Here is a 60948-nt window from a genome sequence, read left to right on the forward strand (position 1 = left end):
GGGGCTGAACTCAATGATCTTCCAGCCCTAATGTCTATGAAATCTATGAAATCTATGAAACTTAGGACAGAACATTCCCATCCAGGCTGGGGGCTGACTGGCTAAGCAGCAGCTCTGCAGAAAGGGACCTGGGGGTTACAGTGGACAATAAACTGAATATGAGCCAGCAGTGTGCCTTTGTTGGCGAGAAGGCTAACATCATACTGGACTGCATTGGTAGGAGTGTTTCCAGCAGGTCAAGGGAAGTGATTATTCCCCTCTATTCAGCACTAGTGAGGCCACATCTGGAGTACTGTGTTCAGTTTCGGCCCTCTCCCCACCCCCTCCTCCTCTCCCCCACTACAGAAAAAATGTGGACAAATTGGAGAGAGTCCAGCAGAGGCCAACAAAATGGTGAGGGGGCTGGGGCACATGACTTATGAGGGAACTGGGCTTATTTAGTATAGAGAAGAGGAGAATGAGAGGGGACTTCATAGCAGCCTTCAACTACCTGAAGGGGGTTCAAAAGAGGATGAAGCTCATTGGTGGCAAATAACAGAACAAGGAGCAACGGTCTCAAGTTGCAGCAGGGAAAGTTTAGGTTAAATATTAGGAAAAATTTTCTCACTAGGAGAGCAGTAAAACACTGGAACAGGTTACCCAGAGAGCTGGTGGAAACTTCATCCTCGGAGGTTTTCAAAACCCAGCTGGACAAAGCTTTGGCTGGGATGGCCTAGTTGGGGATGGTCCTGCTCTGAGCAAGGGGTTGGACTAGATGACCTCCTGAGGTCCCTTCCAACCCTAATTTTCTATGATTCTGTTGTTCTATGACCTCTCCCATGTTACCCTAATCCTCAGACTTCCTGTTTTCACCAGGTATGTTCTAGTCTTTTTGGCACCAGCCTTATTTGATTGATCTTAATAATCAGCTTTAACACTTTGCTGTCTGTCCTAGCAGGGGAGATACCATGACCACAAAGGTGGTTTTCTAACTGGCAGGGGAAAAACACTTTGTTGGCAGGGGGTAGTACCTTGACCAAGCTAAGGCATAGTTAGTCTCCCACTTTCACTTCTAGTAGAAAGACCCTGGCTATACGCCAGCTTTATGGAAATGGGAGACTCCTGCCTAGCTTGCTTCTCTCATTACTCAGGAGCATCTGAACCCCAAGCCTCCAGGCTTGGACCTGCACATAGGATGCCTGCCAAAGGATTTAGAAGCATCTGAAGCCCCAGGTGGAGGGGTGGAGGATGTTTGCCGGTCGCAGGGCCACATTTGGTTCCTGACTGACTCATGGATTTGGAATTGATTTGACTGATTTGACTTGGAACATAAAAAAATTTCCTTAAAAACAAACAAAGAAACAACCTTGCTGTCTGTTAAGTTTGCTGCCTTGGGGCTCTAGTGGTGTGAGGTCTGCTTTTGTGAGGCCTGTTTTGACAAATGCCCTTAGCAAAACCTTTATATGAGTTGATTATGCATTAGTCAGTGCTTATATTACTCATTTATCCAGCAATGCCTTGATAGATATTCTGGGTTGGGGCATTGTTCATTCCTTCTGTTAAAACTGTGCAGAAACAAATGCAAAATTCCTTGGCCCAAAAAGAGAAAGGGATCATACTACCTTAGCTTGGTGGTGAAAGCACCCAGCTGAGAGAGGAATGTCCTTGACTCTGGTCAAGATTACTGTATTTTGCATTAAACAGCCTCTAGGCAAAATGAATAAACTATTATATAAAAGGTTGGCTTCATAGTTTCATAGTTTCTAGGGTCGGAAAGGACCTGAGTAGATCATCTAGTCCGACCCCTGCCATGGCAGGAAATAATACTGGGGTCAAACAACCCCAAGATGTTCATCCAACCTCCTCTTAAAAACCCCCAGGGTAGGAGCCAGGACCACCTCTCTTGGAAGTTGGTTCCAGATCCTAGCCGCCCTGACCGTGAAGTAGTGCTTTCTGATATCCAGCCTAAACCTGCCCTCTGCCAGCTTGTGACTGTTATTCCTGGTCACTCCTGGCAGTGCACAGGGGAACAGTGACTCCCCCCATGCCTGCTGATCCCCCCTGACTAGAGGCCCCCTCAGCCTTCTCTTTTGGAGGCTGAACAGGTTCAGGTCCCATAGCCTCTCCTCATAGGACCTGCCCTGCTGTCCCCTGATCATACGAGTGGCCCGCCTCTGGACCCTCTCCATGTTGTCCACATCCCTCTTGAAGTGCAGTGCCCAGAACTGAACGCAGTACTCCAGCTGTGGCCTGACCAGTGCCGCATAGAGGGGGAGGATCACCTCCTTGGACCTGCTTGCGATGCATCTGTGGATGCATGACAAGGTGCGGTTGGCCTTCCTGACTGCCTCCCCACACTTCCGGCCTATGTTCATCTTGGAGTCAATTATGACTCCAAGATTCTTTTCTGCCTCCGTGCTGACAAGAGGGGTGTTCCCCAACCTGTAGGTATGGTGCCGATTGTTCCTCCCGAGGTGCATCACCTTGCACTTGTCTGTGCTGAATTCCATCCTATTCACATCCACCCACCCTTGTAGCCTGTCTAGGTCTAATTGAAGCCTGATGCTTCCCTCTAGTGTGCCCACGTCCCCCCACATCTTAGTGTCGTCAGCAAATTTGAACAGGTTGCTTTTAACCCCCTCATCCAAATCACTGATGAAGATGTTGAACAGTGCGGGCCCAAGGACCGAGCCCTGCGGAACCCCGCTGCCCACGTCCCTCCAGGTTGAGAAGGACCCATCCACTACCACCCTCTGGGTATAGCCCTCCAGCCAGCTGGCGACCCAGTTGACTGTGTGGGCGTCGGCACCACAGTCCCCCAGTTTCTTAATAAGAATGGGGTGAGAGACAGTGTCAAATGCCTTCCAGAAGTCCAGGAAGACTATGTCCACTGCTACCCCTGCATCTAATGATCTGGTGATCTGATCATAGAAGGCCACCAGGTTGGTCTGACAGAACCTGCCACTGATGAACCCCGTGTTGGTTGCCCCAAGCATGCAGTCCCCAGCTGGCCCCTCATGGATGTGTGCCAGCATAATTTTCTCGAACAGCTTGCCTAGGATCGAGGTAAGACTAACTGGCCTATAGTTTCCTGGGTCCTCCTTCCTCCCCCTTTTGAAGATGGGAACCATGTTGGCCCTCTTCCAGTCCTCTGGGACCACACCAGAGCACCATGAGTGCTCATAGAGCCGTGCCAGGGGTCCTGCAATGACCTCGGCCAATTCCTTTAGGACTCTAGGGTGGAGATCGTCTGGGCCGGCTGACTTAAACACGTCCAGCCCCTCCAGAAGCCCCCTAACCAGTTCCATGCTAACCTTTGGCCCGGGCATGCCTCCGCTGGGGCCCAAGGGGGGCCCAGCAGGGAGGTGGCTGTTCTGGTCCCTACTTAGGAAGACAGAGGCAAAGAAATCATTAACGATTAATCGTTAATCGTTAGCTTTGTCATCTGGTGTGATGAGCAAGTTTCCCAACGCGTCCTGCAAGGGCCCCGCATTACCCAGGACCTTCTTTTTGCCCTCTATGTATTTAAAAAAGGACTTCTTATTGTCCTTAATCTGGGAAGCTAGACCTAATTCCATCTTTGCCTTGGCCTTCCTAACTGCCCCCCTACAACCCTGAGCGACTGCAGAATTTTCATCCCTGGCAATGACCCCTTCTTTCCATTCAACTTCTGCCATTGCCATATTTTAAAAGAAAAGAGTGAAACAGCCATCTGTACCCACAGGGGTGACTTCTGTTCTGTGTCTAGGAGGAAATCCCAGTCTCACTTGAGCATCTAACTCAGGGCTGTAGAGAGGCACCTAACCCACAGAGAGGCAGGTTTTGAGGCACCTCAGAGTTTTCTGTTGATTAGCTCAGCGTGCTGACATTTGTAAATCCCTTTCCTAGGCACCCAACTCTTCCCCAAGCACTGTACAGGGAACTTAGGTATCTAATTCAGGGCCATGAATTCCACTTTTGTGGTCAGATGTATAAAACTTAGGCATCACAATGCTAAACTTTGTCATCTTATGTGCATTTATTAATCTAACCCAGAGGACTGGGGTTGTGAATACAGCACCAAATAGGAAGAAGTTATACCTGATATAGAAGAGCAGTTATACCTGAGATAGTGATAGGCTCACTGGCCACATCCAGATGAGTGCAGCTGTATGGTATGTGGCACCACAGTCCTGTCTGCAACACCACACATTGTGCATTCTGCTGTTCTCTGTGCTGCAAGGTAGCTGCATTGGGGAGGTGGGGTGGGGGGACGTTGACCCCAGGAGATCCGAGGGTAAAAAAAAAAACCATGCACAAAAATAAGCAGGGCAGTGTACATGGTGACAATGCGCACCACCCAAAACCAAAGCCTGGCCAACTGGAGCCACACTCTAGCTTCTAGCCAGGCTCTGAGTGGCAGGATCATCATGGCTGCAGTTCCCTGTGGCCCCCAGGAAATGCTTCTGGGGTCAGCACAATTGCTGGCCTCAGCCTTCTCTTCCCCACCCAAGGTAACCTGCCATGTGCCAGAGGTGCTTGGTACAGGCATTCCCCAGGAACAAAGTGTACCACGACTTCTTGTCCCCAGGGAAACAAATGTCCATACTTGTGTGACAAGTACAATGTCCGTATTTGCCACTGACAAGGTGAATATTGACAATTATCCAAACAGACTGGCTTGTAGTTTTCCCATTGTAATGCATGTTCTTAAATTATCTTTGTAGCCCTTTTCTCTGCACTCTTTCCAGTTCTTCAAGACCCTTTTTTAAAATGAGGATACCCAAACTGTACACAATAGTCTACTATCCATCCTGTTCTGTGTATCTGTTCGTGGATCACTCTAGCCCTTTTGCCACATCAACACAGCAGATTTTCCTAGCATTTATTTTAATCTGCTTTCAGATCATTCATAAAAATGTTGACTGGAATCAGCACTTGTACCAATCTCTGCAGAATTTCACACCCTCTCTAATGTTTTCCCATTGATAACTGATTCTTGTCATTTAGCTAGTTATTAATCTATTTAATGAACACTTTATTGTAGAGAAATTATTTAATCCAAATGTGGTATGGTAGCAAGTCAAATGTTTCACAAAAATGTAAGTGTTCTGTTTATTCATTTACCTTTATTAATCAAACCTGTAATTTCATCAAAAATAAAACCAGGCTTGTAAGACAACATCTGTTCTCCATAAAATGGTGTCAACTAACATATATTACATTCCAAAGTTTTGGTTTTTTATTGACAGAATCAATTATCTAATGATGTTGCTGGAATGATGAAGCACTGACAGCTTATAGAAATGCAGAGCTGGAAAGAACCTCAAGAAATCAAATCCATCCCCTTATTCTGAGGCAGGTCTAATTACATGTCGGTCACCCCTGACAGATAGTTTTCCTAAGCTGTTTTTAAAAACTCTGGATATTTCTCAACAACCCTGCTTAACTATCCTTAGATGAGGCTGTTTTGCCTTATCTAACCTTTGCTGCAAATTAAGCCAATTACTTCTTTTCCAACCTTCAGTGTACAGAACACCAATTGATCACTGTTACTTTGTAACAACCTTTCAGGTATGTAATGATTGTTATAATGTAACTTTCTCACTACCACCACTCCTTTCTTAACTGGGAAACCAGTTCTTTCGGTCTTTCTCCATAGGTCATGTTTTGCAAATCCCTTGTTATTTTTATTGTTCTCCCTTAGTCTCTTTGATTTGTCTACATCTTTAATGAAGTGTAGTGCACAGAACTGGAGACCGCTTTAGTTGAGGCCTCATTGTCACCGAGTAGAATAGAATAACTAACTCCTGTGTCATTCCTGCTAACAGTAGGAGATCTGTCTTTTTCTAACAGCATCTAAGCATTCACTGATTTCAGATTTTGCTCCATTAAAAGTACCCATCCTGTTTGCTTTTTCTGAATATTGGCATAACATTGGTACTCTTGCAGGTTTTGGAATTTTCCAAGTAATTCAAGATTTGTCCAAAATTAATATTAGTTAGCTTTTGCATACTGATTTTATAATATTTATCCCTTGTAAATAATGATCTCGTAGGAAGCAGTCTGTCATCCTCATATGATGCAAGTTCTTCAGCCTGCTTTCCAGATACAGAATAGAAATATATATAGAAAAACTTCTGCTTTTATCTATCCTGTTAACGATTTCTCTATTCCTGTCTACCAGCAGACTGAAATTTTGTCATTAAGATTTCTTTTGTCCCTGATATGTTAAACTTATTTTCCTTCCTTAAGTCTCCCAACCATAGATTTGTCCCTAATATCTTTAGCTTTATTTAAGGAGGGTATGTCTACACAAGACACTTACTGCACATTAGCCTAATAACACTACTCAGTAGAGCATCACAAGACAAACCATGCATAGCCTGCTGCACAGTGTTATCAGGCTAATGGCACAATAAGCATCACTAATTAACTATATGCCAGCATTAATGCAAAGTAACTTTGCGGTAACTCGGTACCGTGCATTTAGTTAGTACTTTATTAAGGAAGTAGTAAACTAAATGCGCAGTATCTAAGTTACATTAATGAATGTGTAGACATGCCCAAAGTGTATGGAATTAAGTTCCCATTGAATAAGCTGCTATGTACTTCCCTCTTCTTTTTGGCATTTGTTTTGTATTCATCTCCAATTGTTGCCTTCACCTCACCACTGAAATAGGCTGGGATTTTATGCAGGGTTATCATAAAAACTGCTAATGTGACTCAAATTTGTGCACAAGTTGTCCTTCAGAGGGATCCTCAGCTTTGGAATTCACTCCTGCCCTCTGGTAGAAATAGCTGGAACTGGTTGATGCAAGGCACCTGTTAAAGTCCTTCCTTTTGGGGAGATTCATGGTAATGGCTAATATTTGTGGGTGGGACAAGATACTCTCTGGGTTGGGTTTCTTTCCTGATTGTTAATTTCTGGTTTTCATAGTTTCATAGTTTCTGGGGTCAGAAGGGACCTGAGCAGATCATCTAGTCTGACCCCCTGCCATGGCAGGAAAGATTACTGGGGTCAAACGATCCCAGCAAGGTGTTCATCTAGCTTCTTCTTAAAGACCCCCAGGGTAGGAGCCAGCACCACTTCGCTTGGAAGTTGGTTCCAGATCCTAGCCGCCCTGACAGTGAAGTAGCGCCTCCTGATGTCTAGCCTAAATCTACCCTCTACCAGCTTGTGGCCGTTATTCCTGGTCACTCCTGGCAGTGCTCGGGGGAACAGGGACTTCCCCAGTGCCTGCTGATCCCCCCTGACTAGTTTGTAACAGGCCACTAGATCCCCCCTCAGCCTTCTCTTGTGGAGGCTGAACAGGTTCAGGTCCCATAGCCTCTCCTTGTAGGGCCTGCCCTGCTGCCCCCGATCATGCGAGTGGCCCTCCTCTGGACCCTCTCCATGCTGTCCACATCCCTCTTGAAGTGCGGCGCCCAGGACTGTACACAGTTCTCCAGCTGTGGCCTGACCAGTGCCACGTAGAGGGGGAGTATCACCTCCTTGGACCTGCTCGAGATGCATCTGCGGATGCATGACAAGGTGTGGTTGGCCTTCCTGACTGCATCCCCACACTGCTGGCCCATGTTCATCCTGACATCAATGATGACTCCAAGATCCTTTTCTGCCTCTGTACTGACAAGAAGCGAGTTCCCTAGCCTGTAGGTAAGGTGCTTGTTCTTCCTCCCCATGTGCATCACCTTGCACTTGTCCGGGTTGAATCCCATCCTGTTCTCATCCGCCCACCCCTGTAACCTGTCTAGGTCCGATTGGAGCCTATTCCTCCCTTCTAGCATGCCCACACACCCCACATCTCAGTGTCATCAGCAAATTTGAGCAGGGTGCTTTTTACCCCCTCGTCCAAGTCACTGATGAAGATGTTGAACAGTGCGGGCCTGAGGACTGAGCCCTGCAGAACCCCACTGCCTACATCCCTCCAGGTTGAAAATGACCCATCCACCACCACTTTCTGGGTGTGGCCCTCCAGCCAGTTGGCGACTCTCGTTTGTTTTTTTTCACTTGAGTATGAAGCTGAAGGTGATAAGAATGGAAAATTCTCATAAAGAGGAGGATAAAAAGGTTGTTTACCTTTGTCCCAGGAAGCGACGTAACGCAGGAAACTTACCTGCAGCTTTGAACGATGCACATGGGGAAGAGCAGGAGGAACCTGCACGGCTCGTAAGCTGCCTCTTTGTACAGCTGCGGCCAGCCGGTGAAGCTAAAAATGGCAGCAGCCGTGACAGGAGGGGAGAATGGCCCGAGATTGGAACAGCTGCAGGGATCGCTGCAGAGGCAAGCCTCGCGACGACCAGCAACCCTGGGAAAGCAAGCTGGGCTGCTGCAGCCACCGCCAGAGGAGCTAGCCGGGCGGCAGCATACACCACTGGAGGAGCGAACCGGATGGCAGCACCTACCGCCGGAGGAGTGAGCCAGGCGGCAGCATACACCGCTGGAGGAGCAAGCCGAGCGGCAACATCCACTGCCAGAGGAGCAAGCCAGGCTGCTGCAGATGTCTTCGGAAAGCAAGTTGTGCAGATGCAGCCTCCGCTGGAGGAGCCAGCTGCAGGGAAGGTCCGGGAGGAAACTGGTGAGCCGGAGCCAGGGCGGTTGGAGGGACGGAGGCCTCGACGCAGACATCCAAGCCAAAGGTAGAATGGTGGGTAGATAGGACGGAGGATGGCTTGTTGGAAGATGAGCTCCAGTGACAACCCAGATGAGGGGCCGTGGGCAGGACCGGGTCACGGACAAGGTCCGGGAGGTCCAGAGGATATAGCCTAAAACCCGTAGCCAAGTGGGGAGAGTCACGGGGTGTGCGAGATGAGCACTGAGTCTAGGTGGTTGCGGGAGAAGGCCCCTGAGTGGGGAAGCCGGGGAGAGAGCACTTGGGTGCAGGGTGTAAGGAAGGCAGGGTCCTGGGAAGAAGCGTTACACAGGATAGACATATAAGTGACGCCAGCCTGGTGTGCAACCCCATCCCATGATCACCTCTTGGCCAAACTGGCCGGTTGCGGCTTTGGCTCCACCACGATCCGCTGGCTGGGAAACTGGCTCCGTGGTTGAACCCAGAGGGTTGTAATTGATGGCAGTCACTCATCATGGTGCCCTATGACCAGTGGGGTCCCTCAAGGCTCTGTCCTTGGACCCATACTGTTCAACATCTTCATTAAGATGACACCAAACTTTGGGGCAAAGCATGCACGCCAGAAGATAGGCAGGTGATCCAGGCTGACCTGGACAAGCTCAGCAAATGGGCAGATGAGAACATGATGGTGTTTAACACTGAAAAATGCAAGGTTCTCCACCTTGGGAGGAAAAACCTGCAGCTTCCTTATAGGCTCGGCAGTGCTACGTTGGATAGCACTACGGAAGAAAGAGACGTGGGGGTCATCATTGACCGCAAGATGAACATGAGCCTGCAATGCGATGCTGCAGCTAGTAAAGTGACCAAAACGCTGGCTTGCATCCATAGATGCTTCTTGAGCAAATCCCGGGACGTCATTCTCCCCTTCTACTCAGCCTTGGTGAGGCCACAGCTGGAGTACTGCGTCCAGTTCTGGGCTCCACAATTCAAAAAGGATGTGGAGAAGCTTGAGAGAGTCCAGAGGAGAGCCACGCGCATGATCACAGGTCAGGAAAACAGATCTTATGATGATAGGCTGAGAGACATGGGACTCTTTAGCCTGGAAAAGCGCAGGCTCAGGGGTGATCTGATGGCCACCTATAAGTTTATCAGGGGTGACCACCAGGATCTGGGGGAACGTTTGTTCACCAGAGCGCCCCAAGGGATGACGAGGTCGAACGGTCACAAACTCCTGCAAGACCGTTTCAGGCTGGACATAAGGAAGAATTTCTTTACTGTCCGAGCCCCCAAGGTCTGGAACAGTCTGCCATCGGAGGTGGTTCAAGCACCCACATTGAACACCTTCAAGAGTAAATTGGATGCTTATCTTGCTGGGATCCTATGACCCCAGCTGACTTCCTGCCCTTTGGGCAGGGGGCTGGACTCGATGATCTCCCGAGGTCCCTTCCAGCCCTAATGTCTATGAAATCTATGAAAGCTAGTCTTTCTTCTTCAGTACTGCTGTCTGTTAGCAGCTCTGTAATGTAGCTCTTATATCAGAGTGCTGCAGAATGGTTTTAATTCTAGCTAAAAAGTTTTCTACACTCCAATGAATGTTAAATCAGGTGAACATAATTCAAGTGTGGAAATAACTTTCAGTGAATTATTGGCTACACTCTTAGGATGCTTGAAAAGGCTAGATTTTGTTTTATGAATCTGAAAAATAAGTGTACATTTAATTCTAATAATTACAGGACAAATAAAACATATTTAGATTATTTTTGCCTAGTGTAATATAGGCCTGGACCCCTAAGTTATTAGTAAAGCTTCTAGTTCCTTTTTAACTGGAAAAAAAACCATATATTGTGTTATGTGATAAGGCACCTCATGATCTGCAACCCCTTTTCAAGATCTTAGACCCACCCTTGAAGCTCTGATAGAGTATATTTGGATTATTTAGTGGATGTATTTCCCTTACAATAGACCCCAAGGAGATATTACCATCTCATTATTGGTCAAGCTGGACATGTTAATTGCTTCCTTTACTTTGCCAACTTAGCTGCTTGTCATGTCTGCAAAGGTTCAGTCTTACAGGCACTCAAAAACAGGCTTTGGGGTCTTCTGCTTGGCCATACAACTGCAGCTTAGTCTAGGCCTTTTCAGTATGACCAAAACTGGCATCAACCTGAGGCCATGATGGACTGTGAATCTGATACCGTCCAGCTGCTCTAAGGTTCCAACATACTTGTATACATTTAATTATATTAAAAAAGGTGTCTAGAACAGGATTGGAGTTTCTTTGCTCTATAGTAGTTAGTCTGTACAGAGAGAACCTTCCAGAAAAAATGATATACTCCAAGCAATTTTATTTTAAATAAGCCATTTTTTGAAATGGTAACAAGAAAAACAATTTTTTTCATTGTACACAAAAGGAGGAGACGACCAATCTAAATTACTTTATTGAAAACTAATTGTGTAGTATTTATGATCAAATTAGTATTAATTATGGTAATGGACATTATGATCTAAGCAGTAAAAAAAAAGTCTCAAGTAAGCCCAGCTAAAACACACAAACAAATAATTCAAATTAACAGTTGCTTATGGACTGTATAGCTGTTATGGCTAATATGCAAAATTCAAACAACTAGTGCTTAGTTTGATTGCTTTTCCCTCTTATTGTGCCCACCACTTAGGTGTTTAGCTGGATGAATCCCAGGGCTGCTAAAGTCAACAGTATGGGGCAGGCTTTATTAAATGGTTTAGTTTATTTTTCAAAACAAGTGGGTGAATCATTCCTTTATGTTCTTACAAAGAAGAGTGTTTACATCTAGACAATATGAAAGTAAACATCATGGAAAGAAAAAGAATGAAAAAAAAGTTTGTTTTTTTATTTAAAAAACCAAAAACAAAACAAAACAAAACAACAACAACAACGGTTGTTGCTCAGGGATTAGCATGGGAATATACAGAGCTTTCTGCCTCCAAGCAGCTGGGTTGACTGTGGCACAAGCTGGCAAAAACAGTAGCTATCACTGATCTGACAGGAGAAATTGCATTGCTCTTCACTGGTAGGGAAGTTGTTGTTTGTTTCTGGTAAAACTCTCAATTCATTGGATGCTGCAAACTTAAAGGCAGGCAAGGGGGTGAGGGGGGGAAAAATACACCAAATCTGTAGTATTTCACCATGGTCAGTGGCTGTGCCTTTATTAGCAGATTGCCCCCCCCCCCTTTTTTTTTTTTTTTTTTTTTAATTATGCCACAAGCCTTTCTGTCTCACCACTATTGGTCCAGAATTTCTGTAGGTGTCATGACTGGGTACACTTTCAAGGAGGGATTAGGCAAGGGGAATTGATGTTTTGGATCCAAGGGAAATCCCATATTGAAGGATGAGAAACAAAAAAAAACAAAAACAAAAACCAAACACAAAGATGGTTGCGGGAAGTGGACAAATAATATGCTAAGATTGGCATAATTCTTGTAACAGAGGGTTAAGGGACAATAGAAAGAATAAGAAAGACTGAGGAGGAGAGAGGGTTTGGAGACGAGCCTAAGCCTACAGCGGAAGAGGAAAAAGCCAAGGAATAAGAGGAGGGGAGGGTAATGTCAGCTTTGGCCCTTCACAAATGACCTAGGACAGGGGTTCTCAACCTTTTTCTTCTTGAGGCCCCACTGACTCACCTGAGCAACAGCAGCATGTTGCCCTGCCTGCCTGCAGCCCCACCTGCAATAAGAAGCCTGTGGGAACAGGCGGGATAGGATAGCTCCTTCTTGGGCTGGGCTGGGCCCGGCCCAGTGGACCCCCTGAAATCTGCTCACAGCCCCCTAGGGGGTTGCAGATCCCCAGTTGAGAACCGCTGACAGAGGATAATCTATAGAACTGTAGCTAAAGCAAAATGCCCCTAAGCCTGTTTCCGAGTAACCACAGAATGATCCTTTGCAGACATTACAATGAGCTTGGTCAGCAAAGTAAAGCAGTAACATGTCTGGATAAACCAATACTGAGAGCAAATTAAACAGAGCAAGAGGCTTAAAATGAAACATTATAAAAGAAGGCTTTGAGATGCACTATATCATGGGTTTAGCTTTAAAGTGTTACCATGCTGCCTTGGCAGCAGTAGGGGCACAACTCCATGCTGCTGCTCCCACCGCTGCTGCCACTGCCACACCTCACTTTGGCAGCCATGGTGGCATCGCACTCCTTCCCACACCAGATTCCACCTGCTGAACTGTGGAGGCAGCTCCTGTCCAGAGCTAGTCTGGCCAGGCTGCAGCACTGAGTCCCACACCCCACTATGTGCACAGAAATCTGGGGAGCATGTATTGTAGTGTGAGAGGAAGGGTGTGGGTGTGTGGGGAATGGAGGTGTGGGCACAGACAATGCATCAGTGACACTGGGGGGGACACAGACTGTGTCAGGGTGGAAGGGAATACATACTCAGACAATTATTCATATTTGATTCCCACCTGGTTATTGCTCAGCAAAATTTATTTTTAAACTTCCTCCTGCTCTGGGTCCCACTTCCTGGGCTGTGCAGGTAGCTTCTGCCCAGAGCTGGTCTGGCTCCAGCCCTGCATCCTGCTGTGGATGCATAGATCGGGGGGGGGGGGGGGGCATGTGCTCTGCCCCACCTCCTGACAGTGCCCTGCCCATCCCCATAGATTTTTCTAGAGGGAGCTGCTCTCCACCACAGTTTGGCTGCCCCCTGAATACACCTGCAGATGGTGCTCTCTGCCCCCTGTATTCCACTCCCCCCAGCCCCAAGCAGGCTCTTGCAGGCTGAAACTTTGCCAGCCTGTGAGTGGAAATCTGCAGTTTCCTGGTTTTTCTTCTTTTTAAAAGGGAGAAAAATCTGCATTTTCTCCCTTTAAAGAGGAAAAAGTCTCCATTTTTCCATGGCAAACAGATAACCTGGATCCCTGTTTATCAGTAACTAACCTAGCAGTTCACCTGTAATCCAAGTTACTAGAGATGTGTGGCAGTTGATAGGGAAAGATGAGTCTACCAGCTACAGCTTGATCAGACTGATGGAAAGCAGTGCTGGTTGGGGAGTCTGGAGAAGAGGGATGAGGGCTTGAACAGGAGCTCCAGTTGCAGATACTGAAAGAAAGAAAAATCAGATGTTAGAGGAAGAAGTGGCAGATTTGGGGCACAGAATAGATGTGAGGTTTATCGCTTAAGTCATGAGCTGGCTAGTGGAGATGGTGACAGTGACATTTAAGAAAAAGAGAGAGCTTAGGAGGCAAGATCAAGCCTGTGACACAGAGAGATGAGCTGAAGGTCCAAGAGAAGTCGCTCACTATTTGAATGAAGGTTGAAGACTTAAGAGGATCTGTCATCCTAACCACAATGAGCAAGCATCAGACCAAATAAGTGGTGGTCAGTGACAGAATACAGCACTGCCATCTCATTGTGCAGCTCTGAATAAAGTTTAGCTTAAAAGCCAGGGAACTTCATTAAGTAAAATTAAAGCAATTACATTTTTTTAAAAAGTTAAAAAATAAATTTTTGCTGAGCAATAACCAGGTGGGAATCAAATATGAATAATTGTCTGAGTACTCAAAGAGTACTGTTCGCTGCTCTTTTTGTAGAGAAGTGATTTTCCTGAGTGCAGCCTTAAGTATGAAAAGATACTGCTGCAAAATTGATTTTGACCCTCCTCTAAAGTGGAGAGGCTGGATTCCTCTAACTTCGTAATGCAAGCAGCCTCCTTGTGCCTGGCTGTGACATGAGTGAAGTTTCCCTCTGCCTGGCTTGGTTGGCACAGGACAAATCCCCTGATGTCTGGCTACAGCACAGGATGGATGAAGCTCCCCTTCCCCCACTGAATATCACCAGAGCCCATGGGTTTGTGGGCTAAATCCAATGGCTTGATAGGCCATAAGTTACAACTCCTGGTATAGTGTATTGACTAATTTGCTTGTTGCTGCTCTCTGCTTGGTATACTCAGTTTACGGTCTCATAGACTTAGTACTAGTTAGTAATATTTTCTTAGTTCAACATATAGGAGCTTCTTCTGTACTTTCAAAAGAGGAGGATTTATATTCTAGCCAGAAGTGGGTGCCCATACAAGTTCTCATTCCTAGCTAAGTCACTGTACCTAACTCCCACCAATTACAAAAGACTTAGGAGCCATATCCAAAGAGGTACTTTGGTGCCTACTTCCAAAGTTTCCATTTATCCAAATGGAGTTCAGGTCCCTAAATATCTTTTGTATATAAAAATAAGCAAGGGTTAACTTCTTACAGTTTAACTAGATACAAAAAAGAAAATGTTAAATATGAAGAAAGCAGCACCTAAATTCAGTCAAAGTTAAATCGATAAAATGGTATCTTCTTCTCCTGCCCTGCCAGGGACAGCACCAGGCTCTTCCCAGCAGCAGGGCTGGGCTGGGGCTGCACTTGGGGTGGGTGGTGGCAGCACTGAGTGGAGGCTACAGGGTTGTGGGGTGGCAAAGTGGGGCTCCCTCCCTAGCCACAGGGCTAGGTTCCCCACTTGCCTTTGGGCACACCTCCCACTTGACTTGCCTGCCATGTCTTGTTCTTATTAATTAGGATGTTAATAAAGCAGGAGGCTGCCCATTTTATGTCCTGATGCCAAGGGGTGCTATTTGCAGCTTTGAACCTCTTCTGCACTGCAGCCCATCCCTCACAGATGACATCCAGCTGTTAGTCACACCAGCCCCACAGTGGGCTCTAGAATCCTCTTATCAGGACCCTCCCCCCCTTTGATCCCTCTGCTCAGGCAGCCTACTCAGCTGCAGGGAGGTCGGCAGCCTGGCCTTCTCCCCTCTTGGGCATGGTCCCCCCCAGGACCTTTGGCCACAGAGGCCTTGGCCTTACCTCCAAGGCCAAGTGGGATACTAGGCCCTCAGCTCTGGGGCATCCCTCGCAGTGGGCCCCTATCCCTTTTAACCTTCCTGGTCCTGGTGCCAGCATTGACCAGTTGAGGGGGTACTCTACCTCCAGCCTCTCTCACTAGTCTCATACTCTCTTGGGTCCACCTTCCTGGATGTGGGAGCTGGGGTACCTCACGCCACAACTGGTATTCCAGGGTTTCACAGGGGACTCACTCCCCGCTTGGAGCAGCAGGTCATGGTGCTACTTAAGATCTTACTTTTGACCCACACTCAGTTTCCCAGCAATGGAGGACTTACTGGGGTCAGGACTTACCCATTTCTCTCTTGGGCTGAGCCCCCTTTACTCTGCCTCTGGCCCAAACTTCAGCCTCAGGCATCTAAAGACCTACCTGGGCCTACTTCCATCATTCAAGGCTCCACACCATCCCCTCCACTCAGGGCACCACACCATCCCCTCCTTCACTCAGGGCTCCAGACTGCTCCCTCACTTGGGGCTGCTTGTCTCTGTCCCCCTTCACTGGGGCTCCACACCACCCCTTCACTTGGGGCCACAGGGCTTCCCTCCCCAGCGGGCTCAGGTGGCTGCCACCATGCCTGACCCCAGCTTTCCCTCTCAGGGTCTTGTATCCCACAGGGCTCAGGTGACCACAGCCATGCCTGGCTCCCAACTGCCTCCAGTATCATGCAACCCACCTAAAGGTGAGGGATAGGATTAAGGTGCCCCTACCCACCTTTCACTGGAGTGATAACTGGCCTGGCATTTCCTGGAGGCTCCCACACCACTGGGAGGTCCACCAGGCCACCCACTCCCAGCAGGGTGCAATTTTAGGTCATGCCCAGAACTAGGAGCCACCAAACCATCCCCTACAGCATCTCCAGATCATGCCAAGAAGCCTCACAACCAGACAATGCTGCTACCTTACCTATCAGCAGGCAACTGAACTCTTTATATAGGCAGCCAGAGATCTAAAATGGCTGCCTTAATCAAGCACCTGCTGGCTGCATAGCTTTGGTCTTGAAGTGGCAGGCACCAACAGTGCCCTGCCACACACCTTCCCCCTTTAAATGGTACCTAGGGGTTTTTCCCTGCTGCTCCTCCAAAGCAGGCTCGCACTGGAGCCTGTGGGAGCCCCCAAGTGGCAAGCACCCTCAAAGGTGCTCTGCTACACACCTTCCCCCTTTGAATGAATTCAGTGCAAGACAAGAGTTCCCTAGTCTGCCTTCTCTGCTGGGCTCTGCCCCAGCCTATTGCAGCCTCTGCCATGTGGTGAGCACCACAGCCACCCCAGTAATTTGCCATAGCAGCACAGTCACAGCCCAGCCCCCGACTCCAGGAAGAGCCTGGCACAGCCCCAGCCCCACACTGCAGTGGCAGCCTGCCCTCACCCCACGCATAGATCTGGGGGCACATGCCCCCCATGACTTCCCAGGGTGCTTGTAGTGGTAGGAGCTACCCCCTCTGCCTGCACCCCCTGGATGAGCTGCTCGTGGCTCTGTCCCATGCCCCGCCCCACCCTAGCTGCACCCAGTTTTGGAAGAGTAGCTAATCTTCCTAGCTGGGCAGCAGACATCAGAGCACTGCATTTCTATGCAGAATGCCAGATCCTGCTACTCCATTTAATTAAATTTGGATGGGACTTCTTATTTCTCTACTTTTCAGATTTGGTTTGGTTCTCAGCCATTATTGAGCTGTCCTTCATTTTGTTCATCTTCATTAGTTGCTTGTTTCTCTTTGTTGTGTTTCCTTCTCCCCGTATCTTCCTAGGTCCAGTTATGGAACCAGAACTGCCGGAGGGACCAAGAACAAGTTATGGCCTTGATCATGCAAATCCTTACGAACATGCTTCATGTAACCTAAAGCAATCAGACTATATCCCTTGTGTAATACAATATATGCATGGAGGAGTGGATTGGGGCCAAACTTTCTCTGTTCGTTTCTCATGGTCAAACTCTAGTTTGGGTTGTTGTTTTTAGAATAATAGAGGATGGGAAGCATAGGCAACAGAAGGGGTGGTGCTAAAGGGGCTTAGCCCGCCCAAATGCGGGGCAGCGGTAGGGCTGCAAGGCAGCCCAACTGTGGGCTTCTGGCAGCTGCACCTGGGGTGGGGAGGGGCACTTGTGCAGCAGTGAGGGAGGGAGTGGGGCTAGGGCAAGTGCTGCACAGCCAAGGCAGGGTGGGGCGCAGGACTGAGCTGCAAGCAGCTCATCTGGAGGGCCTGGTTCCTGCTGATATGTGCACCCCAGGAGGGCATGGGGGGGGGTGCCCCCAGATCTGTGTGGGGCAGGGGAGGCAGCCACTGTAGGCTGGGGCACAGGGTGGCGCCAGGCTCTTCCAGGTGGGGGAATGGGGAGACAGGACTGGAGAAGGCTGTGCTCAGGGTGGGTGGCAGTGGTGCTAAGAGGGGGTAATGTGGGGTACCCAGCTGCCCCAAAATTTGGCATAGCCCCCCCAACCCCCGCTCCAGCACCACTGGTGTCCATCCCAAGCACAGCATGGCCCAATCCTCCTGCCAGGAAGAGCCTGCTCCATACCCCACAGACTTACCTGCACTCAGCTCCCCCAGATAATTTTTTCTCCCTCTGCCTATGATTGGAAGAGATCTCAGCAGTCATCCTGTCTAACCCCCTCCCTGGGATGTAGAGGATGCCTATCCAACCTCTTCCTGAAAGCTTCCATTGACGGAGATTCCACAACTTGCCTAGACAGCTTGTTCTACTGGCCTACTACTGTTTTCTGATGGTAGTTGTCCCATCAGGACCCTTAAATCACAGAGGTAGCTAGTACATCTCTTACCAAATCATATTTATAATGCATATTTTTACAGGGGCTGTTGATGAGACTGCTAGAAGTAGATGCAGTGGCGCTGTCAAGATGGCTCTGCAGCTCTTCTTCCTAGAGCTGGAGATGAACCTGCGGAACCTCCTGGCCTCACATGAACTTTACAACAAACCAGTGGGACTCACTAGTAGGAGGGAAGTGAGGTGCTAGACACATTCAGGGCTTGGATGGTCACCTTGGCAGATACAGAAACTGAGGTGAAGGACAACTGCCAAAGATACTTGCTATTTGTATGAACGTGCTCAAGAGGTGCACTGAACGTGCATGCATCCCAGGTACACTGTTGAGTACTCTGCACTCTGTTCCCTTCCGACTCTTCAGTAGCATAGTACGTTGTGCACTGTTTGTGCCGTGACGCTACTGCTGCCAGGGAATTTTCTGCTCCAGGGAGCCTAAAGCGGCCAAATGGAATCTAGACATTTACAGGGCGTGTGGCCCCATAAATCTAGCCTGCATAGCTCTCAGTACCTTGAAGTACAAAACATGGGGAGTGCAATGCAGTGTATGTGTAGGTGAACATGATAATTTGCAAACTCAGCAGCAAAGTGTCTTTGGCCCATGAGCATAAAACTTGATGCTAATGAAGTACAAATGATCTGGGAGCAAGCAGAAGCTAGCAGGATTGAAGAGCTCAGTCTGCCAGCTAGGATGAAGGGCATATTAAAGGAGAGGGTTGGCGAGACTTGTCCATGGCAAAGAGCTAGAACTGCTGTTGCCCTGTAGCGTCCATACTGATTCCCGCAAGGGCAAAGGGCCATGACTCTCCTGTGGTTGTATTTGACACCCGCTTAAACTAGGTCAGTGGTTCTCAACCTGTTTAGACTCAAGGCACCCCTGGACAGACTCAGGGCAGCCCTCGGCAAATGCCAGCGCTTAGTCAGAAAATAAGAGCGAAAAAGAAAAACAACAGAGCAGATTATACTGTTGCAAAGACCCCACAAAGACCACAACTGTGGATTCTTGTTTGAAATCACTGGCTTTATCATGTGAATCAAGTCTGTGCACCTCAGGCCTCTGTAGCAACCCACTGGTGAATCGTGCAGTAAGTTCAGACTGGCCAGCTATGCAAAGCTAGCATCAGGCCAGAAAAGCATCCACCCCGCTATAGAAAGAGCCTACCATCCTCGAAGTTAGTGCTTGAAAAACAGGTAACAGTTGCATAGCTGGTTTCTACTTAGCTTTCACTTTAGCACATAGTAGGGTTTACAGCGCTAAGGCAGTGTGACACCCTTGGAAGGCCCAAGGTGGCACTGGGTTGGGACTTGCTGCCCCCGGTGTGAAGTGCTGACCCCACACTCAGCCCGAGGGGGAAATAACTAGGCGCCAGGAGCCCGGGGGAGGGACCCTCGGCGCGCCCTGACCACAAGCCCGAGCAGAAGGGAGTCTTGTGATGACGTCACAGCCGCCCTCTGCCAAGGCGGGAGCAATCTCCGGGCGCGATGTCCCGCCTGCCGCGTTCAGGCGGAACCTCCCGACTGACGCGCCCGCTGTAGGAGCAAACAGAGGAGCGCAGAGGCTGGGACCCCGACGGGGGTTAACGCTGCGTGAGGTAGATTTCCATTGGTTTAAAAGGGAGAGTTCAGAACAAGGGAGGGACTAATGCGTTAAAGGATTACAGGTGAGGGAGGGGCCGAAAGGAACTCGGCCGTTGGCGCATGCGCACCTAGCGACACCAGCCGGCCGGACAGTCGGACCGAGTAATTCAATCTACGTCACAGTCCTCCCCTCCGCACCCCACTGCGCAGGGAGGGGTCTGGCGCCGGGCTCAGGAGGAGGCGCGAGGGACACTGTCCGCCGGCCAGCAGGGGGCGCGAGAAACAGCGCTCCGCCCTCCGCGCGGCTGCTGGGGAAGAGGACGGGCAGGCCGGGGCCGAGGCGCCGGCGGACGCGGGTAACGGCGCGCCCCGCCCCGCCCCGCGACTCTGGTGGGGCTGGGGGTGGCTCTGAGCTGGCGGAGGGTGGTGCTGGGAGCTGCCGGGCCGAGGCGCTGCGGGAACGGACATGACAGGCGGGGGACAACGGTTCGGCCCCCACCCCCTGTCCCGAACGCGGCGGGCAGCCACTGCACATGCGCCGCGGCAGTTGGCCGCTGATGACGTTAGGGCCGTGGCACGCGGGGGCAGGGCCCCGCGCCCCCAGCATTTCGGCTGGACAGTGTCCGGTTTTGTGATACCACCACGACCTCCCTTTCTCAGGCTCGTGTCCAGACCGGACCCCCCCCCGGTCAGCTGCTCCTTGTCTCTGTCACACCTGTCCGAACCCGGGCCGCCTCCCATTGGTTCAGGCCCTCCCGCTGCCCCTCACCAGCTCCTCTGCTCCTGGCAGCTGCCCCACTTTCCCCTCCAGGCTGGTCCCCTCTGGTGAGAGGGAGCAGAGGTGTTACCTTTTAGCTGGTTCGGTGTGCAAGAAACCTTTCATTTTAGTGCCCTGCACACCCTGAGAAGTGCTAAAGCCTTTGCAAGCACCATGGCCCTGCCAAATTTCAAACCAGGACCATATCTGTAGAGGGAATATGGAAGATATCCACCCCCCACCCCGCCAGTGCTGAAACTGATAAAATCATTTTACTTATCTCCTCTAAATTCACTTGGGGAGAGGGAAAAAACCATAGAAACTAAAGCCTACAAAGGCCGAGGCCAAGGCAAGCACGTGGACATGCAGGATTACAGTAGAAACCAGAATTCATGCTGTGCCACAAGGTTCCCCCCAGAATTTCTGGCTTTCTGATATTGGCACATTTCGCATGTTAAAACTTTATTTTAGGAATGATTTACTCATTGCTGTGTGCAAAAAGAGTGTTGTTAGTGTTGCTGTGGATGATGACTTGAGAGGATACATCATCCTCTCCATATAGCAGGGGTGTGCAAAATGTGCCAGGTCCCTTTGGCATGATTTTTTATTGTGCATGGCCGCACATGTGTACAGCTTAGAGGGAACACTACCTATGGCACCCATGAAAGCATCTCAAGGCACCCTGATTGAGAATTACTGGGACAGAGGCTGGCACTGGACTTTTGTTAGTTTTCAGGATAACTGTGCTATTTATAACAGAACTAGGAAACTACTTAAACTACTGTATGAGAATAAGATGAACTTTCAATAGAAAGATGTTATGCATTGTTATTGCTGTATGAAAATCTAGATTCTTTTTACAACAAGGAAAAAAGTGCTAATATTAATAGTCACTTGCTTGAAAGATTTCCCCCCCACCCCCCAATAATGAAAACAAAACCGAATCTGCGCCTTTGTTTCAGGGTATGCTATGACTGGCTTCAGACTGCCCATTACTGCTGTTAGAAAACTAAATGTCTGGCTTGCAGTCTGCGAGAAATTCCCTTCTAATAAATTCTGTATCTCCTGGAAGAGATGCATCTCCTTTGGTCAACAACTGGCTACAATAAACTACAAAAATTATTTCAGCATTTCTCCTGTGAAACTTTATGCGTTTATAAGACCTTCTGTAGAATGTACATCATTGCTTTCTGTACGAACTAGAAGTAATTCAAGATCTGGGAAAAAGAAACAAACTATGCAACAAGAGGAGGAGGATGAAGATGAAGAGGATGAAGATGGAGGGAAAAGTGATTCAGAAGAGGAATTTGAAGATGACCTCACTACAGAAAAAATTCACAAGGACCTTGAAAGAGTAGTGCCGTGTCTGCGGTATGATGTTGTCATGAAAGCTGGTCTAGACACTGCAAGAAAGTAAGTATGCCTATTTATGTAATTTACTGATAAGGACATTATTCAGTGAGTTAACTGGGGTTTGGATACCCTTTTTATTATTAGAGTAACTTAGCAAGGAAGATTTTTTTAACTTCAGTGCCTACATTTGTCTTTTTAAAAACGTACATCTAAATTTATTTATTTGAAACATTTGCATTTTGCAGAACGTTAGGAACTTATCACTTCCTGCTTAAGGAGACACTGTTGTTTTTTTTTGTTTTTAGCCATCATTCATACTTTTCCCCATTTTTAAAGAAAGACAAGCTTAAGTATTTCACTAATGGGAAGAAAGGTTTCTGGTTGTTGACTGAAGTGCAAAAAAACCTCCCCTTGGACTGCTAGATGAAAATTTCAAACCAGTTCTACAATAAATGTAAATCTGATGTACTAACACTACCAAATATGCATAAATCGTATAATAAATCCATAGTAATGTACATTTTAAATGATCTTTATAGACTATTTAGCAAGCTAGTTTGCGACAATATGCTAGAGTGACTTGATGAAAAAGCCCTAGATAAAAATTGATGCTTAAAACTGTCTGATTACGTGCAAGAGACATTTTGTTAGGTGTGCAGACACCAGCCTTTATAAATACTCCTAAGCATTCCCTAGAGGCACATCGAAAATATTTTTGCCTTCCAGTTTAAGTCAATCCTTAAGTAACCCTGACAGAAATAAGTGTATGCTTTGTGTCCAATTTCCTGTTGAGCACACTTTGCAGGGGTACTGCATTATTGCTTTTCTGTAAAGATCTGCACTTGATTGCTTCACAAGGATTGTTTTATTTTGCTGGGCTTTTTTTTCTTTTAGCAGAGTAGAAGATGCATTCTACAGGAATGACCTCAGATTGAATGGAGAAAAATTGTGGAAAAAAAGCAGAACTGTAAGGTTTCATTTTAATATAAAATTCTTTAAACTAATAAGATTGTAACTAATGCTGATACTCCATGCTCCTTCCTACTTTTTTACATCCATTACAGGATGCAGGGATTATAAATGTCTTTTAAAACAGTGTGAATGTCAATCACTCGGGTTAAAAGAAAACATGACAGTAGGTAAATAATGGGAGACTTGAAGAGAAGATCAGCTACCCATATGTCAGGAGCCCTCTGTTTTATCTGGAAGGATCTAAAGTGATTGTATGTGTAGCCTTCCCATTAAACAGAGGTAGTAGCAATTAGCTGAATAATACAGCTTGCTCTTTTCCCTTCAGAAAAATGCGCAGGGGGTGGATGGTTTTGTTTTTGGAAGATTACCTGAAATAAAGGTGTTTGAAGGTGTAGAGAGGGAAGTTACATAGTAAATGTACATAGTAAATGTACAGTGAGGGAAGTTACATAATAAATGAACAGGAGGGTTGTTTCAAGCAGAAGGGAAGAGCAGGACAAAGTCAGCAGAATTGGATAGCATATTAACATAGAAGTCAAGGCTGGGAGTGGTAGGGGAGAGACATAGTCAGTCTGAAATCAAGTATAAGCCAAGGTAAATTTGCACCTTAGTGGTAGTAGAAATAGTGGAATTAAAGGCAGAGCTTTGGGGCAGACAAAAGGTTTTAGGCTAGGTATGTGGGTCATGGGGAAGTAAGTATGATTGGATCAAAGATTATTTTGGCATCTTTGTTTTGAAATGGCTGAAGGGGTAATCCAAATAGGAGACTGCCACAGCTGTATCTGATAATAGAAATGAGAAGTATGTATTTAAAGAAAGCACCATCAGAATAGTAAGTTAAGAACTAGTTAGTGGTATTCCTTCATGATGGAGAGAAGTTGTCATTTATTGGAGAATCAGAGACTCTCATTGGCAAAAAAAATAAAAAGAATATTTCTAACCACAGTGCGTGGAACATCATGGTAGCCAAAGTTATTGCTGTATGATGGGAAAAGGAGGAATAACATTGGTTTCCAATTTCAAAACTCAAACAAGTCTAGTTACTATGACATTTTAGTCATTTCTTGTAAATTTCAAAGGAAGCCTAAGTAGTTGATCATAACAGTGTGTTCACTTATAACATATAGATCAGAGGTTCTCAATGTTTTTTGTACCAGGACCCATTTGTAAACATCAGTGGCCAGTCCTGACCCAGCACCCCTCACTCCTGACCTGCTGCCCCTATGTGTGGGGCAGTGGGGTGCCTAAGTAGCAAGGGAAAAGCCACAGTTTCCCATGTTTTTCTCCTTTAAAAAAGAATCAATTTTTAAGGTTTGTTCACAACCCTTTCATATATTCTTGCGACCCATGGGTTGAGAAACATTGATATGGACAACTTCTTAGAGTGATAAATAGTTTCCTTTTGCCTTATTCTTTCATATGCTATTATCTCTGTATCTTAGCTATTAATTGAAGTTGTCTGAAGCATTTTGCATAAATTAATCATTTGGTTACATCTGCCCTACAAAAGGAATGAAGTATAAATCCCAATGCATCTTTTGTGCAGGGAGTTGTGAGGGGAAGCACTTATATTGCTCATTTGAAAGCCTACAGTATAGCATATGGCATATACAGTCACCCTGCCACCTCCCACAAAAGACAAGAAGAATAATAGCTTGGGAAAAGAGGATAATTAAAATTGCATATATATTTGGGAAACTTCCCCCCACCCCATGTTAATGACCTCTCTTTCTGTTTTCAGGTGAAAGTTGGTGACACACTAGATCTCCTACTAGGTGAGGACAAAGAAACAGAAGCCATGGTAGTTACACGAGTTGTCTTAAGAAAAGTATCAGAAAAGACTGGAAATGAAAAATACAAAGTGCTTTTGAGGCGCTGGAAACACTTAAAAGTACCCAAACAGGATGTACTTAAGTAACAAAGGTTTGCATGTGGCAGCATGAGACTTCTTGTGGAATTATATCATTGTAGCTAAACATGAATTTTGGTTAAAGAAAATTATGGTACCTTTTCTTAAGGGTTTGTGATAAAATATTACCATCCTTGCCACATACATCACTGTTGGTCCTTTGACAGTTTGTCAGTTCAGTCTGTTCTGTTAATTTTTTTTATAGTATTGTGGAAAATGTTTAATTTCCAGGTGGTTCACCTAAAGATGGTATCTATATATGATTGATGAATAAAGAGTGAGTATACCTAACCGTTTAACTGTTGTAGTAATTTTGATGAGCAAAATCAGAGACATTAAGATTAAGGGTCGCTTCAGAATAAATGAAAGAGAAATCATGGCTCCTAGCCTTTACATAAAGATTTTTTAAGGTTTTTTGCCATCATATCTCGATCATCTCACTTCAGGATCATGAAACAGTTTTTGAAGGAGAAAGACAGGATGACTCAAATGGCTTCTCTTTATGGTTACCAGTTTGTAACTGACCTACCTCAATAGTGACAGGCATCACCATCTGATAACGTATCAGTTGATTCTGCAAACCCTGTTTGTTATTCCCACGGCCAGTTAGTCAATTTCTTCACTTCATAGACATTAGGGGCTAGAAGAGACCTCATGAAGTCATTGAGTCCAGGCCTCCCATTTCTTCATAGTGGCAAGGAATAAGTGGAGGTGGAAAGACTCACTCATGTCATGACTGGTGATTATACAGTGTTCCCTTACAACCTGCAAAAGGGTAGACAACCAGTTCTCAACTCCTCCTTCAGGTGCAGTAGGAGCAGGCGCTTCCCAGTTAGACCCTGCACAAAGTGCATAGGGCCATTTCACCTGGCTGCAGTAGTAGTAGTAGTAGTGGCACTAGCACTGTGGCACCCTTGAAAGGATCTTGCCTGTTGAGAACCACTGGGGTAAAAGATCTTTTGTATGAGTTTTAGAACAGCATTTTGGCATATTTTTATATAAGGCAACACACTTGTCATACTTAATCTTATGTAGAAAATGAAAAAAGGTAATTAAAGTTTCTTATCCTTAAATTTTGAATGAAATCTCACACTTAGTCCATGACGCAGTGATTGCAAGATTTGGGTCGCTTAGTGTTAACATCTAGTGATTGGCTTATCTGTTTTTTTTCTTTTATTTTTTATAAGATTTTTTTGTGATTCTATCAATACAGGTACATAATTACTCAGAAACCTAGTCCCCACCTTTCCTAACACCACCTTTTATTTCACTTAAGTCATCTACTTTATGGCTTAGTGTCCTGGTGTAATTAATAACCTTAAAAGTGTGGTAACAGTGTTATTTGAAAAAAATTGGTGCAAAATGAAACTACTTATGCCCTTTAGAAATGACTAAGCTTATGTCTCTGATGCCTCTGGGGCAAGCTGAATACTACCACTGAGAAAGAAGCCCCCCCAACTCCTTTATTCTTGCTGTGCATGTGGTGCTGGCCAAAAAGTCACTTTGGGGCATGGACAAACCTTCACTTGGGGCATTTCAAGAGGGGCAAGTGAGCTGCTGCTGCTCTGGATTAGGCAGCAGCTGTTACGCTGTAATGATTACTTGTGCATGTCCTGATACAAATGAAGTAAAGTTGCTCCAACTTTAAGCCTGCTTCATCCAGGGTTAAAGTTGGGTTGATTTAGCTAACTTGTATTGCTACAGGCTCATGCACGCATACACTCTAACTGCTAACAGCTACTGCAGGCTCTCCAAGCAGCAGCAGCAGCTCCCCTTCTGAAACTTCACTGCCCATAGTTGCTTTTTGGCTCTACACCAAAGGAGACCACATGCCATGTATGCAAAGATAGAATGAATAGGCAGGCCCTGTTTCTTAAAGTGGTCTAGGGACTGCTGGGGAGACAAGTATAAACATATCCCAAGGATCAGCTTTTTGGCATGCCTATACACATGCCTGGGGTGGGAGCATTTTAACTGGAGCAGCTCACAGCCAGCTGCTATACTTAAAATGGATCACTCACGTGTATTAAGCCCCTGCACATTAAAAAATGTCTGCAGGATGCTTTATCTAAACCACAGTCAACAAAGTGTCCCCACTGCCATTTTAAAATTGGTGGGGGCTTAATACCCATGATGATGAGGTGACATGGAGCATTCTTATTAGAAAGCTTGATTAATCGATGTGTTAATCTGATGCATTCTAAACAGAATGTGAATGAGCATGTGTATAGGCACCTTTTGTTTTTAAAAGATGTGCACCAAAATATTCAGATAAATATCTATAAGAAGTTCCACAAGTATCTATGTACTTAACAATCATGGAACAATTTTTTTTGCAAACCCCAACAGATGACTCTCTCAAGCTTTAGATGTCTGAAGTGATGTCTGAAGTCTGGTTCTAGAGTGACTTGAAGGTAAAGGAAGGCCCTCAGAAATTCTCCCACAAGATTCTTAAGACCACCTGATGGCAGAAATAAAAGGAGGCTCTTACTTTCAGTACTGTAAGCAGTCAGAAAAGCAGAAGGGCCTGCATCAATTAAGCAAACTTTATTCACAGGCATCCAAGGAGACAGAGAAATGTACCCAATGTAAAAGAAATTATTAAATACATAATCGCTAAGCTACACTAATTAAAAATGAGATGCAAAGATTCTTTTGAGAACTTGCTGGCAGGTCTCAGAAGACCTTGCTGTTAGTTCTCCTTTAGAACAGACAGCCCTAATAAGCAATGGGTAGCCACTGATGTGGAAGCCAAGGTTTTTAAATCTAGCAATACCATTAGGAGAAGTGATGAGAACTGATTTGTCAGAAGTGCTGAGCTCCCTCCTTATAAAATTCAGGCCTCTTAAAAGGTCAGGGTAAGGTATTACAACAGAGGTCAGCAATGTTTTTGGGTAGAGTGCCAAAAACACCTGCAACCTGAAAATGTGTGATGTTGTTGTGCTAGGAGTGGACAATAGGGGAGCCATGAAGGGCCAAATCCTTGTGGCAGTGCAGCTTCAGCCCCTTCTTTGCCATCTGCCTCAAGGTGCACATGCCAAACAAAATGCCTCTGTGCACCACGCTCTGGCATCCATGCCAGGGGTTTCCTACCCCTGTATTACAACTGGAAAAATGTTTTTCAAAGCTATTAAAGACCACAGTTTAGAACTAGAATAGATGCTTTGACCCAGTGACATATTAAATGAGATGAGAAGGGGAATTTGAAATTTGAACAAGTATATCTCTTCCACTTTGGTGATGGAACAGTTTGAGAGCCAGTAGTTTCACTTAATTGAACTGGTGCCACTTATGAAAGTTCATGGACAAAAGGAATTTCAAGACCTGTCACTTGAAAAAGAAGATTGCTCAGGAAAACTGCCAGAACCAAGTACCAAGCCACTATAAAATAATTCTGCTTAGCATATTTTTCCTTTAACAGAAAATGGCTATTTAAACCTTTTTAAATCACATCAGGCTGTCAAACTTTTAAAATATTTTGGTTTCAGTAACTGATGCACAAATTTGGTTTGGTTGGGAAATATTTTTATACAAAATTTTCACCTGACCAAGCCTCATTTTTTAAAAATGAAAATCTGAAAAAATGTAGATGTTTCAATGAAATCTTTCGGAAGTCTTCATGGATGTTTTTTCAAAGGGGAAGGAAGTCATTTAAATCAGTTCTACTTTAGAGGGCTTTCCAAGAGACTGCTGCTTTTACCTGAACAATACTGGTTTCCCTTTCAGATCTGTTGCTAACAGAAAACAATTCCTACATGTGTTCTGAGACAGGAAAGGAAACTGAATAAACAGAAGGTTTTTTTTTTCATGTGGCAACAAGTCAAGCCTTAAAGGAATTAGCATGCAGGTCAGGGAGCATCTGGACGATGACAGAGATGAAAAAGACAAAAAGGATAAAACTGAGTATCATGGAAGAGTTTTAACAATCAGTTAAGGTGAAAATGGAAAAAAAGTCAATCCTTGGAAAGCTATGGAACTTGGCTTTCCTTTTGTTTTAGTCTGCTCTTTCTTCTCTCTTTTATCTGAGTTGCTAAACAGATATGGTGGCTCAAGGACAGTTCGCATGAGGAAGAGGCAACTAGGTATCTGTAGACAAATGTAGTTACTAGTACCATATTTACTCAAATACAAGATGAAGGGTTTTTGTCCCAATTGGCATGAGGGAAAAAGCCCCTGATAAGTGCATACAAAGAAATCTTACTAAATACACTATCGTTAAATTGCCGAAAGCAGCATGTGCTCAGCAATGGAAACTAGCTTTGAGGTTTATTAAATGATCTTGCAAGGTCCCTTCCAGCCCTAATGTCAATAAAATCTATGAAATGCAGCCAACACTGAGCATGACTATAAGTCACATGGCTCATGTTAGGTAAAGATGCTGGTAAGACCTGAGTTTTTTTGGGTGGCAAGGTCCAGGCCCCAACATCTTGGAATTCATATGCTAGTTTTGCTTGTTCCAAAAGGCCAAGAAGCAGCTAGGAGATGAATGCAAAAGCAGTCCCCCCATCAATTACCACAAAATTGATGGGATATTGCCATAAGAATATGCTAGTATAGCCCATCTGAATAAAATGTGGTAGGGCCTATTGCACTCAGTTCTTCTCACCACTTTTTTTTCAAATCATGGCGAGCAACAACATTGCATACAGTTCATGCAGAATCCCTCTGCCTCCCCCTCAGCCTGGCACATAAGATTAGTGTGCCCCACCCTTCATGAGGTAAAGCCAAACCAGTTTGCCCAGCACCTCATTTGCATATACATTTTTGGAGCATCTCAGGATGTGTGACAAGAACACCTTGTTCCAGTCATGAGTTGGGGCTAACTCATACAGGAATCCTTTGTGTGTGTGTGTGTAAGGGGGGAGGTATCTGGAGTACACACACATACTGAGCAGTACTGAACTGTAGGATCACTGTAGCTTGAAATTCTGTTGATTCTGGTAGGGCCCAGTCCAACAAACTACACGGTAAATCACAAACCTTTGGTTTTAGACTAATATTGTGTATAGCTTGTGCTATGTATTAGTAAAATTGCTTCTCAATTTTTTGGCTTCATGCTTCGGAATATCATGGATTTCGCAGACTGGATCTTTATCCACCATGCCCAACTCAATTGTCTGCTACTCAACGGTGCCATCCAGTCGGGAACCATGACGAGGTGCCAAAGATATGACTGTGAATCAGAGACCCTGCCCCACAAGCTTTGCACCTGCAAACCCCACACCAGAGTGTGGCAGTTCTGCCATAATGCCATTCAGGACTGGCTGGTGAAGGCTGTTTCAGCCCCAACAGGGACCATGTCTATCAATCGCAGCATTCCAGGCTGCGAGATCTATTGTCATGACCAAAGAGTATCATGATGGTCAATATTACCATCCTGTTTGGGAACTGGCAGCACGCTTTCGTTTAAGCCTGGGAGCGGAAGCTGACAAAGTACCAGCCGCTGACATATGCCCCAAGAAGCTAGGGATATGAGGTGATGGTTAAGGCACTGATCATCAGGGTGCTGGGAACATGGGACTGCAACAAGAGCATCCTGCACACCTGAATATCCTACCGCTACACCAAACTGATGAGGTGCCTAATGGTGTCTGACACCATCAGGTGATCCAGAGACATGTACATCCAGCACGTCACAGGCGAGCACCAGTATGTGTACCCCGACTCACCACTAGCCAGAATCAACACAGAGGGGAGTGCCTGACTGCCCCTTTCAGTGAATCATGGCTGAGAACTCTTATACCTGGACTTCCTTATCCCTGTAAATGTACCCCACATGCTGTTATTTGTATCTATGTATATCCCTTAGAACCCACCACTCTAATGATGCAGTTTCCTTGCACCAGGCATTGTGTATCTTCTCTTTTTGTTGCACCCTTAGCTCCCCTATCCCTCACTCCTGGGCTACTATGCAAGTTAGTTGCATCCTCCCCAACCCATCTATTGTACCTTGTACTATGTAGCCATCTGTGTCTGGATCTTGGTATCTTCTTCTACCCTTTCAATTTTGTACCTTCCTTTTTAACATTCACTGATAAATCTACCCAGATGTCTCAGTTTGGATACAGAACCTTGAGACACCACAATGCAAATGTAGAGGGAGGAGCAACAGCCCCAAAACCTGAAGTCACTGGAGCCTGGGTGTGGGACTCCCCCAAACATGGAGGCAAATGGAGGCGGCTTCTTACTGAAGGTCCTGGTGAAGAATGGACACTTGAAACAAGGAAAGCAGATTCTGGAGAGAGAAAACTACTTAGTCAAGATTATGCAAGACCTGCTCAATGCAAATCTGAAAAATGTGTATTATGTGTTTTGCAGGCCAGGTGGGGCAGAGTTTGAATTGGGCTTCAGAGATCCCAAGATAAGATCAGATTTCTGGCAACAGGTGGAGGCGGCCAGAGGAAATCCCCAGCTGAAGGCAGTTGGTTTTGTAGGGGGAGGTATGAGAAGAGAGGCTGATTACAATCCAAATGTATTCAGCCCAAATAAAAGGATGTGAGTTTTTGGCTCAGAATATGCTGTGTGAAAATAAGAAAGTGGAGAAAGCCCTAGACAAGTCTGGGATATGGACTGGAGCCTGGAAAACCAAGGTAATGCTGAAAAGCAGGCCTGGGAATCCAGGCAAGGTGCAGCACCTCCCCCCAGCAATTTCTCTGGGACCCCATAGGGGCTTCTACCAGGGGCTGCCCAAACTCTGCCATAAATGTGGGGAGCAGGGACACCTGGTGGCACAATGCACAAGTAAAATTTGTGTCATGCAAGAAGAAAGGACATGAAGCCAAGGACTGTGAACAGAACTGGCATTGCCTTCTGTGTGGGGATGAGGGGCATGTTTTTAGAGATTGCTCTCAGTCCTAAGCAAACAGGGAAGAACAAAGAAGGGACTGCAGGAACCCCAGTGGCCCAAACTCCACGGCCCAGCCTCCACAGGCAGCAACAGAGAATGGGGAGGCAATGAAAATAGGAGAATAGAGCAGGGGAGGGATCCCAAGAAAAAGGGAAAGGAGCCAAAGCTGGGCTACCCCACCCCCACAGTGTATGAATGTTCCCTCAAGAAGCTAAACAAAGACACTGAATAGTGAAGGGAACAGATGGAGGAGGTGAACCTAGGCACCCCAGAAAGGAGCCTGGAAAAAACTCAGAAGCTGGAGGGGAATCCAGCGCAGAAATAGAAACAGATTTCCAAGGGAAACAGGAGAACCCCCCTGGGAGCCCAGAGACAGGTCAAGATGGCTGGACACAGCAGCAGAAGCACAGGAGGAAGACCCAGGTGTCCCCTAAAACCACAGAGAAAAAAGATCTGGCCCACCAGGTGGCCCCACAAGGCAAGGAAAAGCCTGAACCTGAACACAGACCCTAAACACATGAAGAAATGAAAAAATAATGGCTTTTGCTACCCCCTCTAACTGCTTTCATTGTGGGGATACTAATTGTCTAAATGCAAGAAGCCTGCTAAAGAAAAAAAAAGGGACACAATAGAACAGTACCTGGGACAACTACAAGTGAACATTATGTGGCTCCAGGAATGCGATTTGCCCAACTCTAAAAACTGCTTTGTTGAAAAGACATTGGCAGCCTGGGTTCTTCATGTGGAGCAGATCAAATGACAATAGCAGTGCGTGTTGCAATTCTCCTGAAATGAGACAGAGTGCACTACCTACAGCACAGAAATCATTGCAGGCAGGCTTCTGTAAGCCACCTTTGAATCAGCCCTCCCAAATGTTTATGCAGCAGTGAAAAGGGAAGCAAGGTATACCTTCCTAGAAAATGTGAGTTTGGCAATGCTCAGTACCTGGCCAGTGATGACCACAGGAGACTTCAATAGCATCAACGCGGGTGACAGAATAGGCAAAGGCCAAACAGGCCTGGACAGATCCTCCAGGCTGCAAAACAACTGATCTTTGATCACAGGCTGGTGGATGCAGGCAAAGGAGCCCAAGGACCTGGGAGGCAACTTCACTCAGGTGGATCCTATAGGACAAATGAAGTCTATGCATAGATTTCATCTTCCTCCCTGAAGGACAGTAAGTAGCGAAAGCCGAATCCACACATTTCTTGGACCACTGCCTCCTGGCAGTGAAGGCAGAGATGGGGTGCAGCCTGAAAGAGGCAGGGGCATATGGAACTTGAATGTGAGCCTCCTGGATGTTGAAAAAAAAAAAAAAAACCCAGCAGGAGTTCAGGCAGCGCTACACAGGGTGGAGAACCCTCAGAGCCAGGTACCAGAACCACACAGAGTGGTGAGCCAGCATAAAAGAAAAAAAGATTTCTTCCAGCAAGCTGGTAGGAGCCAAGGCTGGATTCAGAGGATGCAACACACTTAAATGACAAGTTGCAGAGCATGCACAAGCAGGCAACTTGGGGTTGGGATGTGAGGGAGGCCATGTGGGAGGTAAGAGCTCAGATTGGGGCCTGGTACAGGGAACAGGCCATGAAGATGTTCTTGGCCTGGGCTCCCTGGGTAGAGGAGGGGGAGGAGTGCTTGCTTTGGCAGGTTAAAGAAGACCAGGAAGGAGGCCAGGACCAGCTTGGTGGATAGAGCCACAAGTCAAATGAAGGGATGCTGGAGACAGCAGCAGCCTTTTACTGAGCTATATACATGGCACACCCAAAGGAGCCGGGGGACCCCGCTGCAACTGGGAGATGTGTTGTGGTACCAATGGGAGAGGGGGTTGGATGTTGCCATGCTAAGCCTCAGCCCAGAAAAGGCATTCAGTGTCTCACTGATTTCTGTTCAAAACACTGAAGATGTGGGTCCCCCCAACCTTTGTTGCATGGATAAAAGCACTGAACATGAGCAGCAGGGTGTTGGTGAACAGGTTCCCAACTGCCCCAATCACGGTGGAGTTAGACATCTGGGAGGAATGCCTGGTCTCTCTCATCCTCTTCATCTGCATGATGCAACCATGGCCCAATGGCTCAGGCAAGACCCTGGGATCCACAGAGTGGAGATCCCTGGGGGCAGTGGGGCAGAGACAAGAGGCCTGGCCTACATGGACGACCTCAATGTCCTGTGCAGGGACAAGCGGCCAGTGGAAAAGGTGCTGCCACTGCCTAGGTGTATGGAGCAGTGACAGGAGCCTAGCTCAACCTGAGCAAAAGCACCTGGACATAAGGATAAACTTTACTGTTCGAGGCTTCAGAGTCTGAAATAGACTCCCCCCAGAAGTGGTGCAAGCACCTGCTCTGAATACCTTTAAGAAATGCTTGGATGCCTTCCTTGCTGGGGTGATCTGACCCCAGCTGACTTCCTTCCCCTTGGGCAGGGGGCTGGACCCAATGATCTTGCAAGGTCCCTTCCAGCCCTAATGTCTATGAAATCTATGAAAGCTTTGAACATGCTAAGTTCTGGATAAACTAAATGCATGGGTACTACACACACATTTCTACAGCATTTTTAATTTCAAGGTTCATGTTTTCAAATTTGTTCCTCATGTCCACGTGCTCAGGTGGAACAGGGTCTGACAGTAAGAAGAAGGGAAGAGGCTGCCAGGGGAAAATTTGGGGGCAAGCAGAAAGCAAAGGGGCTACCTGACCCCCCACATACATTTTCTCTGCTGTAGCAGTGAGAGGGGGACAAATTCAATGCATATCTCCAATAATTAGATTCTATATCTGGAAAACAGTAAAAAATTTATACATTTTCCAGATATAGAATTTAATTATTGGGGGAGGCTCATCTTGTAACCAGGGTCATCTTCTATTTGAATAAATATGGTATTTTGCAATCAGAATAATCTGTTCCATAAAAAATAAGAATATTAATAATGCAATGAAAGAACTGACTTAGGGAGGGGAGCAAAAATGGGGTTTCACATCTTCCAATTTAGGTGGTGTAAAATATATTTAGAAGTACCCTTAGATTATTCATGAGAGAAATAATAACTGTATTAATAGTAACCTGAGTGACAACAATAAAAGTATCTCTCTCCTTCCAAATTTAGTGAAGCTTCCAAACAAAGCATAATTCATGTCTATAGCAGCCCTAAAATGTCAGCAGCTTACTCCAAAAGTCAAGTTTAAACTATCCTCATTCCCTACCCACCCCCTCGTATTATAAAATCATCTGTGCAGTCATCTCTTAAATGTGCATGTTAGATAGAAACACCCATCAACTCACCCCCGTTTCTTAACAGGCAAGCGTAAGATGTGTTGAATTTTTCAGCAAGATTTAACAGTGTTAATTGGTGAAACAACTGTGATATTAAAATAAGTAAATTATAAAGAAAACCTGTATGTTGCATTCCTTGCCCTTTGACCTGAAGAGTAAGTTCTAGCCATTTTCAATGTGGAGTTAAAAGATTTCATGGGCCTTCATGCATACGTGCAAAATGCTGACTACAACAGTCCCTGATCCTCAGTGGGGCCTCTAGTGCCTTTGTCACATAAATATTTAAACAATAACAAAGCTTTGGCTGAATTAAAAAAAATGCACCCAAAGAGAAAATGTATACATAATCTATGTGCATTTTAAAAACAGGAAAGTATTTAGAAGTAGTTCTAGTTTGCTAAGAAGCAAGAGAAAGTAATTTTTATTACTGAAAAGTACAAAATTGTAACAAATTGATTAGGGTTACAGCTGACCCATAAGAGTAACCAAATGCAATCATTTCAAACAAGAGTTATTTTTCACTTTTGAAAGTAAGATGCTGTTTGACTTTCCCTGCTAGAGATGGCTGCTAGATAGCTCTAACTTCTCCTTTACATTTCACAAAAGATTACACACATTAAAAGTTCTTGCAAAGCTCCTGAGTTTTCATTTGTGTGAAATGGGTGCGATACTAAAAGCAGTTCCATATTCTTTTTGTATTGGGAAAAACCTGACACCACTACCCTAGCAAATAGAGCCAAGAAATGTTATGCTGTTTCCTTGAGGGTCTTCAAAGGAGAGTGAATTATTCAGCCCTTATCACAATGAAATGTTTCAGTTATAATAAGCAAGCAGTGATACTCAATATTCTCCTGAACGGGATTTGTTGACCTGATGGGTAAAATAATATTCACCTATTATGAAGTCAGTGTGTGTATGATTACATTTGTTTTGAGTTTTTTTCAGTTAATACTTAGAAATTTCTTAGTTACTGCCTCATTTTCAAAACAACCACAGTTTTTCTTTCTAAAGTTACATTCTAAAAGAGAGAGGATGTCATAATAGTTACAGCAAATCAAGCTGTCCCTGCTTATTTATTCAACAGGTAAATGACAATCCAGAACTTAGTAACAAATCTTAGACAAACTAAACAAAAAAAGAAGTTACTATTCATGTAATTGTTCATAGCTAACTTTACTCTCTCATAACAGTAATCCATACATATAATTACTCCATTTTTAAAACCGACCAATTGGATGAATTTGCACCTCAAAAAAGTTTCCTTTGGCAATCTCACAGTTGTTTTAAATGTGCTTGTGTTGACTTAATATCATTTATAAAAAACAGCTATTTGAAAGCAAGTTGGATCATAAAAGGATTTTGGACAATCAGATTAGAGGAGTGTATAAAGTGTATGTAATATAAAAGGAAATGCAACCAGGTTCTTGCTGCATGCTCACTTTTGGTGATAATTTTTTAAGGACAAAATCCATTCCTAAACTATTAGTGTATCATATGAATAGCTTCATCTGACTGATTTAACAAGAAAATGACTTAGTAACGTATAATGAATATCAAAACATTTTCAATTTTCATACTGGATAGAAACATCTGTCAGTTCTCATCATCTCTTTCCTAACTGTGTGATATGCTGAATCCTTATGTGGGGTTTGCTATTACATATCAGTGAAACAAATGTGACATTAAAATAAGTACAAATAAATTATAAAGAGAATCTGCATATTACAACCCTTACCTTTTGGGCTGCAGGATAAATGCAAGCCGTTTTCAACAGTAAATTAAAAAAGACCTTCATTCTTTTCATGACATTTTATGTAGCCCATAAAAGTGCATGTAGAAAAGTTCACATAGAGGTGCTAGTTAACACACAATTGTAAAAAAAACCCAAAACCTTGAGGTTCCACTACATTCAGTTGCTAAAAATATGCACTAATCTGAAAGGTAAGATGCAGACATCATGGTATCAGTTCATAATCTTTGGTAAAATGTTTTCATTTTATTTATAGCCACATTTGCTCTGATATCCATTTTGTGCATGGTCTGCTATTATTTATGCCAAGAGGAAGAAACAAGTGAATTTTAACAGTATTAGGGTATTACTTAGTACATTCAAGACTCTCTTCATACATTCTTTGAGGATTCTGCTATCACAATGGGAAAAATGAGTGACCACTACTAGCTCGTGTGACTTACATAACATAACTTTAACATAATGTAACTTTGCTATCTTTTGCCTTTAGGGGAAAAATTAAAGAAAGGTGTCAACATGATTCTAAGAACAATAAATTCTAAAAATCTGAAGTAAAAATATCAAGTATTTTGTACAAAGTCTAAAATATAAATTTACAGTGGGGCTTACTTCTAATTTGATACTATAACCCATCTTGATAAATGCCAAAGGAAGAACACAAAGAACATTAACTAATAACTCAAAGTGTTCTAGGGATGGTCAGGCTTAAGTGATCACTGTCCTTACTAACACCCACCTGGAGGCTTGATTCTCTTCATTTCAGCAGTGGAATTCCTTCTGCTTTTCATCAGTATAAATAACAGAAAAACTAGGCTCTGTTTTTAATGCAATCTCAGTCCTCTGAACCTGTTATACATACAAGATTACCTCTCCAAACAGCTACTTATCACACTAAATAAGCTTGGATAATTGAAGGAATTTCAATACTCCTATGACCTTTGGAGTATTCAGGCTGTGCTGCATTTACAAACAATGGGTTAAATCGACACACCTCACAGGTGAGGACCTTGCAGCATTTAATTGCATTACAGAATCAAATCTTTCTTTGTGTAGTATTCAGTGCTGGAAACCTTTGGAATTATGATTCTGATGAAGAATAAGGACTAAGATGTCTCCCTTCATTCCTTGTTTCAAGTATTTTTCTAACAGACTAACAAGCAATGATAACACATTCTACTGGTGAAGATTTGGATTCTATTCTGCACCCTTTACTTGGACAAGCAGAACTTATTCAGACCTGCAGTCACCTTGAAGGCAATGCAATAAATCATGTAAGTAAGGGTACAAATTCAGGCATAGGGTCAAAATGTAAATGTACATTTGTGCTGAGTGCCTGGGATTAAGTCTCAGTTCCTATAACAAATAGAAATAAAATGTGGGTAACAGTAAAAAAGGACATTAAACCATTTTGACCCATTCTTTGATGCTGTGGTATTACTTTCAGTATCCTAATATCAGCAAGGACAAAACAAAGGCATAGCCGTAATTACTGTAGAAACAGTTTGATGTTCCAATAATTTTCAGTGAACATGGCACTTTCAAAAACTATAAAGTTTGCAGGTTTAAATAAAATTCAGATTCCAAATGCCAAATTATTTAACTTTGACTGCGTACAAGTGTTTAATGAAAAACTGCCCCTGAAGAGCACAATGATTAAAAAAAAAAAAAAGATTTATTATTAAAAAGCGATAAAAAGGAAGGTGCAAAAGTGGGGAGTGGAATAACACAATTTCAATACATGTTTTGTACCAGCCAAAATGCTATGCTCTTAATGAGTCATTAATGGCTTTATTACTGGTGATTCATGGTCTTCACCATGTACAAATGTAGTTAGCCACTTCCCACTGCTGCAGTGCCCTTGTATATGCAGCACACAAGTTAAAAAGCAACAATCTTAGTGCCTAGTCTTTCAGGTGCTGAGTGCCCTCAGCTCCCATTGTGAGAACAGTTGCCCAGTCTAAAGCAAAGCATGCTCCTCACAAATAATTTAGTGGTCAAAGTCTTGGGAATTTAAAAGGGCTTGTCACTTTTTTGCTTTCTTGGCTTTTTTCAGTATATCACACTTTTTCCTGTTGGGACGTCGGCATCTTTCATCAATGCTTGGTATACATTCATAATGCCATACTTCTTCCATTTTCTCCACGGGGTAAACAGCTTCAACATAATGGCGGATCAGTCTCAGTCTAATGGGATCAAGCTGTTTTTTGTTACAAGCACCTGAATGGTTATATTGCAGTCTGAGATTCTCTGGAGTAAACAGCTCTGGAAAAAGTCTTACTAGAAGCCTGGCAGCAAAGTTGCCGACTGAAAGGCTCTGCTGTACGATCTCTCTTACCTCTTTATCAGACAGCAGATACAGAGAAGGCACGGGGAAGTCTGGAGTTGGAACAACAAGTTCATCCAGCGGTATCTTGCAAAAATCCTTGCTGCTTCTTTCTGGAGGCAGTGGTGGTCCTTCAAACTCTTCTCTGAATCTTTCTGGGTTTATTGCATAGCTAAGAAATTCTCTTCTCTCTGGCCCTGGCACATGGACTTTCCGCTGCTGCTGGTATGTACGTCTCTGTTCAGTATCTCTGCGTCGACATCTCTCATCAAGCTTCCCAACAAATTCCAACGTCCACACTCTATCATTCTTTGCTCTTGGGTACAGTATTTGCACATAGTGTCGAATTAACTTAATCCTAGCAGGATCAAGTTGTTTCTTGCCTAGAGAGCCACTACAGTTGTATTGCTTCCTTAAGTTTTCATGAGTAAACAGTTCAGGAAATAAATGTACAAGCAGTCGAGAGGCAAAGTTGCCTATGGAGAGACTGCTTTCATATATATTTTTAATCTGTTCCTTGTTCAACAAATAATCTGGAACAGGAACATCAAAATCAGGAGGGGGGAAGTCAAGTTTATCAAAATCTATTGGCACAAGCCAAATTTTTTTTGATCTTCTTCCTGGCCTTTCATAGTCAAAACTGTCCTCCACTTTTATGATAGATACATCATCTGGCAAACTAGAAGAATCGTAGCAATCTTCTCTCATCTGTTCACACTCACTCCCATCCATGTACATGCTTTCGAGTTCTTCATTTATTCGTTGGACACACTGTTGCAACCAGGCTTCCTCCTCTTGCACATCAGGAAAGTATATTTCTGTGTACCTGCGGATTATCTGAAGCCGAGAAGGATCCAGCTGTTCCTTTCCTGAATCTCCATAGCAGCTATACCTTTCACCAAGCTTCCTGTGGTCAAAGAGCTCAGGAAACAATCGGTGCAACAAAAACACAGAAAATTCCCCTGGCGTGGAAGCTTCATCTAAAAACTCATTGAGATCTTGAGCATCCAGAATATAATCTGAGCCAATTACACTACTCCTGTCCAGTGACAAAGCTTCCTCCTGCTCTTTATCCTCAATGAAATGAGAGGAATCCACCTGGTCAGCCTCATAAAAACTGGAGGACTGCACACTTTGCTGATTATTTTCCATCTCCCTTTGAGCCCAAAACCTACTGAAAAAATCATTGAGTTGTGGCAAACACTCCAGTTGCCAGACAGCAGTATTCTTTACAGAAGGGTAACAAACTTCCACATAGTTCCGGATAAGCTGCAGATGAAGTGATTCAAGTTTCTTTTTGTTAAGGAAGCCGCATGCACTGCAACTCCTGTTGAACTCATCATCGCTGAAGAGCTCTGGGAAAAGCTGCACAAGTAAGCGACAAGCCAAGTCTCCACCTGATGTGCTTTGATCCATGATTTGTTTCAGCTCCGTGGCGGTCAATTGGTACTCAGGGGGAGGCTTGAACTCTGCTACAGACTCTGTTGGGCTGACTTGTTTTTTAATTCTGTTGACCTCAAGAGATAAGAGGTCAACTTTACTGTGAAGCTGAGTCATATTGGAATTCAGGGTGTTGAGCGTGTAAAACATTTTTTGTATCAAGGAATATACATTTGGATCAGAATCTGTGCTGGCAGGTGACACAACCATGGGATTTCCAGAGTCCCTTTTGCGATGATCATTACGAAGATGTGATGGGCTGCTAGGACTAATCTTTTCATACAGTTCATAGGAAGCAAACTGCTCTCCCCCTGGTGGGTTCTTTTTTTCTGTAATTTTGTGAGAGATGCCATACAGAGGTTTCTTGTAGGATGGAGTGGTGATGTCACTGAAAGTGTCCTCTTCACAAAGCCATGTTACACTGGGATTCTTGTTCTTGTTAGACTGTTCTACATTTGCCTGAGTGGGTGACCCAGTATCTCTGTTTTTCACGTTTGACAGAAGGCCCTTTGAATAAACAAACACTACATTAGTAAGGTAACCTGCATTAAAAATAAACAGCCACAAATGTGTGTTCCACAGATATCATTTAATAAATATGCTCTACTTAACTTTCATCAGTGACCCTAATCATGCTATATAAGTGAAATTCACAAATGCATTAAGGATATCAGTTAATCATGTTTTACAAGTAAAATATTCTTTTGGTTTTTTGATTTTGTTTGAAATCACTGTATTGCTACTTCATAACTTAATACTTATAAGGTAATACTTAAGTTTTCACCTGAGGTGTTTTAAACACTTTCTTAAATTAAGTACTGTATTTACCTAAATATAAGACTACCCTGAATTTAAGACAACCCCCCAATAATTATACATGGGAAAATGTGTACATTTGTTGGAATTTTCCAGGTGTAGAATCTAATTATTGGAGGGCTGTCTCAAATTCTCCTCCCTCCCTCTCTCCACTGCTATAGCAGGGAAAGCAGTGACTGGGAAAGTCAGGTGGCCTCTTGTCCTCTACTCCCCACTTCTGCTTGCAACCATCCTGCCTCCCCGGTCTCTGCCATCCTTCCCACAACTATTTCTGCTCCTTCCCCTACCCACTCTCCACAAATCTCTGCCTCTCTGTCCCTCTCCCCCAGTATCACCTCTTCCTCCCCCTTTACTGTCTGCTGGGGCACAGAGCACAGCACCTGGAAGCTCAGCCTCTGCTGGGCCAGGCAGCAGTGGCAGTGCTGCTGATTGGCTGGGCAGGGGACAGAGTTTCTTTGTATACCATGCCTGGGAAGGAATCCAGTCTGAGCTGGAGCTGAGCTGTGCTGACAAGTAAGGAGGAGGAAGGATACACAGGTGGGAGCAGAAGCTGCAGAGAGCAAGTGGAGGAGGAGAGGAGGCTGCTGTGGATCTGACTCTGGCCCCAATCCAGGTTCATTGCCAGAGTCAGGCCCGCAGCAGCCACCTGCCCTCCAATTTCACTTTGTAGAAAAATCTAAGACAAGGGGCTGACGGGGGGTGGGGGGAGCCCTAGTCATGGACCTTAATAAATACCATACCATTATATATCACTTTGTATATGACGAACTTGGAAGGCAGAGAGATTGAGTGGTAGCAAGTCAGTAACAGAGCCAAGAATAGGAGTCAGATTTTCTGATTCACACTCCTGTGACCTGGCTACTGAATCTCACCAGCTCATCCAACTGTATTTAGTGTTTCATTATTCTCTTTATTAACAGGTTATGGGAACATCAGCAAGATTGTTTGGCCCCAAAGTTGTGCTAATTTTCTCCTTCCGCTACAAAAGAACATGGAAATGCTAACCTACCCTAGTTATGCAACTCTTAAACAACTTTGTGACGATAAACCAAATTTGAGGGGAAGGAAATCAATATAGTGAACACAGGCTATAAATCAACAATGCCTTGATAGTATCTTTTAAAAAAATGAAATTAGGAGCTCTTGATTTCTGAAAGCCGGGCAGATTTAGGTTTGCTGAATTTCTCCTGGTTCTACACTATTTGCATAAGAAGTGCAAGCAGTAAGACCTTCAGAGTTCAGGCCAGAAATCATGCAAGTACTTTATTTCTGAACTGTTTCTCTTTGTTTGAGTTCTGAAGCAAATATTTTAATTAATTCACAGTAAATAGTATATCATTTATTTTTGCACACATGGATATTGAGAATCTCTCCTAGAAAATTAAATAGATGAACAACAACAAAACAATCAAATTACAATACACAGAACTCAAACATATGAGAAAACAAACATGCATTTTGCAGGCGACCATATTGAAAAATTGTTGCAGCTTGTTATACAGAATATTAATGAGATGAAAATATATTTTCCTTGCATTCAAGTACAAAAAAGCAACAAGATTCAGCCTTAGGTTTTAAGCTTTTAAGGTGATACACAATTGCTACCTACACTGAAGGCCCATCAAAGGGCCAGGCATTTTGTCTGAAGTTCTTCTCTGAAAAAAGAATTATCTGTACCCTTTTAACCAGTCTACCTACTCTCTATGTGGATTTATACTTATATTTGCTTACCCTAAAGACAAAAATAAGTTTACCCAACGTTTTACTCCTGTAAGTAGCATGGAGCCAAAAATACCTGTGCAGGCATCAAGTTGGGTTCTATTCTAGTTCTTGAGTCAACAACAGAATAAATTAAAATTGAACTATGGTGCCAGTTTCTTCTCTCATTGCGTTGATGCGCTTCCACAGACAAATTTATGAGCACACCAGAGGCTGTGAGGCTGCAGAGATTATGTCTGAAGACATAATATGAAGACAAAAAGATGAATTCGGTGATGGTGCATGAGAAGCCTGACTTCTAGATCCCAGTGAATTCTGCAGGGATAGAGATCAGAAACTTCTCTGCCCAGGCTTACTTCTAAAATGCTCATTTGATGCAAGTCAGTGACACAATATGAAATCACATAAAAACCTCTTTTTTTAGAATCATTGTTCAGAGAAGCACATGCTTTAAGTAGGAACTTAATTCCAACTTTAACATCCCTGTTTATAAGATTCAGTAATACCAGAGCAACTCAGATTAAGAACAAAGTAGCAGCCACAACTATAAATGTATTTGACTTCCCAGATAACACAAAACAAAAGCAGTGAAACCTGCATAGGAGGCTACCTTTATCTGGTGACCTCTTGTCTCCAGAGAATGCCCCAACTTATCCTCTCAAATTCAGAACACATTTCTGCTCCACCTCTGTTAGAAGGCATATTGTGATAAGCAATCAATTTGTTAGATTTTAGGTTTCACCAAGCTGGGTTTCATAGACATTATAGACATTAGGGCTGGAAGGGACAATTATTTAAATTGTTTTTAAATAAAGCAGTTAAATGTGACAATATGAAGATATGTATTATTAATACACAGCTTGAGAGCAAAGCAGGACTCAGATGTGTACTCAACTATGTGAACTCATTGTTTCAAGTACATTGTTCCACTTCAAAAATTAACCTTTTAAAGTTCATATTCCTAGGTTTGGCTGTGGCTTTTTGGAAGAAAAGAGGTGCTTACGCTGAGAATTATGGCAGAGTTCTGTATGGTGTAAGGGCAACAGATCTTCTGCCCTTTCACTAATGTAGCTCATCATGTTTGGATCTGGTTGTGGGAAGGATTTGCAGATCTGCATTTCAGAAACAGACTGTCAATGTTCAACTAACAATTGACAACAACTCTAATCCAAACCAGTTTGAGAATGCCATGGTTATATACAGTATAAAAAAAAACATTTAGCAATAGATAAAAAGGTGTAAATTTGTTGCGAAACAGGATACTACTTGCATTGTTTGAAATATCCAGACAAATGCATAAACCAAGCAAACATTAGGCTGTAATTGTAGATTCACTTGCTAGTAAGTCTATACAAACTGCATTGTCCTCATAGCAGCAACGAATTTGGTCTGTAAGATGTAAACAGATAATCATGCATAGCCATGAGAAGAGAAATCACCTCTTGGGTAAAGCGTCTTTTCTTCACACTGGGTAAAGCGTCTTGCTGATTCCCGGAACCATCACTGCCAAGAGAGGTCTGTTTCCTTTTGCTGGAGTCCTGTAGGCATGTAACCGAGCCATCCAGGGGCTGTTTCTCAAAAGGTCTGGATGCCACGGAGCAGTCTAGTGCTTCATCTTCATTTTCCGTTTCTACTTTGACAATATTTTTTTTAATATTTTTTACTGGGGAAAAAAAGTTTTACAACAATAATGAGCTTTCTCCAGAAACTTGTATTATAATTCTGAAGCTGCCTTGTGAACAGTGGGTGATTAGTATGTCTTGTTTTTCTAGTGGTGTTAACTAAAGCCTCACCCAAGCCAGGGCTCCACTGTGCTAGGAACAGTGCAAAACTACTGGGTATAACAGTCCCTTCCCCAAAGAGCTCACAGTCTAAAAATACACAAGTGGTGAATAGAAGATGCAGCAGGCAGAAGTCTGGAGCCAGGGAAAAGAAGATGGATAACAAAAATAACGGAAGTTTTTTTTTAGTTTGCACTTTTAGTCATTTAGAATTTTTGTTTCACCTCAATCAAGAGGTATAAAGTCTTTCTGCTATAAGTAGTTATGTCCAACTAAAATATATACAGAAGACAGCATTTTACCTTCATCATCCTCAGTGAATTCAGCTGAGTTCATCTTCTATCCCACTAAATTTAAAAAAAGACATTATCAGCACTTTCCTGAATACAGTGCAAAAGGTGTGTTTTCAGCCTTATGCTAACAGGTTTTGCATCATTTTATTGAGCTATTATCACTTGCTGTTCATGGACAACATTAAATATCCTTGAGTCATCTCCTATCTGCCCTAGGAAGCTGCTAGTTTTCTGATGGAGTTTCTGGCTACCTGCAACCTGCACAGCACTGTAAAGCAAGCTAATGAAATCTAAAATACGCCTAATGGTTTATAACTGGACATTTTAATTTTCTAATATAAAGAACACCAATGCAGTCATTTTAACTTTTTTGTGATAAAAGTGATCCTGGCAGTGCATAAGTGAAAGTACTCTAAATAATTTTTTGACTACCTTTAAAGACAGCCAAAAAAAGTTAGAGTCTATCGAGTGACCATTACAAACACGTTTCATCGTGGGGTAATTCTCACTGGTTAACACAGTGAAAAAACGCATTCTGAGCCTTTTTATATGTAAGAATAAATCTTCATTACGACCACCCCCTCAAATGCTATTGTGATCCGAACCATGTTATTTTAAGTGCAACAATCCACAGCTTTACACTAATCTTTTTTTCCCCTTATTATCAATTGGTGACTTTCAAATAACATCAAATGCTTTTATTATGGAAAAATAAATGTAATTATTTAAGGCATTTTTAACATCATTATTTCCAAACAGTCTTCTGTTGCTAAAGCCTGAATGGTTCAGTATTACCAAAGAAAAAAATCTGGTTAAAAAATAAGGGGGAAAAAAATCCATCTTTTACTAAAAGTGAAATCTTTTACTGTGCTGCTAAAAGAGGTGTGTGTGCAAGTCATGGGCTAGATGGGAGGATTGGGGGAAGGTGGCCATAAGCCACTTTTGTGCACTCCTGATTCTAGGCTATTCCACAGGCCAGGCTGTCTGCTGAAGACACCCTCCTCCATTCAACATGCCTCCTCCTAAACCATGGTTTGCAAATAATGTCCTCAAAAGAACTGAGAGAGATTGCATTGATGCTGGAACTGGGGAAGGCAATTTTTCTGTAGGCAGCCAAAAAGCTTCTAGAGACCCCTTATGCTGCAGTGCCCCTTTTACTTAGCAGAGGGCTCAGATGCAGCCTACCAGGGTAAAGTGCAGGCAGTAAGCTCCTGCTGGGCTGCCACTGCCCTGTTACTGTGGCAGATGTGGCGGTGGTGGCCTGCGTCCCGCGTCCCTGGCACAAGGCAGCATGGCCAGAGGCCTGGTGAGTTTGGTGATGCATAACAATGCCAGCAGAGGGACTCGAGTGGGGGGAGCTTGTGCTACTTGCATGGCACTGGTGGAGTATCACCTGTGCAGTGCTAACAGCTGGGGTGTGGGGGCTCACCTATGTGGTGGCGGCAGTGAGGAGGCTCACAGCAGCAGTGGTAAGGAGTTCACGTGGCAGTGCTGCAAGGGAGTCCGCGCAGCCCCCACAGCATGCAGCTTGCCCAGTAAGCAGCCCCAGGCCTGCGATCTGTATAGCATGCAGCCCCCAGCCACTGAAGTCAGACAGTCCTAACCTAGCATATGGCTTATCCCCAGTGTTAATCACACTTGGGTTCAAGCCTGCAGACTTGTTTACACAAGTGCTGTGTCAATTAAACTAAAATTTCTTTAGTTAAACTGTTACATTGTAGGGAAACACTGAATTTAGTTTATTAATGGCTTATGAACCAAATAGAAAGCCCACTTCCACAAGGGGTGGTGCAATATGAATTAAACACATTTTTAAAAATGTTTTAGAAAACTGGTACCATGTATGTGTTTAAAAATAGGCCCATATAAGCCTTAATGAAAAAATCTCAAGATCACAGCACTCTGACGAGCGTGCTATAAAAAAGTTAAGCTGAACTGCAAGAAGAGGAGTGTAATTCTGTTTGTGCATAATTTGCCCAAATAGCCCATACACCAAAATATTTAGTTCTGAGGCTATAACTCTTACTTACACTTTAATGTTTTATGGTAGGCATGGCTCTGGAACACAAGGCACAGTGCCAAAATGTGGATGTGACAAAGATAACTATGACAGGAGAATCTTGTTGCTGGAGGTTTTGTATTTTAAGAGGGGCTGAGGCCCAAACAGGCCTTGGAGCAGAGATGCTTAGAAGAATCACATGCCAGGAAAGAAGGCAGTTGCAGATTTTAGAAGTTTTCCAGGCAGCTCTCTATTTCTGCATTAGAGCCACCAGTTGTGGAGAGAGAGCACAAACATTGAATGAGAGTGAAAGAAAACACACTTATGCAAAGAAAAAGTATGGGAGAAAAACACCAGGCATGACACTTCAGAAAAAGGTGCTCTAAAAGGAGGTTGCTGATCTCAAAGGTGGAGTTATGTGAGAGCTAGAGAAACAGCTGGAGAAGAGGGTATGGAAAGGAAAGTACAGCTGACAATTTTTTGGTGCACAGTTGGCTGGAAAACTAGTTTCATAGGGTGACTGAAAAATTTGCAAAAAGAAAAATTAGGCAAAAAAAAGAAAAAACCTTCAGAGAAGTCCATTTTGTTTTTGAATTTCTAAAACAAGACATTTTGCTTTCTCATTTCAAAGCGTGTTTTCTTTGGGAACATTTTCAAACATTTAATTTAAGAACGTTAAAAACCTCAAATTAAATTTAACCCTCTCTCAAAATCATAAAGATTCCCCACCCATTATGTTAACCCCCCCCCCCAAATTACTAATTACTGCTTTAATTCCAAGCAATTTTTTTCTTGATTTTTTTTTTTTTTTTTAGTGGGGGGTGGGATGGGGGAATCACCACTTTGAAAAAAAATATTTACACACCTCCATTGGCAGAACTGGGGCCTTTTTTTGGAACAGTGTTCAAGTTCAGCTGATAAGATTTGGGCTGGGGGGGGGGGAGGAAACCAAAAAAACATGGTAAGAAATGGTGAAAAATAGCCAAAATAAGAAAACCATACAAGAAGGTCACTGACTCTGGTTGATAATTTTCACCTCCCAAAGTGTTTGAAGATTTTTAATTATTTCCTGCCCTGTTGATATACAGGTGAAAAATTCTGTATTTCTTCTTCGTCCTGTTGTTGATTAAATGGTTCTCCCTCAGATAGTAACTAATTCTAGAGGAGAGTAAACAGGTGCAGGGCAGATAACATTAGTCCTGAAGTGCTTGCATAATGTGGCCTGGGAATTTGGGTTTGTAGCCATGACTACTAGAATGGGGAACTCAGGGACATTCACCCTCAGCTGCAGTCTGTTGCTGGGAAAAAGGATCAGAGCCGCAGCTTGTGACCTTGTTTCCCAGGAAACAGCATTTGGGAGCATCTCAGGCCTTTGGCATTTTACATACCAAATACCCACAATGAGAAAACCATAGGCTACACTAATTTGATCTTGTTGAAGTGTACAGGAGATTTGCTGTAGTCTCCATCAGGACCAGAGTTTAACCAATATTACTTGTTAAAATTTAATTTGTAATTTTGTGAGCCATCTCTGAACCAACTTAACCCCCCCCCCACCAAAAAAAGGTTGGTATACCTCAGTGTTTAGTTTCTATACATTTTAAATGCCTGACTGAATTTTTGTTTTAAACACTTCCTGCGGGATAAACCATTTAATTCCTGGGTTTATATATTGTTGGCCAAGTTTTAATAGGAAGAATTTGTGTGAATTATTTAAAAATGTCTAAAAAATAAATCCATAATAGATGCACATATAAGCATAGAAAAAAGTATTTAGAAAGACAATCCACAGGTCCTGAAGCTTTGCATGCTGACATTAAAACAAGTACGTTCTACTCCTTGCTCTTTCCTCAAACTTGCACCCAAAAGGCATCCTGACTAAGGGCATCTACAGGTCTGTTTGTATTGGAGTCATTAGATATCTATCACAGGAAAAATGCAAAGATGTGCATTACTCAAGTAGACTCAGTATTCAAGAAAGAAAAAGCAGACCAGTTTTCCTATGCGACAGGAGACTCCACCCCTAGAATGGAAGCAGTAAATCATTGAAAATAAATTCCTAATGTCACTGCCTGAGTGCATACTGTATAGCATAGCAAGGTTCTTTGGGTAGATGCAATATCTTTTATTAGACCAACTGCATAGTTGGAAAAAAGATTTTAGCACGTTTTTGGGGGTGATCACCCTTCTTCAGACATAAGAAGTCTCTGCTGTTCTGAGACTCCAAAGAATAAGAGAAGCCAAAAGTGTGGCAGGGTGTCAGTTAGAATGTAAATAGGTAGAAATTAGGGAAACAAAAGGTAGAGCAGGGAAAGGCCAACGTTGAGTAAGGGAGACTCTAGAGTAGTAGTAATTCAAGGTGGAAAAGAGGCTATAAAAAGGAAATAGCTGGAAATTAGAAGACAAAGGGCAGAAAAGTAAGGAAGGTGAGGGGAGAAAGAGGAGGGAAAAAAGAAAAGTATGAGGTCAGGTCAGGCAGGTACCTGGTGAATCAGATGTTAGGCAGGTTGTAATGTGTCATAAATCCAATGTCTATATTGAGTCCATGATTTTTTGTATCCAGTAGATTTATAAAATGAAGTTCGTAGGCTTGTCTACAAAAGGTGTTTTGTACATTTCCGTAGCATAGCATATGATTTTTATGGAAACAATGTTTGACTCCTAAAACAAATAAAAATGTTTGCTGAAATTGTAGCACATGCTCGTGTACTGAACACTAGACTACTGCCTGTGCTTTCAAAATATGAATGGTGGGGAAGCATCATTTGAGCAATTTCTATGGGTTGTCATGTTTGTGCAGGCTTTCCTACAAAGGCACAAATATTCCCTCTTATTTAGCCTGTTATCACTGCCTTCTAGATACAGTCATGTGTTATAATTTTGAGACTTCTGACAGATTAAGCCATGCTGGGTAAATAGAGTTGTTTGCAACTTTACAAGCTGGCAATTCTGATTGGGAGTCTGTAGTTATCCATTTGTCTCAGAAAACAACAAAACACTTTTTTTCTCATCTTAAAATACTGATATGGAATCAATGTTTTTTAAACCAGGCCCAGTCCATACAGAACTAGCTGGTATTGGTTCTATTTCCAGGCACCAATCTGTATTAAAATATGGTATTTTCTTGCATACAACATACCCCCAGACAAGACATACACCTTGTTTGTGAGAAGGCAGAACTGAGCAAAAAAGATTTTTCAAAAGTTATGGCTGCATAGAGGAGACAGAGCCTAATCTTTAGTTGATTTACCACCCCTTTTCTGCTTAGCCAGAAGGTGGAACCCTAGCTGATGGTAAAGACTGGTTTCCACGGGTGGATCCATTATTTTAAAAAGAGCTAAAAACAGTTTGCAAGGCTGTGAAATAAGAAAAGACAGGACAGGAATATCTAAGAGAGTAAAATTGCCAGAAGAAAGGTTAGCTTAATCAGTGGAACATCAAGACAGTTAAGAAGGAGAGATGATCTTAACACCTGTGGAATAAAGAACAATGAACCACTAAGTCAATTGATTCCCTCAATTGACTGAATAGAAATGCCACTAGTGCTGCAAGCAAGAATCAAAGCTAGAACAGCAATCAAAACAGAGCACTTTTAAGTTACTTTGTATTATCCAATGGACCAGAAGGAGATTAACTTTATAGCCCAATACTTAGAGATGCTCACCTGGGATGGGCCAGTAACAGATTCAAATCCCTGCCCTAAAACAAGTAAAGGAGGGATCTGAATGCAGGGACTCCCATCTTCCAGATTAAGAGCCTACTGGGTGTAATGTGGTCTCCCTCAGCCCTTTTTCTCAACTCCCCCTCCCCCCACAATAAAGGGGTGGCTTAATTTAGGGCCCTAACTCCAAGACAAACTACTTAACTCAGAATACCAACCAGAAACAGGCACTGCTGACCAAGAGTTAAGCACTTGACACCTTTGAGGGATGGGGCTTAGTTCTGAAACACTTCAGTATTTCATACAATTTAGTTTAAGCAGCTGCCCAATCAGCATGCCAGCTTCTATGAATCCCATTTTATATTCACCTAAACCTCTCTATGCATCATGTAGAAAGCTTGAGATGAGGACTTCAGTAGGTAACAGGATCTTAAACATTAAGTGTTCCTATGTCAGTCTGTGGATTTAGCTCTAAATACTCTCCTAATAATATTTTTTCATACAAAGAAACTTTTCAAGTTAATACAATATAAAGGAACTACGGAAAAAAGACCAGGAGCATTCAAGAGACCCTCTATTAAGATGGGGAAAAAATGAGAATTCCTGAAGTAAACACAGAAGTCACGAACACCTAAGAATTTGACATGGATTTTCATAAAACTGCAAACTGCAGAGGAGCAACCTGTAAAGTATATTCTGAATGTATTTTAGTTTAAGTGTTGAAGTATTGTAACCAAGCAGGCTTGGTGACTATTTGCAGATACTGTCTCCTTTATGAAAGAGCATCTTTTGGATGTGCTCTCTCAAAATTATGGTCTTTAAAGATGTTAGAAAGCTCATCTTGGTGGCCTTCTATGTGTTTTTCCAAGGAGTGTGTTTGCATTTTCTACCTGCTGCAACTGTAAGCCAAGCCATAACCTCAAAAACATACAACTCAGTTTCCCCACACCACCTTTAATGACTAAGACTACAACTTGATATGTTCACCTAATTCACCAGGATGCCCGAGCCTAACTTGAATAGTCGTGTAACTATTGCTTCCCCTAATCCTACTGATATCAAGTCATTGCTGTCTACTATCTATATCTGTAAGATCTACAGCAGTGGTTCTCAACTTTTTTGGACTTGAGGCACCCCTCCATACATTTTCAGAATTGAGTGGCACCAAATTTAAAAAATGAATGTATATATTACAATGCTTATCTCCTTACATAGGGACTGTGCAGTAGGGGTGGGGATCATCCAGGCAGGGACAAGCCTGAGCCTGACTTACCTGCTTAACTCCTCGCATCTCACGGTACCATTCAAAGGACCTGGCAGTAACATCTGGGTGCTGCACTTCAGGAGGGATGTGGACAACATGGAGAGGGTCCAGAGGAGGGCCACTCGCATGATCAGGAGGCAGCAGGGCAGGCCCTATGAGGAGAGGCTATGGGACCTGAACCTGTTCAGCCTCCACAAGAGAAGGCTGAGGGGGGATCTAGTGGTCTGTTACAAACTAGTCAGAGGGGACCAGCAGGCACTGGGGGGAGTCCCTGTCTCCCCGCACGCTACCAGGAGAACTAGAAGTAACAGTCACAAGCTGGCAGAGGGTAGATTCAGATTAGACATCAGGAGGTGCTACTTTACTGTCAGGGCGGCTAGGATCTGGAACCAACTTCCAAGCCAAGTGGTGCTGGCTCCTACCTTGGGCATCTTTAAGAGGAGGCTAGACGAACACCTTGCTGGGATCATTTGACCCCACCAGTACTCTTTCCTGCCATGGCAGGGGGTCGGACTTGATGATCTGCTCAGGTCCATTCCGACCCTACAAACTATGAAACTATGAAATGTGGGTAACCTGGCACCTTAGGACCCTGGCTGAGAATCACGGCTGTACACAGCAGTAAACGTATCTTTCCATGGGTACCATTAAAAGGGCCTCCCATACTTCTGGTTGTTGTAAAACCAGTTATCTCAACAATTATATAGTCATGTAAAACATCTTCCTGACATTACGGGATCAAGACTGTTCTCTTTCTTGGTTAATATTCTTTTAAAAAGTTTAGTAAAATTCTGGTTGATGATTTTGAAGTTATAAGTATGAAAAAGAAAATCACAACAAAAAAAGTTTCTAATGGGCCCAAAGTTAAGATAGCTCACTTTAAATTTCAAACTTCCCATGTTCTTCGGTAAGAAGTTCCTTTGAAATGTCTGAAGGAAATTTGCTGAGAAAGAATGAATACCTACGTTTAGAAAATGCATGCATGATCAACCTTTCAAGGACAATAACATACTGAACCACTTATTACACAATTAAAATTTTTTGAGCATCTGTATTCATAGATCCGAAATTCATATTTCTAGTCTTGTAGAACAGGATCCCTATTTAAGAAGCCCAAGTCTTGGAACCTGACTGAAGAGTCCCACTCACTTAACATGGTAACTGAAGATCTCTTTTTTTCAACTGCACAGCATTCCAAGTATTTTAATACCAATATCTGCAATCAGGTCAAAATGAATACCTCAGAATTCTACCGTTAAAACCCTGTGCTCAACTAAATCTGCTCTTCATAAATAGTTTGTTCCTCCAATATCCTCATGGTGGTACAAATGCTTCATATTTTTTACTGAAGGCAGCCAGCACTATGTCCCAGACTTCTGCTTCACTTGCATCTGAAAAGGCAGGCTCTTCTATACTGCCTGGTCAAAGACTGAAATGTGCTAGCATTTTCTAGAGATGAGAATTATTGAAAATTATTTGCAAACAAAGTATTCACTTTGTCTTAAGCATGCAGTGTCTGCAAAATATAATTTTAAAGAAACAGATTAATAAGTACATGGAATTTAAGCTACATGGAACTTAAGCTGTTGCTATATACTGCTATTTATTTTATTACTATCAATAAAAGAAAATAGATGCTTCCTCTTCTAACCCACACATTCCCATAGCACAGATCTATCGGAGCAGAATGTCCACGTTATTGTACTAGATAGGGTTGCACTGATAAAGATTTTTTGGGCCAGTACCGATGCCCAATTATTAACAAGCCATATCGGCCGATACCGATCTGATTGCTGATACACAGCCCAGCAGCTTGGAGAGCAGGGGCTGGCCGGTAAGTCTGCTGGGGAAGAAGGGGTGGGGGAGGAAAAAGGGCATGGGGAGGGAGGGAGTGGGGTTGGGGTTGGTGTTGCCCAGTCTGGGTGGGGCGTGGGACAGAGCCGTGAGCAGCTCATTGGGGTATTGCAGGGGGCAGTTCCCACTACTGCATGCGCCCCTAGGACAGGCATAGGGGCAGGTGCAGGTGTGTGCCTTCTGGATCTGCGTGTGGGGTGAGGGCAGGCTGCCCACTCTGGTGGGGCCGGGCTCTTCCTGGTAGGGGGTGCTGGACTGGAGCTGCGCTCAGAGTGGGGAGCAGCTGTGCTAGGAGGAGGGCCTACAGGGTGGGCTGCAGCCACACCAGAATTTGCCATCACCCCCCCATGACCTCTTCTCTCCAGTGCTCCTGCCTGCCCCTAGTGAAGTCCTGGCCTAGCCCCACCCCTGCTGGCAAGAGCCTGGCACCGCCCCTGCCCCAGTTTGCAGCGGCAGCCCACCCTCCACCCATGCACAGATCTGGGGGGGCACATTCCCCCTATGCCTGCCTCGGGGGGTGCATGCAATGGCAGGAGCTGCCCTCCTGGGGCGAGCCACTTGAAGCTCCATTCCCCACCCCATCTTGGCTGAGCAGCACCTGTCCCTGCCCCAGCTCTGCTCCCTCCCTTATCGCGGAGGCCTCGATCTGCCTTCCCTCCACCAGACTTACTAGCTGGATGCTGCTGTCCAAGCTGCTGGGCTGGCCACATGCATGCTGCGGCTGCACGTATGCACATGGCATTTATCAACAACATTATCAGCCAAAAAAAGCTGATTGCCAATAATGTCAATTTTCCTTTTATCAGTGCCGATACGATATAAACTGATGCATCAGTAAGCCTCTAATACCAGGCATTTATAGAGCTGACACCTGGTATGCCAGCAAAGCACAATCCTCAGGTAAATACTAATTCTCAATGATGGTCAATGCCTGCATTGCAGCTATATGATAAATTTTATTTATTGACAAAAAACCTGTATATTTAAATTCAAGATGGTCCTTTTTTTGCCAAACTGTATGAACCAAAACACAGACTTAGTATACAAGAATTGCCTTTACTAGACATCATTACCATAATGGATTTGCATGCAGTTATGTTTTATCTTTTCCTTTTGTTTAAAGAAACTGTTTACTTCCATAAAAAAAAAAAAACTTAAGCAGAAGTGCGGTGGCGAAGTCCAGAACTGATCCAAAAAACTTTCCTCACCTTTTTGAGTGCCTCAGAGTAGAAAACTCAGGTAACTCCCAGTTTCATACTGAAGTTCTCTAGATGTCTCTCAGCTCTTTAAAGTACAGCTCCTGCACAAACCCAGACCAGGGTGGTTCTGAACAGTTTGACACTCATCACGCACCTACACTTTATCAGAATTCAAAGACGAGGCAATCCAGGATTCAAAGACTAGGCAACCGACATTGCCCAAGATGTCCAATCTGTAGGTACATTCAGAGTAGACTGATAGGTATCAGATGGATTGGGTTTGCAAAAAAAATTGTTTTATGGTCACTTCAAATGGTGTTGGTATTGGTCCCTCCTAAAGGTTATGGCATTCAGCTAAAAAATGGAAGACATTCAGGTACTTCCAAAGTTTGAAGCGCCTCAATCCATGGCCCACCTCCTAGAAGAGTACCCTTATGACCACACTGTGCTAGGTTGAGACACTTTCTACCTGTTGAAGATTCTTGTAGACAGAACAAAGGTAGTGCAATTTTGTAGCCTGCTTGTTAGGATTCTCTCCTCCTGGGTTGGGGACTGGGTTCTAGTCCCTACTCCCTGGACCAGTTATATATTTTATAATACAGTCATTGTATGAAATATGTAAAAAGTTCTGTAAGCAGGGCCAGTAATGCAGGACCCTACTCCTACACCTCTGGGTAAGTGTCCTAACCACTAACTCTTGATTCACTGTGGCAAAGTATCGAAGTTTTCATAACCCAGCTGGGGAGTACCTCTAGCTAGATTAATGTCTCCCCCAGCTAGGTTAACAACAAACCTGTCTCTTCTCTCCTTGGGAAATGTTCTAACAGTTAGGCTAGGGACAGAAGTTACACATAAACCAGGTAAAATTGATTGGACACCAATTGAAACCTGTAACAAAACACAAGTTCAGTGTACATAAACTGCTTTCAAAATGACCAAACCTGGTTCAAGATAAACCTGGATGGATGAAATATCCAACTTAACTGATTTAGGTTAAAAGAGTTTATGAAATTTCTATTCCAGATCTCGTCCTGATTCAAGTTAACTCGCAGACCCCCAGTATCCCAGGATGCTTTGCAGCCCTGTGTTGTGTCTGCTTCAGAGAAGCAGGGCCAGCCCCACTCCCAGACGTCACAGAGCTGAGGCAGTAACACCTCTGCTCCCTAGCTTGTTTCCTGCCTGAGCCAGTCAGCCTGGTGAGATGGGGTGGGACAAGGGGAACAGACCTCCAGTGCCATAGCCTAGGTCTGCATAGTGTGAGGGGAGGGAAAGCCCCCACCATGGGGACTTTTTGTCCCTGTCACAGCCTCGTGAACTGGGCTGGGTTTACTTCAGCCCCACCCCTTCCCCAGCCACCTGCATCTGAGGAGCTGCAGTGTGTGTAGTCAGTCCTGCTGCCCAAGTATGCAGCAGGCTGAAGAAGAGTGGTTCAATGGCTGGCCTCCACTTCCCAGCAGCCCCAGCAGCAGGAGCTCCTTCAGACTGGTACCGCTAGTGTTGCTGCCACTGTCAGACCTGGCCCTGGCTTCACTGCCCCAGCATTCCAGCCTGTCCGCTCTGCAGCCACCACTGGGGGTGCCTGATGAGGTCTCCATGGGGGTGGAGCTGGGACCTGTGTGGACAGGGCCTGCTCAGCCAGGCAGATGGGATGGGGCCACAGGTAGGTGAGGAGTGGTATCCAGGAGTGGGACAGGCAGGCAGAGCTGGGATCTTGGGGCAGTGATAGTTTGGGGCTGCAGTCTGAGGCAAAGCCACAATCTGCTGTCCACAAATCCCTGCGACAAGTGCTGTTTCTGCAGGCAGGGATGTACTGGGAGTGGATCACAGCTCTGCTCTGGGCCCTGGCCATCACCATCCCAAGATCACGGCCCTGCCTACCTATCCTGCTCTCGAATGCCACTCCCTGCCAGGCTGCGGCCCCATCCCACACTGCCCAGCCAAGCGTGCCCTGTTAGAGCATGTTCTGGGCTGGTCTTGGGCCCCGGGGCAAAGCGACTTAGGGACTTTTGGTGAGCTGCTGCAGAAGGGGGGGGGGGTGGAGAAGGTTACTGACCCAGCCCGCAACACCTCCCCAATACTCGCTAAGTGGCCCTCCGGCCCAAATGCAGTCCACTCCTATGCAAAACCCTTTCAGGGGTACTGCTGCACAGGCACAGCCACCACAGCCAGGTACAAGTGCCCTATGTGCCTCATGCCCAGCCAGATGGGAAGGGCAGTGCTTGAGCAGGTACTCCTTCTACATTAGATTAGGGCTATCTGATAAACCTAAAGCAGGCAAGAGAGTCTGCTCTTGCTGTAACCCTCCCCGCCCACACTCCTCCCAGAAACAGAAGCAGGCAGGACAGCTCCACCTGCCCCACCACCTGCTTCCAGATGCTGTGAAGGGTCAGATATGAAGGGCTGAAGCACGAAGTGCCTTTTTCAAGTCACTGTTTGCCCAGACGTGCATCTAACATCTCTCCCAACTATACAGCTGGTTCAATAAAAGATACTGCTAAAAACATCCTTAACTGTCATAGTTTGGGTTATTAATAACCAGATCCTCAACTTGAGAAAACTATTGTAGCTCAGTGAAAGCCATTTTTTAATCAGCTGAACACTTGGTCTCTCTAGAGCCACTGAGTATTCAGTCATGTCTTAAGTGGTGACCTAGCCACTCATTCATTCAATTAACAGCACAATAAAATGAGGAATAAGCCACAAAGTTATCACATAAACTGTGTAATAACTGTAGCCAGTTCCTATAGTGCCTTTAATTGAATCCATGGCCAGTGCTCCCAGACTCAGACTCCTGCAGGCTCCAGCGGCTGGTAGCTGATCAGGGCACCCCTCCAGAGCTCCCCCAGTGCTGGTGATACGATGCAATGGGATCAATGCTGGATTCCACCATGACACCTCCTGTTGAGATTTTGCATCAGAGCCCTTCTCACCTTTAATTTAACATCTGTCAGAAGCCTATGTATCACCCATTAATAACAATAAGAGGTTTGAGAATAGTATTCTTCTCAGTGGCACTGGGGTCCAGTCCTGAATCTTTGTTACCTCCTGCAACACAAACCAAACACTAACAGATTTCTTCCAGATTTCCTGGAATTTTTCTGGAACTTCAATTACCAGTTTTTAATTAAAACACCCCTCCACTTGTGGAAACTAAAAGACACTAGGTCTGCTCGACATGCAGAATGAGCAACTGAGCGGAAAGGGCAATGTCAGGCTTGCACTTCTGCCTGCAATGTCTTCATCTGATAGTGTTACCAGTCACACCTAAAATTACTACAGCAGAAAGAAATTACAGAGCAAAGAAAATCTATTTTTTTCTCTGTATGTACCAACTGGCAGCATGTTGTGTACAGTCAGCCAGGCTCCCTGTCTGTAGCCTGTGCTGTTCCCCACCCCCGGAAAATAAGTATTAAAATGCAACGTGAAAGGGCTTAAAAAGACAACAAGACTCACTGGTGGATCTGGCACCTGAAACTAATCTGAAACTTTTCTTCAGAGAACTTATCCAAGTCACCTACACTTGAAGCAAGGGTGAATGAAGGGAGACCACGAAAGCAGCGGGAGGCCAGCGTGGCCTCGCCCTCAAAGTCAAAGCAGACCCGACGGCAAGAAAAGAGCAGGCAGGAGGGGCAGAAACAAACCCTCCCATTGAGGAGCCCCAAGGCGCCTGCGCCACTGCCCCGATTGGAGTAACGGGGTCCCCGCCCCCCACACCAGCCGCCCCGGCGGCTCCGAGCCCCGCAGCTTCGTGCGTTTGCAGCCAGGGGAGACGAACCCAAGCCGGCCCGCGAGGAAAGGGCGGCCCGGGCCGGCGGCCCCCGCGGGCAGGACTTATAGGGCGCGCGGCCGCTGCCTTTTATTTTTAGCGCGGGGGCGACTCCTCCCCGCCGCCAGGGGCCCGCCCGGTGCCCAGCACTACGCCGCCCCGCCGCCAGGGGGCGCCTCGGCCACGCGGAGGGGGGTGGGGCACAACGTCACCCCCAGGCACGGCTGGGGGGCTCGCGGGCGCCGCCGGCAGTTGAGACAGAGCAGCTTGCAGGTAGCCACGTGTCGGGGGGGAGGGGACGCTCCCACGCACTGCTTCTTGGGCTCGCCAGCTACCCCTGGTGTGTGCAAAAAGCTGGGGCGCGGGTGAGTTCCAAGCTTTCTCTCGTGCCACGTGGGAGCCGCGGGGCGGAAGCCCCGCCCCGGGGCGGAGGCAGCAGCGGCCCGGCCGGCCCGCGCGGGTTCCCGCGCTCAAACCCACGAGTGTGGCGGTGGCGGCTTCCGGCGCGCGGCCCGTTGGGGCGGGCGAGTCCATGTGGCGGGGGGAGGGGCGGCGGCGTGACCGTTCCACTCCTCCCCGCCAGCGCCGAGATGGAAGCGGCCGGACCGAGCGCGCCACGAGCCGCGGCGCCATAGCAACGTTCCGAGCGGCCCACAAAAGCCGGGGCCAGGCTGGGGTGCGGGGCGGTTGGGACGGGGCCCGCGGCCCACTTCCCCCGCGGCGTCCGGGACAGGCCCGCGGTTGCCCTTGCGCCGGGGCGGCCTCGCGGAGTGGGGGCGCGGGCGCTTACCTGCGGGGCTGGCGGCGGGACCGGGGCGGGGGCGGCTGCGAGCGGCCGCTGGTGCCCGCGTCTCCCCCCCGCTCTTTGTGTGCGAGGGTCCGCGCGCGGCGCTCTCGCGTGACGTGACGGGACCGTGTGTCATTTCCGCACAAGGACACTGAGCCCCAAGCCGCCGCGGCCAGCGCCACCCGCCGCCCCGGGGCACGGGGGAGGGGGGTAGGGCCGGCCGGGCCTTGCCTTGCCTCAGGGGGAGGGGAGGGCGGCCCGTGCACCACGGGGAAGCGGCTCCCACTGGAGACCCCCCGCCCCTCCCCCGCGCGCTGCTGCCCGGGGGGGCGGGGGCCGTGGGGACAACAGCCCCGCCCGGCCCGGCCCGAGGAGCCTGGGGCGGGGCCCACTCGCCGCGCGTGGCGGCTCGGGCTCGCGCTGCCGCAGGCCGCTGGCGCGTCCCTCGCTCCACCACCGCCTCGCAGCGCGTGGGCGCTGCTGCTCGGGCTCAAGACCGGACCCGCGGGCGCCGCGTACATCGAGGGCCCGGTTCCCCCGGGCTTCGCCTGGGCCTGAGGGGGTCTCCCGCCTGCTGGGCCGCAGGCTCACGCGGCTCAACCCCACCCCCAAGCCGGCGTTTGTCCGGCATTATAAGCCTGGCTGCAGCCTGGGTAGAGCAGGCACAGCACCCCACACAAGCACAGCTAAAAAAATTTTTTGACCAAAGCACAATTTTTCACCTCGCTGTCAAGGGACCAGCTGCCTGAGGGGCTGCAGGCCTGTGCCCAGAAGCAGGCCACTCTCAACCCCTGCCTGTGGAGGTGGCAGATAGTACCTGCTTCAAACCAAACTGGTGCAGAGCAAAGTTAAAACATTGTTTTTCTTTTAATATTAATTGCTCTTAATGAAGATTAAAAGCTGCCTCTTTTCAGGTTGAAGCACATCCTAAGCATTCATGGCTTATTTCAAGAAAAGGAATCTTTCCCCTTGTTTCAGGTTTGGTCAGAAGGGGGCTGCAAGGATTTGCAGTTATATAAAAAAAACTTAAAAAACCACAAAACACATGTCAGCTCTATGTAAGTGCTGTTGTAGATTTTAACTTTCCTGACTTTTAACTAAACCACACATTGGCAGAAAGCCTTTTAAAAGTGTTGACAAGAGACACCTGCAGCATAGAGTATCTCAAGATATTAAATTAGCCCAGCCATTTTCTTCTCCCTACTGTTTAATAGTGGCGGGAGGGGGGGAGAACTCATTTCCTCCAGTTAAACATATATATTATATATATTCTTTATTTATATGTGAAGCAAACAGCCTTGTATAAATTGTTCTAGTCAGGTCCAAGCTAATATTTATGCAAGTATATCTAGTGACCCATTGAAATTAGTCCTGCAAAGATACAAAGCCCAACATTTTGACACACAGGTTTTTATATAACAAACAGCTTAGGCTGCTTAAAGGTTAGGGTGGT

The 60948-nt window shown here is 45.1% G+C and overlaps 2 protein-coding genes across 12 annotated transcripts; one reads left to right on the top strand and one right to left on the bottom strand.

The window, feature by feature from the left end:
* Positions 1-19612: 19612 nt before the first annotated feature.
* On the top strand, positions 19613-25023 carry MTRES1 (mitochondrial transcription rescue factor 1). Of its 4 annotated transcripts, none has more exons than XM_090037539.1 (4): positions 19613-19755; positions 21461-21911; positions 22746-22818; positions 24565-25023. In XM_090037539.1, exons 2-4 carry the CDS (start codon positions 21469-21471, stop codon positions 24739-24741), a joined length of 693 nt encoding a protein of 230 aa, XP_089893665.1. In that variant the 5' UTR covers positions 19613-19755; positions 21461-21468; the 3' UTR covers positions 24742-25023. The 4 variants fall into 4 exon arrangements, with proteins under 4 accessions (XP_089893665.1, XP_089893674.1, XP_089893656.1 ...); XM_090037548.1 differs by lacking the exon at positions 19613-19755 and adding an exon at positions 19874-20097 and having other exon boundaries at positions 22749-22818; XM_090037530.1 differs by lacking the exon at positions 19613-19755 and adding an exon at positions 19878-20131.
* Positions 25024-35997: 10974 nt separating this feature from the next.
* BEND3 (BEN domain containing 3) lies at positions 35998-60552 on the bottom strand. Of its 8 annotated transcripts, none has more exons than XM_090037453.1 (5): positions 59499-60552; positions 54952-55043; positions 44975-45019; positions 44331-44554; positions 35998-40863 (listed from the first exon to the last, which is right to left on the bottom strand). In XM_090037453.1, exons 3-5 carry the CDS (start codon positions 45006-45008, stop codon positions 38617-38619), a joined length of 2505 nt encoding a protein of 834 aa, XP_089893579.1. In that variant the 5' UTR covers positions 45009-45019; positions 54952-55043; positions 59499-60552; the 3' UTR covers positions 35998-38616. The 8 variants fall into 8 exon arrangements, with proteins under 8 accessions (XP_089893579.1, XP_089893603.1, XP_089893621.1 ...); XM_090037477.1 differs by having other exon boundaries at positions 44331-44521; positions 59499-60551; XM_090037495.1 differs by lacking the exon at positions 54952-55043 and adding an exon at positions 55097-55175 and having other exon boundaries at positions 44331-44521; positions 59499-60551.
* Positions 60553-60948: the final 396 nt, after the last annotated feature.

This window comes from Crocodylus siamensis, chromosome 1, assembly GCF_052110815.1.
Source record: "Crocodylus siamensis isolate JL-2025a chromosome 1, ASM5211081v1, whole genome shotgun sequence".
NCBI classification, from domain to species: domain Eukaryota; kingdom Metazoa; phylum Chordata; order Crocodylia; family Crocodylidae; genus Crocodylus; species Crocodylus siamensis.

What these genes read in the sequence shown, in the direction of transcription:
- MTRES1 (XM_090037539.1), top strand. Translation starts at nt 21,469, where the DNA reads ATGACTGGCTTCAGACTGCCCATTACTGCTGTTAGAAAACTAAATGTC. An exon ending in GGTCTAGACACTGCAAGAAA is followed by an intron (nt 21,912 to 22,745) that starts GTAAGTATGCCT and finishes TTTTTCTTTTAG; the next exon opens with CAGAGTAGAAGATGCATTCT. An exon ending in TGTGGAAAAAAAGCAGAACT is followed by an intron (nt 22,819 to 24,564) that starts GTAAGGTTTCAT and finishes TTCTGTTTTCAG; the next exon opens with GTGAAAGTTGGTGACACACT.
- BEND3 (XM_090037453.1), bottom strand. Translation starts at nt 45,008, where the DNA reads ATGAACTCAGCTGAATTCACTGAGGATGATGAAG. An exon ending in ATTCACTGAGGATGATGAAG is followed by an intron (nt 44,555 to 44,974) that starts GTAAAATGCTGT and finishes TTTTTTCCCCAG; the next exon opens with TAAAAAATATTAAAAAAAAT. An exon ending in AAAGACGCTTTACCCAAGAG is followed by an intron (nt 40,864 to 44,330) that starts GTGATTTCTCTT and finishes GTTTATTCAAAG; the next exon opens with GGCCTTCTGTCAAACGTGAA.